At 38.9% G+C, this 68,923-nt stretch overlaps 8 protein-coding genes across 11 annotated transcripts; 3 read left to right on the forward strand and 5 right to left on the reverse strand.

Annotated features, from left to right (window-relative positions):
• The first annotated feature begins 3,796 nt into the window (after positions 1-3,796).
• Positions 3,797-13,813, forward strand: LOC133719995 (E3 ubiquitin-protein ligase PRT6). 2 transcript variants are annotated; one of them, XM_062146192.1, is made up of 15 exons: positions 3,797-4,086; positions 4,333-5,445; positions 5,761-6,986; positions 7,129-9,198; positions 9,767-9,818; positions 9,930-10,557; positions 10,981-11,189; positions 11,280-11,815; positions 11,918-12,022; positions 12,166-12,232; positions 12,361-12,438; positions 12,697-12,765; positions 12,849-12,936; positions 13,011-13,118; positions 13,456-13,813. In XM_062146192.1, the coding sequence occupies exons 1-13, from the start codon at positions 4,027-4,029 to the stop codon at positions 12,921-12,923; spliced, it is 6,288 nt and encodes a 2,095-aa protein (XP_062002176.1). In that variant the 5' UTR covers positions 3,797-4,026; the 3' UTR covers positions 12,924-12,936; positions 13,011-13,118; positions 13,456-13,813. The 2 variants fall into 2 exon arrangements, with proteins under 2 accessions (XP_062002176.1, XP_062002175.1); XM_062146191.1 differs by having other exon boundaries at positions 13,028-13,118.
• A 297-nt stretch (positions 13,814-14,110) lies between these two features.
• LOC133719996 (transcription factor MYB3R-2) lies at positions 14,111-19,852 on the reverse strand. 2 transcript variants are annotated; one of them, XM_062146194.1, is made up of 9 exons: positions 19,664-19,852; positions 19,123-19,271; positions 18,856-18,907; positions 18,439-18,496; positions 17,914-18,008; positions 17,722-17,825; positions 17,378-17,506; positions 15,397-16,844; positions 14,111-14,537 (listed from the first exon to the last, which is right to left on the reverse strand). In XM_062146194.1, exons 1-8 carry the CDS (start codon positions 19,703-19,705, stop codon positions 15,407-15,409), a joined length of 2,067 nt encoding a protein of 688 aa, XP_062002178.1. In that variant the 5' UTR covers positions 19,706-19,852; the 3' UTR covers positions 14,111-14,537; positions 15,397-15,406. The 2 variants fall into 2 exon arrangements, with proteins under 2 accessions (XP_062002178.1, XP_062002177.1); XM_062146193.1 differs by having other exon boundaries at positions 19,123-19,274; positions 19,664-19,851.
• Positions 19,853-23,580: 3,728 nt separating this feature from the next.
• LOC133723578 (uncharacterized) lies at positions 23,581-25,108 on the reverse strand. The gene is made up of 3 exons (XM_062150442.1): positions 24,728-25,108; positions 24,067-24,590; positions 23,581-23,990 (listed from the first exon to the last, which is right to left on the reverse strand). Exons 1-3 carry the CDS (start codon positions 24,992-24,994, stop codon positions 23,807-23,809), a joined length of 975 nt encoding a protein of 324 aa, XP_062006426.1. The 5' UTR covers positions 24,995-25,108; the 3' UTR covers positions 23,581-23,806.
• A 3,333-nt stretch (positions 25,109-28,441) lies between these two features.
• LOC133720270 (mitochondrial import inner membrane translocase subunit Tim9-like) lies at positions 28,442-29,389 on the reverse strand. Its single transcript, XM_062146500.1, has 2 exons — positions 29,215-29,389; positions 28,442-28,856 (listed from the first exon to the last, which is right to left on the reverse strand). The coding sequence occupies exons 1-2, from the start codon at positions 29,313-29,315 to the stop codon at positions 28,670-28,672; spliced, it is 288 nt and encodes a 95-aa protein (XP_062002484.1). The 5' UTR covers positions 29,316-29,389; the 3' UTR covers positions 28,442-28,669.
• A 116-nt stretch (positions 29,390-29,505) lies between these two features.
• LOC133720269 (kinesin-like protein KIN-10B) lies at positions 29,506-33,747 on the forward strand. 2 transcript variants are annotated; one of them, XM_062146498.1, is made up of 14 exons: positions 29,506-29,840; positions 29,914-30,082; positions 30,379-30,772; positions 30,873-30,911; positions 30,991-31,196; positions 31,283-31,578; positions 31,659-31,719; positions 32,009-32,072; positions 32,214-32,476; positions 32,555-32,601; positions 32,700-32,721; positions 32,819-32,881; positions 32,966-33,004; positions 33,089-33,747. In XM_062146498.1, exons 1-14 carry the CDS (start codon positions 29,629-29,631, stop codon positions 33,179-33,181), a joined length of 1,968 nt encoding a protein of 655 aa, XP_062002482.1. In that variant the 5' UTR covers positions 29,506-29,628; the 3' UTR covers positions 33,182-33,747. The 2 variants fall into 2 exon arrangements, with proteins under 2 accessions (XP_062002482.1, XP_062002483.1); XM_062146499.1 differs by lacking the exon at positions 30,873-30,911.
• On the reverse strand, positions 33,513-34,641 carry LOC133720271 (metallothionein-like protein type 2 MET1). Its single transcript, XM_062146501.1, has 3 exons — positions 34,477-34,641; positions 34,301-34,381; positions 33,513-33,908 (listed from the first exon to the last, which is right to left on the reverse strand). The coding sequence occupies exons 1-3, from the start codon at positions 34,539-34,541 to the stop codon at positions 33,812-33,814; spliced, it is 243 nt and encodes an 80-aa protein (XP_062002485.1). The 5' UTR covers positions 34,542-34,641; the 3' UTR covers positions 33,513-33,811.
• A 14,821-nt stretch (positions 34,642-49,462) lies between these two features.
• Positions 49,463-53,374, reverse strand: LOC133722298 (uncharacterized). The gene is made up of 5 exons (XM_062149152.1): positions 53,266-53,374; positions 52,566-52,804; positions 52,403-52,488; positions 50,420-52,298; positions 49,463-50,175 (listed from the first exon to the last, which is right to left on the reverse strand). Exons 2-5 carry the CDS (start codon positions 52,732-52,734, stop codon positions 49,493-49,495), a joined length of 2,817 nt encoding a protein of 938 aa, XP_062005136.1. The 5' UTR covers positions 52,735-52,804; positions 53,266-53,374; the 3' UTR covers positions 49,463-49,492.
• A 5,317-nt stretch (positions 53,375-58,691) lies between these two features.
• On the forward strand, positions 58,692-61,807 carry LOC133723485 (probable protein phosphatase 2C 23). The gene is made up of 4 exons (XM_062150334.1): positions 58,692-60,398; positions 60,489-60,602; positions 61,012-61,276; positions 61,368-61,807. The coding sequence occupies exons 1-4, from the start codon at positions 58,848-58,850 to the stop codon at positions 61,481-61,483; spliced, it is 2,046 nt and encodes a 681-aa protein (XP_062006318.1). The 5' UTR covers positions 58,692-58,847; the 3' UTR covers positions 61,484-61,807.
• Positions 61,808-68,923: the final 7,116 nt, after the last annotated feature.

A 68,923-nucleotide genomic window follows, 5' to 3' on the forward strand; every position in this document is an offset into this window, starting at 1 on the left:
CGGGGTTTTATGACAAGATTAATGTCTTTCTTTCCCCCATAGCAGCTTCAAATACTGGCCAAGCTCCTCCTGCCTTCTTTTTGGATCATCAATCATTCTCTTCAAAGTAAGATGCACAGGCTCTTCCCGCCAAATGTGGTTAGCAAGATTCCCACTCAACTGATCTCTTTCATCCTTTGTCAATCCCTATTTGAAGTAAAAGAAAAAAAGGAAGCATCAAGTAGCGAAATGAGACGATCAATTAATTTAATGGAAGAAAACGTGTGCAAGTAAAAGAGATGGCAGAATAATGTGACCGATAAAGAGTTACCTTAGCTTTATAATAGGTATGCCATACAGATACCACATTCTCATCTAGTATTGCAAATTCGATCAGGATATTTCTCAATAAGGTCATCCCGCACATTCAAAGAATATGTGATAGAGAGCCGGTCCAGCCATGGGGGTAGGGGAATATTTACTGGATTCACCCATCCACTAACCATGTAGGAGTAATGTCTACTATGTTGGAAAAGTGGGGCTTAGATTAGAGCCTTTTGGAATCTCACATCAGAAAGGTGAAGAATCATCCTTGAGTTATAAGGAATGATACCATACACACTAATGCCGAGGCCTTTTGTATTAAAACCCCATACCCATTCTGCACCGGGTGGCTAAAGTGGGGGGAGTATCGGCATTCAAGGAACAATGTCAAGTTTGACGGTGCAAATATTGACGTGGGGAAAGCATGTAGGCTGATTTCAGGTCATATATGTTCTTCTAGTCACATTGTCACTGGTGACATGCATAATACCACTCATGACCTATGTATTTTGAAGAGGTTTAATGTGGGGAAAGTAGGTAAACATTGGAGTGATGTTGATTCCGGCGCTCACTCCACCTCTCTCTCTGCCGTACGCCAACCACGTCCTCATCTCGCTGCTCGCCGTTGCCCTAAATATGTAGATGAAAGAAATCAATTAAGAGCAGAGATGAATGCATACAAATGCCTTATTACTTTCCTTAGTTAAATTAACTAGATGAACACATCATAGTTAACATTATTAAACATGCAATGCTAGTCATAGAACGCTACTCACTAACAAAACATATTTAACTCACAAATATCAATGAAAGTTTGATTGATTTAAGTCAAGAACACAAGTTGGAACGCCAATCAAGCATGCAAAACTCATTGTTGATTTATCTAAGGAATTATAGGTTTTCCGCTTAGCAATTAAGACCTAGAACGCTAGCATTTCTTAATTTGGATTCAATTACAAGCTCATAATTCTAAGTTTGCAACCAAAGACCACATATAAAGGGTGGGATTGAAGCACAAAATCAACAAACATTCATCAACATATCATGAAATCGCAGATTATAATATGAAAATCCTAAAACTTTTTCATACTTCAAGGTTATAGAAAACTAAACATCAAAACATACCTTTTATTCTCAAATAATTTTGAAACATCAATTTAAAACAAGAATCTAGAACGCTAGTATAATTGTCTTTAACGTTACAAAGCAAAGAAACCAAAAACAAATAGAGAAGGTCATGGTTACAGTTTTGAAGAACTTCAAGGACGCAAGAGGAGTTCAAGGTGGTGGAAAACGTTGATGATGACTACGGTAAGGAGGTGGAGATACTTCATGGCTTCAATACTTGAACAATCAAGAAGGGTCGAAATTTAGAGAGTAAAGGGAGAGGTTTTCAAAATTGATTCTGGGTTTTGATGATCATCAAACCCATAATTAAAATCTCAAATCTTTCCCCTCTCTCTCTTAAAGTTTCAGCCTCTTCCATTGTTCAAGCCTTGAAGTCATGAAGCAAGGTCTATCATCCTCCACACATCCTTGCCGTGATCCTCCTCCATCCTCTTGAAGATCATCTTGCGTTCTTGAAGTTCTTCAAAAGTGTAACTATGATCATAAACTCTTTGTTTTCGATTTCTTGTGTTTGTGAAACAATTCGAATTCTTTCCTTATTTAAATGGAAATTTCTATGCTTTATTGTGATTGAGTTTGTGTATTGATGTTTAGTTTCCAATAACCATGAAGCATGAAAACGTTTTAGGTTTCTAGATACATAAATTGCGATTTCTATATGTGATGAATTTAGTTTGTTGATTTTGTTCTCCAATCCCCACTTTCATGTTTTCGTGTTCTTTGATGGCCAGCTTAGGATTCGAATTGCATGATCGATTCCAAATTAAGATATGCTAGCGTTCTAGGTCTTAATTGCTAAGTGGAAAACCTATAGTTTCTTAGGTAAATCAACAAAGAGTCTTGCATGATTGTATGACGTTCCAACTTGTGTTCTTGGATTAAATCAATCAAACTTTCTATGTGTTTCATGTGTTAAGTATGTTTTGTTAGGAAATTGATCTCTCACTAGTATTGCATATTTAATAGGGTTGACTATGGTGCGTTTATCTAGTTAATTTAACTAAGGAAACTAAAAAGAATTTTGTATGTGTTCATCTCTATTCTTGATTGATATCTTTCATTCACCTATTTTGATCCATGGTTTTCTTGCTTGTTCAGCAGCCATTCGTGTCGGCGCGGCCCTCGGTCCTTGTTAGCGCGCTGTGGGTGTGGTCGGATGGGTCGTTTAGACCTTTTGGTGCCTTGAATCCTGGATGAACAACGGTGGGAGATCCTATCACATATCAAGTCAGAGTGGAGGTGAGTTTTGATGGCGCTAGATATTTCTCGTATGAGATTGTTGGGTGTAGCGGGGAGATACGGCGGAGGTTTTAAGGGTTGGTGGCCCAATCGGTGCATCTCTTGGTGGGATATTAGATTTCTCTTTCGGGGATGTCCGTGACGTCATTTGAGGGATCTGTGGTTTGCCTCGTGGGAGGTCATACTATCAAAGACGGTGGTAAGTGGGGCAATGGTGTGGCAACGACAATGGTTTAGGCGAAAGGGTGGTGCTGGGCTCCTTGTAGCTTTTACTTGGGCTTGGGTGTTAACCCTAGGCCCTAAGTATTATTTTTAGTTTAGTTTTATTTCCAATAATTCCCTATCAATTTTGGGGAGAGCTAGTGGGGCTTTGTCCAAGTCTATGCATCTTATGCGCCTTTTTATTATAGGCTTGCTAGATTAAGTGAGTGTTGATGTCGAATGATAGTATTATACTACGTACAGTGATGACTTTCTTATCTACTTACTATTGTCTTTAACAGTAAACACATATGTAATGTGTTGTTCTGGCTTGAGCTTTAAATGATTAAATGTTCTTTTACTAAAAAAAAATATATATATATATATTTACACTGAGGAATAGTAAGCAGAACTCAAACTATGTGTTATCCATCACTTAAAATACTAGTAAAGTTGCGTGTCACCTTACTAGTGCCGATAAATACTAATAAACCTCATCGATGAATTTACCTTTGGCTATTACAAAAAAGAAAAAGAAAAAATGTCATAGAACCCAAAAAATTGACGGATGAATATGAATTATGGTCTAAGACAAAAGGATGGAGGGATATGCCTGTGAATCTGGATCCTCCCAATCAAACAACTTGCACTCCATCTTACCAAGCACCAGCACTATTGAGCACATGGACCGATCCCAAGCCCAGAGCTCCTTTAAGAGAGAGGGTCACTTAGAACTATCAAGGAAAGCAAAATATATTGGGCCAAGGCCAGAACTACATAACATTGCCAGCAACCAACCCAACCCACACCACACTCCATAGCCCATTAGTACTTTGCTCTATTCACACAAGCAAAAAGTGGATAAACTTTTTAAAGTAGAGAATTTGGAAGACAAGAAAGAAAGAAAAGCACAAAATAAAAATAAACGAAAACAAATGCAAATTAACTGCGAATACGCAATCTGTGACAGACAGATATCCGAAGTCCTACTCTACATGAGTAATATATATAAATATATTAATATCTAAGATTCTTCGAGACACCTTGATGCACCGTCAGGGCTCATTCGCAGCCGGATTAGGCCAACAATTCTTTAGGGTTTAAATGCACAAACTTGTCCTAAAGCTCTCGCCTCTGTTTCTCTTCCCTTGATTTATGTCTACCATGGATATCGATTCCCCTTCTGAATCTCCCCCTCGTGATCGAATCGTTCAGGTAATTTTTTTTTCTTTTCTGATTTTGATTACCCCAATTTTTTTTATTTCTTCTCTTTTCCGGCAGTTCAATTCAGATTTTTTGCATTGGGGTATGATTAACTATGCGAGTTTAGTCTTTTACTGTTAATTTTTTGCTGAAAGTTTTGTTGTTGATATCAAATTTTGGGGGATTTATTTTTCGTTTGTCATATCAAGTTTAGAGATGAATATATATTGACGGTTGGTGTTTTCAATTTGATACCAGAGGCTTACTCTACTGGGAGTGCCTCAGAATCTTCTTCATCTGCATCAACTTGGTTTAGTTGCCTATGTTAAAAATAACAAGCAGTTGTTACCGCGACTGGTTTCTGCTATCTTACCTCCTGATGAGGAAGTAGCGGAAGTTCTCCGCGAGGCCAAACCAGGGTCGAAGAAACAATCAGCCGGTGTCACCATGAAACTTCAATTCCGCGAAAGCATCTCGTGGCTGAAGTGGTTGATGTTTGAGAGTGACCCTGGCTTGGTTCTGAAGGGCCTGTCCAAAATGAGTGTCGGGCAGCGGGGCATTTGTGGAGCCGTTTGGGGACATAATGATATAGCCTTCAGGTGCAAGACATGCGAACATGATCCAACCTGTGCAATTTGCGTTCCGTGTTTTAAGAATGGGAACCACAAGGATCATGATTACTCTATTATCTATACCGGCGGTGGCTGTTGTGATTGCGGTGATGTTACAGCATGGAAACGCCAAGGCTTTTGCTCAAAGCATAAAGGTGCAGAACAGATACAGCCCCTTCCAGAGGAGCTTGCAGTCACCGTGGGGCCTGTTCTTCACTGCCTCTTTGCCTATATGAAGAACAAGCTACTACTTTCTGAAACTGCCTGCCGGGAAAACCCTAGGGTAACTGACCTTGCTGCAGAGCGTAAGAAGGTTGCAAATGAGCTAACCTATTTTGTGGTTGAGATGCTTCTGGACTTTTGCAAGTGCAGTGAGAGTTTGCTTAGCTTTGTATCGAAGATGATTTTATCATCAGTTGACTTTTTGGGGATTTTGGTGAGGGCAGAGAGGTTTTTGAGTGATGCTGTTGTGAAAAAGCTCCATGAGTTGCTCCTGAAATTGATGGGGGAGCCTGTTTTCAAATATGAGTTTGCCAAAGTATTTCTTAATTATTACCCAACTGTTGTTAGTGAAGCCATCAAGGAGTTCACTGACCTTACTTTGAAAAAGTATCCGCTGCTCTCTATATTCTCTGTGCAAATCTTCACGGTGCCAACTCTAACACCCCGTCTTGTGAAAGAAATGAACCTACTGTCGATGCTGTTAGGATGTTTGGAAGATATTTTCAATTCCTGTGCTGGTGAAGACGGCCGTTTACAGGTATTGCATTACTTCTTTTCTTTCCGAATGATCATATTCTTCTGCATTTGCACCTCCTTGTCCTTTAGGTAACATTGTAATGGACTTGATAACTGATGCAACTTAGATTGTGTACTTATCAGAATGCAGGTTATATGTGGTCTTCTAACTAGAGTATTCTTGGTTACTGTATTCTGGTTGAGAGTCTAGTTTCTTTGTTTCATGTTATTTCAGTTCAGGTTTCATATTGTTGTTGTAAGCTATAGTTCCAACCCCACCCCCAAGGTCTAGTTTTCTGTTTAATGTAGCAAAATTGTTCGCAATTTCCCCTTACAGGTTACCAAGTGGTCAAATTTGTATGACGTCACTATTCGTGTGATTGAAGATTTTCGGTTTGTTATGAGTCATGCTATAGTGCCAAAATACGTAACTCATGAGCAGCAAGATATTGCGAGAACTTGGATGAGACTCTCAGCTTTTGTGCAAGGGATGAACCCACAAAAGAGGGAGACAGGCCTCCATATTGAAGAAGAGAATGACAATATGCATTTGCCATTCGTTCTGGGTCATTCAATTGCCAACCTTCATTCTTTGTTGGTGGATGGAGCATTTTCTGTTGCTAGTGACAAGACAGGAGAAGACTTATTTCTCGGCACAAATAAGCAAGATATGGATGACACAGATAGCCTAAGACATGCAAAAGTAGGACGGCTGTCCCAGGAAAGTTCTGCATGTAGTGCAATGGCGAGTAGTTCATTTGCATGTGCATTGACATTTTCTGAAGATAAATCAAATACTCTTTCGACGATACCATCATCTGTGGTATGGTTAACATTTGAGTGTTTGAGGGCTATTGAGAATTGGCTGGGAGTTGATAACACTTCGGGTACAATTCTTCATGTATCATCTTCAAGTACTAGCAATTTCTCTGGGAGCAATTTTTCAGCATTGAAGAGAACATTGTCCAAAATTAGGAAAGGCAAAAACATTTTTGGTAGATTTGCCAGTTCAAGTGAAGACCATGGGAAGCATAGTTCACCACATTTACTTAGTAGTTCTGATATGAGTGTTGACTTCCAGAATGGCAAAATTTCAGAAAATAAATTAATGGTTATGGACGAAATCGATCAAGCTAATGCCTGTAATTCGTCAGGATCTGGTGATAGTGCAATGGAAATAGATGGTCCCATGGACTTAGATGCTCTACGCGTGCTGAGTTCGTCCGACTGGCCAGACATAACATATGATGTTAGTTCGCAGGATATATCTGTTCACATTCCCTTACATCGCTTACTTGCGTTGCTTCTACAGAGATCATTAAGAAGGTGTTTTGGCGAAGTGCCAGATTCTGTTAGAGCTAGTTCTGCAAATTTATCATCATCTATTTCCACAGACTTTTTTGGAAATATTCTTGGAGGCTGCCACCCATGTGGATTTTCTGCCTTTGTTATGGAGCATCCCCTTCGTATAAGAGTATTTTGTGCTGAGGTTCACGCTGGAATGTGGCGGAAGAATGGGGATGCTGCCCCATTAACTTGTGAGTGGTATCGTTCAGTTCGCTGGTAAGTTTCTTATGCTGATGTCAGAAATTCATTTTAGAGGGAAAAAGTCTGTATTTATTTATTTATTTTTTTACTTTTCTATTTCTCTTCTGTTGATCTTTTCTTGCTGCTGAAGGTTCCTTGTTATGGTTCATCACTGCAGGTCGGAACAGTTTGTGGAGCTTGATCTATTTCTGCTTCAGTGCTGTGCTGCCTTGGCTCCAGCTGATCTTTATATCAAGAGAATCATAGAACGCTTTGGCCTGTCAAGCTACCTTTCTCTGAACCTTGAGCGCTCTAGTGAATATGAACCAGTTCTAGTGCAGGAAATGCTCACTCTTATTATACAAATAATCAAAGAAAGGCGATTCTGTGGGTTAACTAAAGCTGAAAGTGTGAAAAGAGAATTGATTCATAAGTTAAGCATCGCAGATGCTACTCACAGTCAATTGGTTAAGTCTCTTCCTCGTGATCTTACCAAGTATGACCAGCTTAATGAAATTTTGGATACAGTTGCTGTGTATTCCAATCCCTCTGGCTTTAACCAGGGGACTTATTCACTACAATGGACATTTTGGGAAGAACTGGATTTGTACTACCATCGTTGGAACTCAAGGGATCTACAAGCTGCAGAAGAAAGATACTTACGTTTCCGTAGTGTTTCTGCATTGACCAATCAGCTACCCAGGTGGACTAAGATTTATCCTCCTTTCAGAGGGTTAGCTAGAATTGGGACTTGTAAAACCGTCCTCCAAATTGTTCGCGCGGTGCTGTTTTATGCTGTATTTTCTGATAAATCGGTTGAGTCGCGAGCGCCTGATGGGGTCCTCTTAACTGCTTTGCACTTGCTCTCATTAGCATTAGACATTTGTTCTCAACATAAAGAATCCGGTGATCATTCCTGTTATGATGGAGATTTCATTCCAGTGCTTGCTTTTGCCTGTGAAGAAATTAATGAAGGACTCTATTTTGAGGCTGGTCAACAAAGCTTGTTGTCACTTCTTGTTATTTTGATGAGGATGTATTCGAAAGAGGGTTTAGATAATTCAGAAGATGGAAGTTGCAACCTTTCTTCTTTAATCGGAAACTTACTGAAGAAGTTTGCATTTATTGATTGTGAATGTATGACCAAACTGCAGGTACTTGCACCTGAGTTGGTTAGTCATGTAACTTTTCCAAATAGTGATACAGTTACCTCAGGTTCAGCTTCTGATTCTGAGAAGCGAAAGGCAAAAGCCAGAGAGAGACAGGCTGCCATACTGGAAAAAATGAGAGCCGAGCAATCAAAGTTTTTGAGTAGTATTGATTCCTCTGTGGATGATGGTTCAGAAGCTGAACAAAAGGATGTTGAATCTGATCTTGAAGATAACTCAGAAGAGCCTGCACAAGTTGTTTGCTCACTCTGCCATGATCCGAATTCCAAGAATCCTATTTCCTTCTTGGTTCTTCTTCAAAAGTCCAGGCTTTTGAGTTTCATTGATAGAGGTCCACTATCATGGGGACAACCTCGCTCCGTAGACAAGGAGCATGTTGTTAAAACCAAAGATGAGGTGATTGATCAATCTGGTATAAGCAGATTGTTTAGTGGTTCAGGATTTGTTTCATCGTCTCATGTAAGACAGTTGGTGTCGGAACACTACAACAGAAAAAAGGTGACTGGTGAATCTGGAACAAGTACACTGTCAAGTGGTTCAGGAGTGGTGTCGCCTCATCATCTAAGGCAGTTGGTTGAGAAGGCAGTCACTGAGTTTGCCCGACATGGGAGACCTAGGGATGTTGATGCCTTTCTAGAAGTTCTGAAGGGCCGGTTTCATGACTTAAGGAATTTCCAAGTGCCATGTGAATCAAATGATGAAAGGGAGAGTACTTTATATGCCTTTGAGACAATGGAAGAAGATATGTACTTCTCTATCCGAAGAGAACTGCACGATAAACTGCATTCTAAACTTACAGAAGATAAGAAGTGTACAACTGCTGAAGGGGATCGAGAGAATACAGAGCATACTGAATTTATGTTACTTGGAAACTATATAGCTGCTCTTTCTAGAGAGAGAAGAGAAGATCCTTCATCTTCTGAAAGTGATCCTAATGATAAGGGGCCAGTAGAATGTTCTCGCCTGTCAGCATATGATGGATTTGGCCCTGCAGATTGTGATGGAATTTATATTTCTTCCTGTGGGCATGCTGTGCATCAGGACTGTCTTGATCGTTATTTGTCTTCCCTGAAGGAAAGGTAAGTCCCAAAGGAAATAAATTTCCCCCTTGATCATTTATTTATCTGACTTGGCTATTTTGTTTCTTGAAAGTTGGAAGTCATAGTTTTCATAAAAATGCAACAGCATTGAGATACTGTGGCCTTGGGATTTAAGAGGGGATGACTTTTATATTGTTTCATTGATTACTAAGTATAGTAAACGTTCTTCATTGAACTTAGAAGGCCAACCTATACCAGATGCTTTGAAAAGTAGGATTAGACTACATTGAAGAGGTGACTGATCTTTTTTTATTTTTGCTTTGAGTTATTTCACTTTGAGACCTTCCAACCTGCTGGAGTCAATGCTGATATGTTATGGGCAATAAGACAAAAATAGCTCAGGATTTTGCACTCAACTTTGAGGTCATGCCTCTGAGATGTTGGATCAAGTTATAGGATTATGCCTTTCCTTTTTTCTTTAACTTTGACGCACAGTACCTGTGCAATAGAACGAACATGGAAAATTTGATTCATGTTACTTTGAAATTTTGTTGATGCACTAGTGAAAAAGGCCTAACCTGCCTCATGTTCTTATCTCTGCTTGCAGGTATCTCAGGAGAATTGTTTTTGAAGGAGGACATATTGTAGATCCAGACAAGGTACAACAGCACAAAGTTTTTCCAATTTATAACATACTTTTTTCTATTCTTGAAGAGAAGGGAGGAAGGTTCTATTACTTATTTTGTATTTTGCATGTTGTGATCCCTCAGGGTGAATTTCTTTGCCCTGTATGCCGTCGACTTGCAAATTCAGTCTTGCCTACATTACCAAGTGAGTTCCAGAAGGTTCGCAAAGAGCCTATGGATACAGGTGTTAGTTCATCACGTGTTACTAGTCCATCATGCAAACCAGGCGAAGGAATTAGTTCTTTTCAGCAAGGCTTGGCTCTCTTGCAATCTGCAGCAAATGCAGCTGGGAAGGTTGGCACGCTCAAAGGTTTCCCCCTGCATAGATGTGAACAAATGAGCTCAAATCTTGAACCAATCTCACGTCTGCTATCTAAGATGTATTTCCCAACTGATCTGGATAAGATATCAGGATCTGACAGGGTCAGCCACCCAATGCTTATGTGGGACTTAATTAAGTACTCTCTACTGTCAATGGAGATTGCTTCTCGTTCTGGGGGGAAATATGCAGCACCAAGCTACAGCCTTAATGCCTTGTATAAGGAACTTGAATCCTCGAGCAGATTCATATTGTCCTTGTTGCTGAAACTTGTCCAAAACACGTGCAAGAATTCTCTTCATGTGCTTCAGAGATTTATAGCAATTCAGAGCTTTGCAGAATCTACATGCTTTGGAGTTTCCATAGATCATGGAAGCAAAACATCAGGACAAGGTACTTCTTGTTCTTTATGTGGCTTTCCATATTCATATAGTTAGTGTTGTTTATTATATGTTATAATGAGAATTTATGTGGACTCTTTTCTTGCTTTCTGATTCACTTATCATGTGCTATTCAGAATCTGAAATACTGTGGGTGCTGTAAATTATGAAATCTTTTTCACACCCCACAAAAGATGAATTTCACTTGACATAATTTTGAGATAATTAATTATTCCTTTTGGTGGAGAATGTAGCAACTGGTTGACGTTGTGGACCCTTGGTCATTCATAGTTCATATATAATATATTTTGTTTCATATACATTCATTGAAGAAAACACAGTTATATGCATAAATGTATGAAGGACCTAGGCATTAGTATGTCTCAAGTTATTGGCTCCTGCTTATAACCTACACTTCACTTGTTTTGTCTCACAGTTGTTATGCTGCGTATCTTGGAACATGTTGATAATCCAGTAGCATATCCTGATTTCCAGTTCTGGAATCGAGCTTCTGATCCTGTGCTTGCCCGTGATCCTTTTTCTTCATTGATGTGGGTTCTATTTTGTCTTCCATACCGATTTTTATCATGTGAAGATTCCTTGCTATCCCTGGTGCACATTTTTTATGTTGTTTCTGTGGTTCAGGTATTTCATCAGTAATTCATTAATTTCTTTGTTAGTGTTTGTGTCTCTATCAAAAACATCTTGTGGTCTAATTCAATATGTCGACTGCAGGGTATTGCTACATATTTTGGGAAAAATCAATGCGACATTAGTGGATTAGGTGTTGGTGATTGCCTGATTACTGACATCAGCAAGCTTATGAGTGAATTTGGATCCGCTCGGCAATATTTTGTATCAAACTATATAGACTCTTCTTCTAATATTAAGAATATAGTTCGTACCTTGACTTTCCCTTATTTGCGGAGGTGTGCATTGTTGTTGAAGCTACTCGAATCCTATGCCCAAGCGCCATTTTGTGAAAGGTATAATGCGTTGGATAGATCACGTGCCACTAGTGACACAATGGATACCACTTATGTGCCACTGGTCGAGCTCAATGAAATTCAAGAGATAGAAACCCTGCTCAGGATTCCTACTTTGGATGTTATTCTTAAGGATGAAGTGGTGCGTTCATTAGCTCATAAATGGTTCTGTCATTTTGGCAAAGACTTTGAGGACGAAAGGTTTCAAGGCAGTATACACTGCAACCCTGCAGTTCCATTCCAGTTGATGCGTCTGCCCCGAGTTTACCAGGATCTATTGCAGCGGTTGGTTTTGCTCTCTGGTTTTTTCTGGAGTTTTATTATCTATTTTTTTTCCTTTGCTCTTTTCAACAGTAAATTTCATTCAGAAAGGTTGTGGTTTGTCAGGTATATAAAGCAGCGGTGTCGTGACTGCAATAACATACTTGATGAACCTGCACTGTGCCTACTTTGTGGTAGGTTATGCTCTCCAAGCTGGAAGTCATGCTGCAGGTATATGTTCACCAATCTTTTTGTTTTGTTTTGTTTGTTTTTTTTTTCTTTTCTTTTTTTTTACGTGAAAAATCCTTCAGGTTTCTCTTTTATTTGTGCCCATTGTTCTGTTAATTATTGCTAAGTTTGGCCTTTTATCTTAGGGAAAGTGGATGCCAAACTCATGCAGTGGCTTGTGGTTCTGGTACTGGTGTCTTTCTGTTGATCAGGGTGAGTTATGGATCCTAGATACCATGGGCAGTATATTTGTATCGTATATCTATTATGTTATCTTTGACTATTCTCCACGAAAGTGATTGTTATTTTTTTGTTTTGTTTTGTTTGGGGACTTCTGATAGAGAACAACAATACTGCTGCAAAGATCTGCGCGGCAGGCTCCTTGGCCATCACCCTACTTGGATGCTTTTGGTGAAGAGGTAAATTGCTTTTTTCTGTTCAAAACTATTTTCAAATAGGTTTCAGGTTGTTAAACTACTCTTCATTCAAATGGTTGTGATCTTATTTTTTGAAAATGATAAATGCCTACAAAAAATGGTGATGCGTTGAAATGAGTGCCTCTGGAGGTTTTTATCCTTATTTGTGTGCATTCAGTGATATATAATATAAACTATGTATTATATATATGGGTCCTTACATTTCTGTGTTGATAAATTGATAAATTTTTGTCATTGCAGGACATTGAAATGCAGAGAGGAAAGCCACTGTTCTTGAATGAGGAACGTTATGCAGCTTTAACTTATTTGGTAAGAATCTTGTGCTAGGTTTTTAGTTTGTCACATTCAATAATTGAAACCCATTGCCACTCAACAATTGTGTTGCATGGTAGGTTGCTTCTCATGGCCTTGATCGAAGTTCGAAGGTTCTTGGGCAAACTACTATTGGTTCTTTCTTCATGGTTTAGTTTGGATTATAAGGTAAAGGCAATCATGAAAATAATGGATGCTACTTCATTGAATTCATAATGCCGGATGTTCTAATACTCGGACAGTATATATTTTGACACAGATTGATGTCAACGGGATGGCAAAGAATTCTAGTTAACAGCAGGGAATATCCAATGCTCACAATCAAAGAGCGGAAGCATCATAAGAAATTTGTATGATCCTCTAGCAGCATTTTTTTGGTTTGGTCATGGTCTTGATTATAAGGCTAGAAAGCTAGGTTTTTAATTTATTTTTCTTAGTTTTTACCTTGTTGGCAAATATGATGTGCAAGTCATGATCAGCACGGTGCACTGTACACCTTGTTGTCTCTGTAGTTGAGTTTGCATTTTGTTGTCAATATTGGCAAGTTTGAAAGAGACGGAACTGTTAATCTTCTACCATTTTACTCTCTGGCTTTACTATTATCTACTTCAGGATACTTTTTATACTGTTGAGAAAGGTGATATTGGACATGTCATGATTTTCTAATTCTGTTACCAATATTTGCAGATGCTTGGAGTTTCCTTTCCAGAGTTTTGACTATTGGTTCTACAGCAGACTAGTCTTTTGCCAGGTTGTTTCTCCTGTTTTCAAGGTTGTACAGTTCAATGTGATAAAAGTCCCTGAAGCATAGATGCACGGAGAGTACCGGAGTGTGGAGTTAACCATCGAACTATTGTACATATATGATATACATATATTTGCAACACTGGTCATGACCACCGCGTTGAGGGTAAAGTGGTGGCATTTGCAATGCTTTGCTAGTTGATAGGAATACTCACTTTTGTGGTGTTATTATTTTGTATTTTTATCATTCTTTTTCAATTCAATAGATGTGAGGAAAGCGCTAGAGAAGGGTTTCTGAATCTGTTTCGAATTGTTCTGGTGGTGGAGTGGTTAATCACTTAATCCACGCTGTTATGCTGCATCTAAATTTGATCATGTAAATGGAATAATGCAATTTGGTAAAACATGAAATTGTAGTAGCAATTAAATGACTCAGAGTCGCATATTTACGTTTTGGAGAAGCATTGGAGATATGGGTGGAGGTGTTAAATTGACGTGTGAAACATTGGATTTTAGTTCTTTTGTAGTCGATAAAAGTTCTCACTCTACAAAAGGAGAAATGAACGCAAAATCCTTTGGTGTTAATATTTGATAGTAGTTGAGACAAATTAAGATAGGAGCTACGCTTTCATTACAAAAAATTTTCAAGCATGAAGCATCATTGCTCCTCCATGGTGGATTTTCTGTACAAATCTGGGTACAGTAAATATATTTTCACTAAAGAATAATGTACCAAAAAGAATATATCTTCACTATCATCTGGGGCCTATCAATATTATTCTACACATTACAGAATCCCCACTGCCCTGGATTTTGTCAAGCTGGTGTCTGCTGAAGATGCACTCCCCACTATGTAACTAATAACAAGTTGTGTATTTGCAAGATTTCAATTTCATTGAAGATCTAAAACCAGGGTGTCTTCAGATAAATCAATATAATCTATCACGTTTCAAAAGCTCTGTGCACTTGGAAATCACCAGTTCAAAAGTGTCTGCCAACTTCAATAGCATCTCCCTCCTTTGTACCTAAATAAGACATAGGAAGTAAAATCAAACATCTCCGATAATTAAGTTTTGCTTTATTCCATCACGAACTCAATTCCAAAAGATAGTCCACGTGAAATATATAAAATATATACCTCAATGGTTCAACATTACTATATCCAGAAAAAAAAGAAAAAAAAAAAGAAAAAAAAGGAGTGTAAATACTTGATGGAAACAGATGAACGATTTTTTTTTTTGTTCGGTAAATCGAAAATATGTTAAAGAACCAAAGAAACTACAAACAGAAGCAAGCTTCTAAACAAATGAAGGTTAGACAGTTGCAAGCATATGATGCTTCTATACTCCTATGTATGACACATTTCAAATGTTCAGGAAACCTTTTAAATGCTGACTTCACCCCGACAAATCTTGTTTGGCTTTTTTCTATTTTAGCAAGAAAAGACTGGGCAAGACAAAAGGTTAAGATTAAGTTTAAGATTAGATCCAAGTACTAAAATCCACAATGGAAAAAATGACAACTTGGTTCCTCTATCCTAAAATAAAATATCTATCAATTGTCACACTACATTCTGCATCATTAACATTGCAAGCTCTTTATCTGTGCATATAATTAACTTGTATAATATTGGAGAAAATTGTTCAAACGGGTAATCCACACCACTTGACTAACAAATATTTCTTAGAGAGGGACTGGGCTCATTAGCATCGTCCACTCAGAGACATGGTATTTTTTAGAGTCAGATCTCCGTTCCCAAGCAAAATAGAAAAGAAAAGAAAACCTCCTATTGAGCATGAACCTACGTCATACTATATAAACAGGTTAAGCAAAAAGATAGACAGAGTAGCTTTAAGAACAACGATAAGTAAAATTGTAACTTACAGCGTGTGCCCTAGGTAACTCCCATCTTTGTTGCATGGGAACAATCTTTGGTGACAGCAGTGCCCCCATTTGCAGATAACCCCACAGGTTTGGAATTACCAGCATACTCTTCTTCACATGTAAACTGAAGTTGTTTCTCCACAGACTTGAAAACAGCAGTCCTCCTGGATCTTAAACGGTATGGAGGAGATGCATTAAAAGCCTTACCATTAGGACCAGTGGTATTAATACCTTGACTGGTTGGACTGTCACACAAACTTACATCTTGAGACCCAGTCAAGGTATTAATACCTTGACTGGTTGGACTGTCACACAAACTTACATCTTGAGACCCAGACAGTTCCACACTATTTTTGTTTCTTTCCTGTTCTTCGGGAACAATAAGCGTTTCCCTGACTGATTCACTATCAACTATCCTAAGTTTGTTAGGAGGTAAATGTCCTTGGGCAGACTTTCTTTTCCGCAAAATAGAAGGAGTGTTGGGGAAGGTCTTAGCAGCTATTTTCAAAATTGATTCAGGGCTTCGATTATATAAACCACTGCTCTTTGCAGTAGGAGGAGTGAAGAAACTAATAGGTGACGAGTTCGGACTAGACTTGTAGTCGTGCTGAAAGCAATGCAAGTTTGGAAGCCCTGAATCTAACGGAATAGAGCTGTCCAATGGTGGTGGTTCATAGTACAATGAACCATAGCTAGGAGTTTCAACTGGCACAGTTGCGCTGTCAACTTTGTCTTCAACTTTTTGACTGTTGAATTCAGAATTCTCATACTTCCGCTCACTGTTAATACCTGAATTCTCAATCTGAGGCTTGCTGTTTACAGCAAAGTTCGTGAATTTTGGCACCGACTCTGAGTTGCTGCAACTAGGATCTGTAAGAGATAATCTTAGCCTACACTCTACGACTTCAGAATCAGCATGTTCATCTGGAAGAATACTTGATGAACCGCACATGTCCTGAGAGCCGGAGGACTGCAGTTGATCCTTGCCATTATCATCTATTTTACATGTGTCTGCATTTACAGACAATGTGTGAGCAGTTGAATCTGATCCTTTATCCGAATCAACAAGCAATCTTGTAGTTCCAGTGGATCTATTTGTCTCTTTAGCATCATTTGGGAAACTATTTTTTGGTACTGGTGGAAGTTGCCCAGTCGCCAAATAGAAAGCACACATGTCCATGTCAAGAGGTTCAGAGGACTGCAATTGATCCTTGCCATCTTCATCTATTTTACGTGTGTCTGCATTTCCAGGTAATGTCCGAGCAGTTGAATCTGATCCTTTATCTGAGCCAACAAGCAATCTTCTAGTTGCAATGGATCTATTTGTCTCTTTAGGAACATTCGGGTAACTATTCTTTGGTGGCGGGGGAAGTTGCCCAGTTGCTAAATAGAAATCTAATTTCTTCTTCAAGGAACTATTCCAATGATTCTTTATTGCATTATCAGTCCTGCAAACACAAGGTTAAGTTACATAATACACAAATAATGCTTTAGATGTCACTCAAATGAAGTCTCTTTTCTCTTAGCTTAAAAAAGTTTGAAACTAGGTTATCTCTAGGTTTGGATTTGCACATGCAGAGCTAAAAGTTAAAAAAAAAAACCCTTTTATATATACTGCCAATATTTAGCACGATATAAGAACCCAAGTCCAAATAACAGATTTCTGCTACAATAATGCCTACTAAGAGGGGGAAAGAGATGGGAGAAGAAAAAGACTTCATTTCCATGTTCAATTTCCTGTTTAAACTAAACATACTAATTGGTCGAATGTCAACAGAACATCTAGATGTCATGAAGGATGTCATGAAGACAGTGGGGTTGATTGAAAATTTTGCCTCCAGCACAAAAACACTACTACATACAAACTTATAATAACAATGATAATATATGTGGCTTCACCATGTACTTAAAACTGCTGGCAGAAGGGAGCATTAGCACCTCAATGAAAATTATAAAACAATAAATCATATAAGAAGGATACCTTCCAGGTAAAGCCTTAGCTATTTCGGCCCACTTGTTCCCATGCATTCGGTGGGCATGCATAAGGGCTAATTCCTCCACCAACGTCCAAGCCTCCCTCTTTATATCTGGATTTAAATGATTGTGCCACCTGATGGAAAAAAACAAAATAGTCCTCCTTTTAATCAGCTTATATTGCTTTTCATGAAGACACAACTGAAAAATACAAAATAATACAATGGATAACATCAAAATACAAAAACTCAAGTGCTATAGAATAAGTCCGCATTCAAGGACAAAAGAAAATTTTTAAGAGTAGGGGCTCAAGTCAGACATATCTTGATAGCAATGACTAATGAAGCTTACCTCTCTCGGCATTGTTTTCCTATACGACCAGGCAAAGACTTCGATATTAACGACCATTTTGTAGGTCCATACTTTGCTACCAGTTCAACGATTTTATCATCCTCCTGTAAATGAATACAAGAGAAGTTAATTTCAATAATGAATGAAAACTGCAAATAACAGATGAAGAAAATAAAGATGATAGGTTCCAACCTCTTGAGTCCATGGTCCTTTAACAAGTTCTGGATTTAGAACCTTCTGCCACCGATGCAGACATTGCACTTCTGATCTATCAGGAAAATATTGAGCTGCATACACAAGATACTATCACCAAAAGTAATATACTGGATAATACAAAAAGACTAGGTTTCTGTGCGTGTGTGTGTGTGTGTGTCTTCATACAGTCTCCCTATTTTGGTAATTCACAACAAACATGTACCATACAAATAAACAATTGGATGAACACTAATATTTTCCAATCTAGGATGGCTAGCTTGCTTAGAGTTTCTAGGTTCTGAATGGTACTTATTGTTCAACCAAAGATTTTTAGTTTTAGTTCATCAAGGTCTCCAATACTAAAAGATTACATTTGTTAAGCATGTCTGAGCAAACTAATTGCCACCTAAAAGCCCAATACCTACTGAAGTTAGTAACTACAATCTCCACTTGGCTGCTTTCTGTTTGTCTGGGCAAACACCAACATAAATCATAAGCATGATTGAATAAACAAAGACAAACCTATTTTCTTCCAGTTCTTCCCCTTAAACTTTGCAACTGCATTCCTCAATGTCTCATCCTGTAGCCAATCCAACATGTTGCAAATTACTATAATATCTCACAGGAGGTATGAAAAAGAAAACAAATACAGCATGTTTAACAGCAGTACATATAAAATGGGTCAATGCTATCAAATCATAAGCTAAAGCCATTGATCATAGTGCTCTCAGATACTTTGTTGCACATTATTAATACCGCAAGTAATAAAACCATTAATTCTAAACTACACGACAGTGTCAAGCCATTCCATGTTAGATGACTTAATGATTAACAATACTGGACCTCTCCCTCAATATACTTGGTAAATACAGGAAAACATTCGTGTTCCTAGCTGTTAATACAAACAAGTGAACAGATGCCTAAAGATGAAATGCTAACCTCCTGTGGAGTCCAACCACCCTTTGCTCGCCTAATAGGACCAGTGATCCTCCTGCAAAGTAAAGTTTACACATAATTCAGCTCACTAACCTCCCATAGCATTGACAGAAAAATAGAAATGCAAAAGGAAATTAATCATGAGGCAAACTAAAGCAGCATATGGATTCTCCACTACACGAAAATCCAAAGATCCAATGCATATAACTAACAAGATTAAAACGAAGTTACAACTAAAACGGCAGCTGTTAAGGACTCAAAGGATAGTACTTGTTAACTGGAGAAGCCTCTGCCGGGCTGCTGCCAATCCCGGGGGACTTAAGAACAGGACTCTCACTTCCTTCGGAATCCGAGCTCGACGCAGCCGTGGATTGCTTATTCACAAGGCAGCACTCCTCTATCGGAACTTCACTTCTCCCCTGCTACAAAACAATCACCAAAATCCCAAATTCCAATCAACAAACTAGAAACACAAACACAACAGATACATAACCAAAAAAAAAAAAAAAACCCTCAAACACTATCCCCCTAAAACCAAAAACCCTAAACAAGGCCCCAACTTTACTCCAAGATCTCCAAAACCCCACCGCCTTAGACCCAGACACCCAAAACCCAGATCTTAAATTCAGTTCCCAGATCAAAAAAACCCCAAATTACATATAATTCCGGGTTTTCAATTACAACCCAATAAACCCGGCACAATTCAAAAGCAATTGAAGCCCAAAACTTGATCGGATAGTTCAAAACACGAACCCAACAAAAACAAAGTCAAGGCTTTTGAAAACCCAAAAAAGATAGGAACTTTGAGTACCTCTGGTTGCGAAGAAGTAGAGGGAATCAAATTGAAGCTCATCGATTGTGTCCCAATTGATTCCAGAACCCTTTTCTCTGAAACATGAAACTTTTTTTTTTTTTTTTTCTGGTTTCGAAAAATCCTCGCCCGTTGAAACGAAGGAGAGAGAAAACCAGAAGAGAGAGAGAGAGAGAGAGAGAGAGAGAGAAGAGGTAAAAACGAGAATAAAATATAAATATAAACTTATAACGAATATATAGCACCGACGTCGCCGTTAGCTACCGTTACTGAAGGACTCTGGGCTTTTTGTGAGGTTTTCGGAAAGGGGGAAACCCTATCTGTTAACGGCGGTTGACGGTTCGGGAGGAAACGTTAGGGGACCGAAAGTTTGAACCTCAAACGGCACTCTGAGGTTGCTTGGGTTAAATGTCGAACTGGTTTGGGAGATGTGGGATGGGGGCGGCTTGGTTCGCTGGCATTAATTGACCGTTGGATTGGGGTTAAATGGCACGCGGTTTAAAGTAGGTTTTGTTTGGAAAGAAACGTTTTGCTAAATTAAAAATAATTAAAAATGAACTAAATTTGTGACGGTGTTTGATTGTGTTTGCCTTATGTTGCGTTGTATCTACTCAATATCAGGACCGTTGCTTGGCGGTAAAACATAACATAATTTCTCCAAATTCGTAGCAATTAAATTAAAAGAAAACTATCTGTCTTGTTTTTTTCCCCACCCTACTCGCCAATAAGATTTGAATATATGACAGATTCAGTTATTCCAAATAATCAAATGTGTTAGAGCTCATCGAAATCTATTATTTCAGTTTACTCCAAATGTGAACAATTCAAGCTATAAATCAACTGTATCATCATATAAATCCGATAGATCTTCATCATAACATGTTCAAGAAAAGAATACACATGTTCAATACGCTTTTTTTTTTTTTTTTTTTGCTTATACTTTCTAATTCTTTGTCATTTTCATTGGCGTGGGGAACTGTTGGAAGTTATGTTATAATATTTAATTTAATTTAGTATGACTAATTGTATGACTAACTATATAATTAACCATGTCCTTTAAAATATATCACATGAGGGTACAAGTCACTTTGACAAACCATGTCCTTGTATGACTGGCTTAGATTTGGATCTCTTTGGATCTTGATTGCCAGCTAGAGAGTAGGGGGAGTGCGTTCGCCGTTCGGGCAGCTAGTCCCGGTGTCTAGTTTTCTTGTTTCGCGGCTTGTTTCCCAACCCAACCACAGAGATCCAGTCTAATCCATGAAGATCGCTGCCGGAATCATCACCTCAATCCTCCTCCCATCCATTTTCTTATTTTGCTTCAACCCACCCTACCCACATCCAGAAATCGTTCCTCCTTCCTTGACCAACCGCAACAAGTCTCATACCTTCTATTTCGCTAGAAAAAAGTCCCCGAAACAATACGGTGCTATGGACTATAGAATGACCCAGTCCCTTCGAGGGACAAGTGTGTGGGGAGATCGGCCGAGATTCCACCATGGGTGCTGGATAGAGGGCTTGCAGCTTCATGCTACCGAGCAGGGGAAGGAAGACGGCGAATGATCCATATCAAGCCCTCCGACGACGGTGTATTCCATAATGGCGAAGACGTGTTCTGTGTGGTTTTCGGTTACCATCGACCTGGGCTGGGCCCTTGTTTTTCTAGGTTGTTTACTGGGCCATGTTTGGACCCATTATTTTTGTTGTATGTGTACCCCTTGTGGGATTGTTTGTATCTCTCTGGGCTAGTTGTCCGTTTATTAATGGATTTTCCCTCCTTTGATAAAAAAAAAATGTAGTGAGTTCTTCCTCATTATGCAAGCCGTCTTCTTGTCCAGAGAGTACAAATCATTTATTGTTCACTAGAATTCAAAGTTGTGGTGTTTTGATTTTGAATTATCAATTACTGTGTCTACCGAATTACAAGCACAATAACAAGAACAAAGTTTGTCTTTAAGTCATTGCAATTTGCAAGTCTCTATCAGAAATGTACTATATAAGTTCTTTCAATCTTCTTCTCAGTTTTTAGAAATTTAGGGCCCGTTCGGTATTGTTTTTGGAAATAGTTTTCTGTTTTACAAATCCTAAAACAGCCGTAGAACGCGTCTGGCAGATTGAATTCCTAATCCGATGAAAACTCTATCTTAAATACAGAATCAATTTTAGTCTATATTTTCCAAAACGATATATCAGCGTATCCTTCATTCTTTGAAAACAGAATCTTAAATTTGTGAAACGCGGGATGTTGAAAGAGAAGAGCGGGATTTCTTGTTTCCGTAAAAGATTGCAGCGCGGGATGAGAGCGCGGAAATTTTTTGCCCAAAGGCTCTATATATTCATCGATTCATTGTTCTCTGACAATCCATATCTAGTCGCGTTCATCTTCTCCAGGAAGCAGAGCTTCGTTTGGACTCTACTGCTCTAGGTATGATAGTCTTCTCCTAAATCTTGAATTTACTTCAATCTTTCCCTCATTCTGAATTTGCTGTCGAAAACATGTCAATTTTTGTTAAATTTTATGAATTTACTGATGTGTTACTGCCAAAACCAGGTAGGAAGACAGAAGCAAAGGCGGCCTCTCTACCCACACTCGTTTTGACGCTACTGCTCCTGGTATTCCTTTGCAAAAATTGTTTTGCAAAAATTGTTTACTGGGCCATGTTTGGACCCATTATTTCTGTTGTATGTGTACCCCTTGTGGGATTGTTTGTATCTCTCTGGGCTAGTTGTCCGTTTATTAATGGATTTTCCCTCCTTTGATAAAAAAAAAATGTAGTGAGTTTTTCCTCATTATGCAAGCCGTCTTCTTGTCCAGAGAGTACAAATCATTTATTGTTCACTAGAATTCAAAGTTGTGGTGTTTTGATTTTGAATTATCAATTACTGTGTCTACCGAATTACAAGCACAATAACAAGAACAAAGTTTGTCTTTAAGTCATTGCAATTTGCAAGAATCTATCAGAAATGTACTATATAAGTTCTTTCAATCTTCTTCTCAGTTTTTAGAAATTTAGTTTTCATATATTATTGTGTTTTGTATTATCTTCACTACTTGAATTTCTGTTATCTGTACATCATTAATTCTTGCGATTTTTTTTTTTTGGTCAAATTAATTCTTGCGATTGTTCCCCAACATTCATTTAAATGGAATGATTTAGTAGGGTCAAAGCTTTTCTTGGGACTCACGAACAGTTTAGAATTTACATGCGAGAGTTCAAAAATTTAAAAGTAGCTTTATAAGATTGAAGACGGTGGATTTAAAACAAAAGCTCACAAGCCAATACGAGGGTCAGGGATATGTATGTTCAAATTGTATATATGCTTCCACCATCAAAAGCCTTCTTTGATTAGAGTCATTCTACAAAAGAAAAAAGAAAAAAGAAAAAAAAAAGAGGATTGTTTAAGTAGCTAGCTAAAAGAGTTCCATCCTTTAGATATACGTACTATGCGATCAAATACTCTTCAATTTCATCTGACCCAAAATATATTTGCACTTATCACTAACCGATATTCACCATGGGATCGATCAGGTGTCCGCGGAAGAACAGAAGCCCGCTTAGTAAAACTGAATTCTGCACTTACATTTACTTTCTGTTTGTGCACGGAATGCTGTGAGCATGCATCTGATCTACTAGTATCGTACTGTTGTGGAGTTCTATCAGTACATTTTCACTTGGTCGAAATACAGAATTCTAAATGTCTATGATGTCTAATACTGATATTAGTTAGAGAATAGGAACAACTCTGTAACTTGCTACTTATATAAAGTGAAAATTCTGGTGTCTGCTTTATTCAATTTGATGTGTTAATAGCTTATTAGCTTACATATGCCAGACGTCTACCCCATTATAAGCTCTAATCAGTTGATGGTTTCATTATTAAATAAGCATAAGTGTTTATTATTAGAAGTAACTTACTTAACCATGTCTCAACAATCCTTCATAGCCAAGTTTCGACCTACTAAATATATAAAATTGAGCTAGGTAGCAGCTAGAACTCTTTCTTCCCACCAGTGAAAACGATATTTGTATTGTTCAATAAAACCCCTGAGGTGCATTATTACATGCTTAGAATCCTAATCCATAAAATTTGGAAAATAACTAAACCAGTAGGGAACTCTCAAATAAAAAATAATATGTTTTACTATTTCTTACCACCGGTGAAAACGGTGCTTCGTTCCATAAAAGCCTTGAAGTTTTTCATGTTCAACAGGGACTCTCTGCCTTTTTTGTTCTTCAAGTTGGCCTTCCATAATTCAATTGTGTTGGGCGTGACCCCTTTAACCTCAAGGTATTTAACTAATTCCTTCTGTAAGTTAGCCAAGTACCTGGTGAAAACAAATAAGGTCACATATTAATCATAAACACAAGAGTATCGTTGCTTTACAGTAAAGCTTTACTTACTCGCCGCCAGTTTTGGTGAAATCACGGTCTGAATGCTCCAGTTTCTTGATTGAAAAGTGGTCGACGCAAATCTCCTCATGGAAAGCAGTGACATCCAACTCCAGCTGCTGTCCAGTACTTCTTTGGAAGATGCTCACTTTCATTGGAATGCCAGAATCTTCTTCTTCATCTTCTTCTTCATCATCTTCATCATCATCATCTTCTTCATCTTCATCTTCATCTTCTTCATCATCATCTTCATCATCTTCATCATCATCATCATCATCATCATCATCATCTTCATCTTCATCTTCATCTTCATCTTCATCTTCATCTTCATCTTCATCTTCATCTTCATCTTCATCATCATCATCTTCTTCTTCATCATCTTCCTCATCATCATCTTCTTCATCAGTATCATACTCAACTGACACTCGGATGATTTCATCATCAAGTTCTCTTTTGAGTTCAGTCTCCGTGGTTTTTAGGCCATATCCTAAACGAGTGACTATTTCAAAAGGAAACTCGTCTGAACCCTCTACTGCCTATAAAATGTGAAATCAAACAAACTGATCAATACTAATCAGCCCCATTTTGCAGTTAAATTGGTTTCATTCATCAACTATATATATTACGCTGGCCGGAAAACATAAAGCAATTTAAAAACAAAACAGATACTCACACGAAATCTTTCTAAATCCTCCTCAACAGTTGTGATCTCAGACTTGAGCCCTTTAATGAGATTCTGTGTGGCCCTCAGTTTCGGGGATGCTGGAGAAGGTTTTGTGCGGTTGACTTCACGGCGCTTAGCATAGGACCTTGCGGATCCGAGGGTGCGGATGGGGAGGGAAACTGTGGAGGAAGAGTATGACGGCGGCCTGCGAGGCCCGGACGAGAACAAAGCCATCTTCAGGTCTGATGAGCATGGCAGGCTAACCAATTTGTCCATTGCTTTACTCCACAATTCTGAAAATGGTCTAGGGTTGTTTATTAATTTATTTAGACAGAGACGGCTTCAAATAGGGTTTTAAGTTTTGCTTGGGAATTAAGAGATGACTTCAGTTTTTCGAAAAGGAAATTCCATCGGCTTTAATTTCTAATAAATTGAGTGTCAAATTACATGCATATGCTATTCTATATTGGGGTGTAAATGAGCCGAGTTGAAGCGAATTAAGCTCGAACTTGAATTAGGCTAAGCTTGCCTCATTTGACTTTAAATTTAAAAAATTAAAAACTAGTTATGGCGGCCTCATCTTAATTATTTTCCTTTTATAGTGTCAATTAGGGTTTGATTTAATTGTTGCACAAATATGGTTCTTATTGTAATATTTTATACTTAAATTCTCAAATCACTTCCAATTGAAAAGGAAGGTAATAATAACTTCAACAACAGGGTGACTAAAAATAGAGAAAAAAAGTTTGGAGAACGCGCCTCACGCGCTTGGTGCCTTTGTGAGAGTGTGACGCTCCGTCCGGCGGCGCGTCCTTTGGGCATTGTCGTCGGACGGGCCTGTGAGGAGTCTGTGAATGCCGACGGGGATACCTGGCTTAGGCATGGTCCTGAAAAAGCAGATGGGTGGCTGATTCTGGGTTGGGTAGATCGATATCAATCTGGCCTTCTCGGGTCTTAGGCGAGCGTAGGCGAGGAGCAACAGTGGAGCGTTGGTGTTCGGCGGTGGGATCAGGGGTCATCGACGTGGCTGAGATCGGGGCAGTGGTTGGGCTTTCAATTTCCAGGCAGATATGAGTCAAACTCGGACCTGTTTCGCTTTGAGAGTCGACGACTGACGTCGGGATTTGCGGTGAGGTTGACAGCACTAGCCCTCTGGTGGCGGGATTGGTTGTCTGCAGCGATGGTGCTCCTTGTTGGGGCGTTTGGAGGTTGGGCAGGGTCAAAGGCTTTGGATCTTTGCTGGTGGCCTTTAGTCTTTAATTGCTTAAGTCATAGCTATTATTTTACAGTTATATTTTGTTTTTAATAAGTCTCTTCCATGGTACCATGGTAAGATGAATAGGGCTTTGTGTCGGTCTATGCACCTTGTGTACCTTGTCTGCTCTAGGTAGGCGGCGAGTTCCTTACTTGGTCAAATGGTCGCAGCCTCCTAGTGGCAGGATGAAGCTAAGTATCATCGGATTTATATTCTCGTGGCAACATAGTGGGAAAGCCGTGTTGTTTGTTATGATGTTTTTTTCGTAATAGAGTTATCTTTCCGGTATGTCACCACCGTTGTAAAGCGAATAGAGTAGCCAGTGATGCACTCTTTGCTAGTTTGTGCTTGTTAGAATACATTGTTTTAGTTGAGACTCTTGTTATTATCTCAGGAAGTTCTCTTGATGCATATTGTAATTTGGGGTTTAGGCACCATGTCCCCTCCATGTATTCTATAGTTTCATTAATCAAGGCTTGAGGGCAGCCACACCGGCCCTTATTTAAAAAAAAAAAAAAAAAAAAAAAGGAAGGTAATAAAAAATATTGAAGATTTGGGATTGGAAAAACTATATTCTATTTATACTATGAATTTTTATGAGTCAAGCTTTAACAAATGAGCTGAATTGCTTGGGTTTGGGCTTGGACCTTTGGGCCCGGGCTCCAACTTGGGCTGCTGGACTCTATTTATTGGGCCTTCAAGGAGGGTCTTGCCACCCTCATTTATCACTTAATGATAAGGGTAAGCCTAGCCTGAGATGTGACCTTCTTGGGCTATTTAGGCTTTTTTACGGTCTTTAAAGTGCCAGTCCTACTTCAGATCATGGTTCTACGAAAATTATATTGAGTTGGATTGGAGAAAGCGGTTTGTAGATGAGGAATTGACTCCTATTTGTTTGCTGGGAAGTAGCTTTCTTTTTGTACCACAATTGCGTGCCTGGCGAATGGAGGGCTAGAAGATTTTTCCTCAGAAGACACAGAGTTGTTCTTTGTTTATGGGTTCGCTTTATTAGCGGGTTCAACTTGACTTGTAATGAGTTTGCAGTGCTTAGATAGGAGCTTGTATCTCTGTCTTGTAAGTGTCTATAGATTCTGACTTTTTGGCTGGTCATCTAATGCATGAACCTTTACTTCAAAAAAAATAAGCTGAATTTTAACAAGCTCGAGCTACTTACGAGTTTAACGGTCCGAATATATCCTAGTTCAAGCTTGACTCATTTTTTTGTCGGGCTTAATATTGAGCTCAAGCTCGGTTCATTTATCTTATGAACACGAACTGAACGAGTTAAAAACGAGCCGAATACGAGTCGACAGGAGTTGTATCGAACCTATTTACAACACTAAGGTAACAAACAGCTAGAGATCGAGAATTGGGAAACTTTCCTAAGACAAGACAAAAGCAGAGCAGAGCTGAGATTTTGTCATCAGAAATGGAGATGGATTAGGAATAGAAGGGGGATTATATTTATACAAGGATTTCGTCTATCCTTCTCTTGATTGGAATCCTGATAAAACTTGGGATGCCAACAGTAAAATTACTTGGTCACCAATTAATTAAAAAACACTAAAATTCAAATTTTTTAAATTATTTTTTTTGTTAGACAAAAAGTTTTATTGCACTGAAGTCCGATATTCTGTCTCAAATACGGAGGGGATGAGATCATTGATGATTTTGAGACCAAATCACAGAAATAGCCCTATTTCTCGATACAATGCATCGTAATGGCAAGCTAGAGCTCCAGTTTTTTGAATATTCGGTTTATATTCGATTGTTAGAACAAGATTGTTGCCCTTGAGTTGATCCAATTACTAAAGTGTTATAGATAAACATTTTACAATTAGCCAAGTCACGGTGTTACTCTTGCTCCTCCAAATTCTTCACAAGCCAGGCCAAGTCACTTTGTTGCTCTTGCACAGCCTCCGGGTAGAAGACGAGCAGCTCAAAAGTCAAGCAACAGGGCAGGGACCAACATTATTTAGTCCTACTATAGGAGAATGTAAAAACCACGCCCACGACTTAAATAGGGTTTAGCCAATCACGATGCTAATGAATAGTTTCAACCAAGGTTCTGTGACCTTCCAATACAATCACACGTTTCCAATCGACCAATCCCATTATAGAAATAACAAGTTTTGCCTGCAGTGTCATTTATCCAGATGCAAGCACAGACTAGACCTTACCAGCACACTCAATTCAAGGCTCTGCACCTGTTTGCTTATGTTTATGCTCGATTGCTCTTCTAAAAACTTCTCAAGACTCTACAATACATTCTGACCTTTATCATTTTCGGCACACAATAGCTTAGAGTAACAACTCTTGACATCATATAATCAGGGGTAAATCATCGACTCCATCAATTCAAATCCTGTAATCAGAGCCACAACCTAATAGCTACAGCAATCCTGCTTCTGTTTGTTGTTGCCCTTTTTCAAAAACAGTTATCACTGCAAACTCAATTGATGCAAGAATTGGAAAGGAACAATGCTTTATTCATGCAATTTCCAGAAACTGTGAAACAGAATTATCCATATAAGAAGCTCATCAATATCCAGTTAAACCAAATTTTCTTCTTTCATACAAATTGTAACATAAGTCCGTCCTCTCTATAGTAACTATGGGAATCATTCTAGATCCAAGGCGAAGCAAACAGAAAGTTTCACAAGATTCCCATACCAAAAATGATATTTAGATAGAGCCTAATCCTGGGTAGCTGCTCCTTGGTTGAGCTCTCCAAATCTCATACCAACACGCATCGAATGCTTCAGGAACTTCTCCGCACACCTTCTAACACACGTTTCCTCTTGCTTGGTCAGGGCCTTGCGCGTAAAGCTGTCTACGCAGTCACTGAAACAGCTCTCCACCAATGAATTGTACATCCTCAAACTGCAAATTTGGACACAACACAAAGTCAATCACAGACTTCAGCATCATACATAAAAATTTCATCTTCTGCATATCGAAACCGGGTACTTACTTATACTAAAAGTAAATCCCAATTCCAAATTTCCAATACAAGTAAAAGTTTATGCTAACAATTACAGAGCCCTAAACTCCTGATTCATGTTTGGTATCTCAGGAAGAGTTCATTGTTTTGTGTACCATCATATCAAGCAAGTCTAAGTGAACATTAGATTCTGAAAGCTGAACAAGAGCAACCCTATTCTAATCGGAAACAGAGCAATCAAATTTTCAAAAACATAGATTCACAAATATGAATATGAATGGATCAGATTTACAAAACCTGTCACGAATCTGAAGCTGGTCGATCATGGTGGCCATTCTCTTCTTATCTTCTTCAGGAAGACTATCCAAGTCCGCCCCCTGCAGCATGCTCTTATCCATCTTCAAATCCCACAATTTCACAGTTTCGGGGTTTAGGGTTTAACACAGAGGCTCTTCAATTTAGGGGGGGGCCTTTCTTAAACCCTAATCTTTATACGAGTCCGCCCTTTGCTGAAAGGTCCTCCAAATCATCCCTAATTCAAATTCTGAACCTTTCGTGAATTTCAAACTATAAAATCTAAAACAAAGCCCAACCTCGGGCCCTGTGCCTTCCAACGGTCAATACTTTCAAAATCCCTAATTCAAGGGACTGTGTTCTGAACCTCCAACATTCTCTCTCTCTCTCAAATCCAAGGTAGATTTTCAATTCTTGATGGAAGCCCTAGAAGCTTCTGCGACTCCAGCAAAGTCCCTGAACCCCAATTTGACCTCCAAGGTCAGGGTCATCGTTAGGGTTCGGCCCTTTCTTCCCCACGAAATCTCCGCCCTGAACGGCGATCACACTCCCTGCGCTTCCGTTCTTGAACAAGAATCTCAGTCGTCCACTGAAGAAGTCGTCGTTCATCTCAAAGATAAAGAATCAAGGTGAGGAAGTTTTTGAAAATTTTGAATTTTCTGTTTCTTTTTGGGCTTGTGATAATTAATTTTCTGGGTGTAGCCGAAAGGAGTGTTATCGGTTAGACTCGTTCTTTTCCGGGGAGGACAACAATGTAGCTCGGATTTTCTACAGGGAAGTGAGCCCTTTGATTCCGAGAATCTTCCAAGGCTTCAATTCCACTGTGTTTGCTTATGGAGCTACCGGTAGTGGAAAGACTTACGCTATGCAGGTTTGAATTTGATTTGTCCGAAACCATGAGATCGAACAGTCTTTGTATTAGGATTAGTCAAGTGTGAACTGCATCTGGATTTTTGTTGTGTTTCTCAGTAACTGTAACTAATTGCAAAATTTAAGTCTCTCTTATGCACCATTCCGTTAAGGACACAACTTATATCTACTTTGCCCCCGAAAATCGACAATTCGTGAATTTGCTGTGTTTCTGAGTAACTAGATGCCGGATTCAGTCTTTTTCATGAAGCATTTTGGCACTTGTAAGTTTAATTTAGTGTGTGGTTCATGTTCTAGGGGACGGATGAGATGCCGGGTCTAATGCCACTGGCCATGTCCACGATCCTGTCTATGTGCCAGTGCACCGGAGGCACAGCTGAGGTTTCATACTATGAGGTCTATATGGACAGGTGTTATGATCTGTTAGAGGTCAAATCTCAGGAAATTGCTGTTTTGGATGACAAAGATGGTCGGATTCATCTTAGGGGGCTCTCTAGGGTGCCTATAAAGTCGATGCAAGAATTTGATGAGGCCTTGTCTTGTGGGATTCAGAGAAGGAAAACCGCGCATACGGGTCTTAATGATGTCTCTAGTAGGAGCCATGGGGTCCTTGTGATTTCTGTTTCCACTCCTTGTGATGGTGTTTCTGGGGCTGCTGTTACTGGGAAGTTGAACCTCATAGACTTGGCAGGTGTTGTTTCTGATACCTTTCTAAGTAGCTTGAAAGATGTAAATTGCAATTTGAAATTGGTTTTGTTTCTGGTCTTAATTTATGTGATTACTTCAATTAGGCATTTTTACATGGAAGTCAAACCTCATAGACTTGGCAGGTTTTGTTTCTGTACCTTTCTAATTAGCTTAAAGATGATGAAGTTTTCTGGTCTTAATCTATGCTTTTTCTTCAAGCAGGCAACGAAGATAACAGAAGAACTTGCAATGAAGGGATTCGTCTCCAAGAGAGTGCAAAGATCAACCAGTCATTGTTTTCATTGTCAAATGTGATTTATGCATTAAACAACAACTTATCCCGAGTTCCCTACAGAGAGAGTAAATTGACTCGTATATTGCAAGACTCACTAGGTGGGATGAGCGAGGCTTTGATGGTTGCTTGCTTGGTAAGGAATTTGAGTTGGCAATGCTATGTCTGCCCTGTTTATTTTGTTTTGGAATTTTTACTAGAATCGTTTTGCTTTGATCATAGAATCCAGGAGAGTACCAGGAGTCAGTTCACACTGTCAGCTTGGCAGCTCGGTCACGTCACATCACCAATTCGGTTCCTTCGACTCACAAGCAAGAGACACCAAAGGTTAAAGTAGACATGGAAGCCAAACTTCATGCTTGGCTTGAATCCAGAGGAAAGACAAAGAGTGCACAAAGAGTTCAACCATTGAATTCTCCTTTCTTGGGAAAACCTCCGCTCTCCTCTACCAAGAAATTTAACACCAACCTCAGCTCACTGAAGAAGCTTACTACTAACCGACGTGATGGAAAGGAAAGGTACGAGTAACTAGTTGAACTGTATATCTTGAATGATATGTACTAGTCACTATCACCTTACTGGATAACCCTATTTGCAGGACAATCACTACGGCTGTCAGGAATTTATTTGATGAAGGCCCAGTTGATACTAATTTGGAGGTAATCACTACGCTTTAGTGAAGGGATGGATAGGAATGATGGAATTAGGACTAGGCTATAGCATATTGACTATTTGAGGCCTTTATCATTTCTTTCTGTAACATGGTTCTTCAAATTATACTAATTCATGATATTGAGTATGTTCTGACATGCCTTTGTATGGTTTTTTGAGGATAATTGGTCAATAACTTTAGGATAAAGTTTGAGTTAGCTCCACCTGAGACGTAGCTGAATTCTTCCCAAGTTAGTTTACTCTGTTGTGTATTTACAAGTTGAAGTTTGTTTTCAGAGCCTGCTAAATGCTGCTAAGGATAAGGGTGATGCTGAAACTGGTGGATTTGCAAGCTTACCTGGTATATTTGATTTGTTTACTAGCTATGCTGCTTCAAATACAGACACCCTGCACAAACTGGATACTTGTCTTATTTTGTTCCACCCCAGGATGTACTGAATTCATTCCTTGTTTCAATTACTTATATCGTATATATGCATAGGTGAGTCATCAAACCATGACGAGAAGTCTACAATCTTTGTTAATTCATCACCTGTTGGTAAGAGGAAGAGCCCACACAAAAGTCCTTTGAGGAAAGTTCTTTTCGCTGTCAATACAAATATAAACCCAAAACCCTTTGATGAACTGGTATCCATTGAGCCAAGGACACCCAAGACACCTTTTCCTGTAAATTGTATGAACAACAGATTCCAAAATCTGGGAACCCCACTAGAGAAATTCACTGCTTGTGGATCTCAAGTAAAGGTACAATTATTACAAGTAACTATGATTTGTTTAAGCTTTGAAACATGTGATCCTCATCTCTTTTTTTAAATTGCACAGAACTGCCTTGTTCAAGAGTATGTTGACTTCTTAAACACAGCCAACAGGTGATGTATTATTCATGTCAGAATTTCATCATTTTTATTTCTTGCAACTATTATGTAATAAATGAAACTCAATATATCAACTGGTTTTTTAACTGCAGGGAGGAGCTACTGGAAATCAAGGTCTAACATCAGTCTGTTAATGCTGCAGAAATGTCTTCTTACAAATGATTATTTTGCCTCTTCTTTTAGAAGTTTCTCATTTTAGTGTTAAATACAGGGAATCGGAGTCAAATATGCAGACTACATACTCGGACTGAGAGAAACAAGCCCTTTACAATCGGTAAGCAAATTCAGTCAGGTGTTTTGAGCATAGATGAACTTTGAATTACGTTTGAGTGAGTAGTAAGAGTGTTTTTTGTTTCAGCTGAGCGATTTGGAGAAAGTAGGGCTCTCTTCTAAGCAGGTGAACTTAAAAAGAAAATCTACATTCCAGTCAAATCTTGACCCATCAAATGATGCATGATACTAAATTGAAATTCTTTTACAGATTCACATCTTGTTTAACAAAGCTGCAATAGGAGTATTCGATGAAAAAGGAGATGCAAAACCCAAGTGTGCGGTGTTTTCGCAAGTCCAGTAAGACTCAGAAAGCGGATTTTGCAGAATTGACTCCTCAGATTCAATACAGATTTGAATCAGATATTGTTGTACAAACAGATAATCTAGCTTTGATAATGACGTAATAGAGTTGTATCATATTCGTAACAGAGACCTCTAAGAAAGACTCCATGTATTAGGCAGAGGCTATATGCTAAAAGATTCTGTCATTGTTGTTAACTCAGGTCAAGAATTGGGTATAGCTTTTCAATGATTTTTTCAATTTCAATTGATGACTTTGTTGTGCTTTCCTTTTCAAATGTCATTACCATTCCCTAATTTCTTCAGGGCCATCCTTATCCCACACGTCAGAGTAAGGACTAAAGAGAGGAGGTAGTTTTCATTCCATTATAATCATAGAACTTACACTAATTCCTCACACACATAGATACCAAGTTTATACACACAGATAATAAGCAGCCATGACCCTTCACAAATCCTAGCCTAGTAAGATCCGCACAAAGACGACGAGCCACAACTACTTTATTCTGAAACACAATTCTAAAAAACACCTTCAGAATCAGAGCCACACACACAGAAAGAAACTATTATAGATTATTATCAAGCTTTTCTAATAGAAGCACCAGACTCCATGAAGGCTTCAAGGCCTCGCTCACTTGCAAGTGCAAGGGTCGCAGGTGCAGTTGACACACTTGCAGCCATTGCAGCCTCCCTCGGTAGCCACACCGGCTTCAGCCTCTCCATAGTTCCTGCAGATTAAAACCCAATAAAACTAATTAGCAAAAGTCATATCATTTGGGATCTTCAAAAGTTCAAATCCTTTTTTTGTTTTTTGTTTTTGTTTTTGTTTTTAGGAACAAAACAACCCCTTTTAGGCTTTTTAGGTTCTCAGGAACAATCAACAAAGCAAAAATCAAGCTTCCACCAAATCGATAACTGTTATCATTTGATCCTATCAGATCACCCTCATCTCCTCCTATCTAGTCATTTACAAGTGAAAATGAACCATGCCCTAATTAGATTATCTTTTTTTCCTTTCTTTTTCGCAAACGATGATGATATAAAATTCCGATCATTCAACTGCGCCTAGAAAATGGTCTAAGAGATGATGAAAATGTCTAGCTACACAAAAAACACTTACACTTTCTGTGTTCCCACGACACCCATGACAAGAGTCTCAGAGGCAGAGCTCTGCTCTGTGATGTCAGCATAGTTGGCGCAGCTGAAACATAAACACCCACATGATCAAAAATCGTTAACAAGCAAGCCCTGATCTCAGAAAACCAATAACAACAAGAACAAAAAAAGATATATTACCCTCCGCAGCCACTGCCGCACTTGCAGCCAGCTCCGCAGCCACACTTTCCTCCGCAGCAAGACATGGTTTTTCAGAAAGAGAGATTGAAGAGATCAAAGAAAGATATGAGATTTGATTTAGATAAACCTGAAATCACTAACTCTCTTTGAACGAGTATTCATGAAGGCCCAGGGCCTCAATTTATAACGTAGGGGAGGGAGGACAGTGATTGATATCCACCGTCCACGTGTATGGATCATACGTAATATCTATCCATGCATTTCAGTCCAACCCTTTCTGTATCTATTTTCTTCCACGTCTCGTTTATTTTACTAACTTATTTATTGCCAATATTAATGCGGGTCCCTCATTCTCTTTAAGTGGGGATTTCTGGTGTGTTCTCGAAGTGTATCTAAGGCTTTGAGTTGTGCACCGTCTGATTGGTGATGGAGAAGATTACGTGGTGATGGAGGGGCTCTACCTCCCAATCACGTCCTCCCTGCTGGCCAGGTATAGCCGCAGAAGGAAACTATCTATTCTTAACAACTATTAGGTTGAAGAACTAATGAGGATTCTATATTAGCCACAAATAACTTTAGAAAATTTATAAATTAGCTACTAATTGTGTAATTAGGTATATCATTGTAACGATTTTACTTCTTTTGTTTTGAGATATTTATACTTCTTTTGTTTTGAAATTATTTTCTAATAGTTTTGTATTTTCTATAACGTGATCTTAACGAGATCATGATATTCTTCACTCAAGCTACAGTCCAAGAAACCCTAGGGTTTAGCAGAGTGCGGCGGTGTCAGAATTGATTGAAGGCGCCGGCCGACATAGCTACGACGAGGTTTCTTGTCGTGGGGCGGAGTATCACAGGCTGCTGGGCGTGCGTGTTGCTGCAGGTACAGATTCAAGATGGGGGACCGATCTCTGGTCTTGGCGATCTGACTTGTTGGTTGAGCAGCGGCGTTCTAGGGAAGCAGACGAGGTCGCACCAGCCTGGGATTTCCGATCTTGGGCGAGAGACGAGCGGCGTGCTGTCGTTGCAGGCTTGGAGGTGCGGTACTTGGTTTGACGTTGTCGTCGGTGGATCCGGATCGTTCTGCAAGTCGGGCAGTCCTGGTTTTCCAGCTTGGGTTTGAGGCTTGAGGTCACCATGGCCAGGCTCCGTCGCGGTCGACCGCCGGAGGGTTGGACGGCGGCAGGGGTGGCTTGGCTAATGGGGGATAGGGCTGTTGTCTTGGCTGCTCGGGTTTGGGCTTGGGCCTTTGGGCCTGGGCTCAAACTTGGGTTGTTGGGCTGTACCTAGGCCCACATTATGGGCTTAGGGTTTTTTAAAATGCTAGTCCTAATTTAGATCATGGTTCTTCGGAATTGGTAATTATCTTGAATTTGGACTGGAGGAAGCGGCTGATGGATGAGGAACTGACTCCTATTTGTTTGCTGGGAAGTGGCTCTCTGTTGGTACCGCAATTGCGCGCCTGGCTAATGGGGATGTTAGTCAATGATTTTGCCCTAGAAGACACGGAGTTGTTCTTTGTTTATGGGTCCGCTTCCAAAGCGGGCTCAAAATCGACTTGTAATGAGTTTACATTGCTTAGATAGGAGCGTGGTAGTTACCCCGCCATTTTTCTGTCTTTAAGTGTATGTTAGACTCTGGCTTTTTGGCTGGTCATCTAATGCAATGAACCTTTGTTTAAAAAAAAAAAACGAGATCATGAAATTTAAAATTTAAAATAGAGCTATCTTCTTCACACATCACATGAGTGATTGTTTGATAGCGGTGAGGAGGTGACTCTTCCGACCATGCCAACTTGGGAGTCCCACACACCTAAACTCTAGTGTTTGTGGCTTAAACACGGTCAAGTTTGTGGACGATATGGCACGCATACTATAAGCGATGAAAGTAAAGTAACTCATTTCTTTCGCCCTTAGATGTGTGATAATTTTTATATATGTATCTATTTTTATCATCGTTTATTAATTAGGTAACGACGTAAATAACGTAAATCTTATATTTGTCATGAATTTTTTTTTTAGGTGACAAAACTTTCGAATAATTTAGCTTCTTGAGTCATTTTCTAGAGCAGCCTTCTTCAATTCGCATTTTTAGTACAAGTATATATTAAACTGAAACGTCAAAGTACTTGAGAAATTATTTTTTTATAAATTTCAATTATTTACTAGGTCCAAAGAATGTTGATTCATTAGGAGCGATGAACTATCAATTTGTCTCCAGCTAACCCAATCTTTATAAGTTTATATCATTTTTACTGGTTCATAGCTGATATATTGTGCTCGTACACTGAAGAATAAAGAGTGCATATATCATTATATTGGGTTGGGAGCAATAATTGACGTTGGTAATCAGTGCAAGCTTGACTTCCAGGAAAGCAGCTTGGCTCAATAACAAAGCATTTGTTATCTTTATCTACTGGTGCAGTTTCGACCAAAAAAAAATATCTACTGGTGCAGCAGTACCCCTCGGTTTTTTCTATTCTGGTACAGTAGTCCCCTTCAATAATAATCAAATAAAAACAGGAAGTGAAAGTTGACTAGGAGAGCTGGGTTATTTTAAGAACATTTGATAGCGAAATACATCGATAGGCACAAGACAATCGAATGAATCACGATAAAGAAGCAGTAATAGTCAGATTAAAGTTTTTGTCATACTGTCCGCCGACTGAGAATGACTTGTAAGTTGTAACCGAATCATCTATCTGATCAGACGACTCTCAGATCTCAGTCCTTAATTTCATACATTAATTATGATAATCTTTGTTTACCAACTAAATCATCAACAGATAATCGATGTAGCAGGATTCAGTTCTGATTATGTGCGTCCACCAAATCTGGGTAGTCGTCATCAGAGTTATGAGTTTTGCTACTAGTTACAACTTGCGGTTAGCTTAACACATATATTGCTGACCCGTTCAATCCCATGTTCAGATTCGGTGATTGATGTCTAACATGCTATGAGAATTTTGTTTTTGCAGGAGTGTAAGCATGAGTATATTTACGGGGATGGAGCGTAGACAACTGCTTTCGATCAAGACATTTAAGTCGTGAAAGAACTTCACATCACGTGTGTTCTATAACGTTTTTAGGTTAAAGTAATAAATATATGTATAAATGCATAAAAGAAGTTCACCGAAGGGAAAAAGAAGGAGAGTCACTTTGCAACTGTGTGAGAATGCAAGTCATAGTTTGAGTCTTACATCGATGAAGTAGTTTAGGTTAAGCTTATAGTTATGTATCTTTTGAGCACCGGTAGCTAGCTTGTTCACCTAATTAATAGCGGCTTGGGTAACCATTTTTCATTCACCTAATTAATAGTGTTTGAACCCAGATTAGTACTTGTTCATTTTCTGAAATTCATAAAGGAAAAACAGAAAAGTGATGTAGAGTGGTGGGTTCTAACATCTTCAACACCACAGCTTCGCTTTGTACTGGGACATATGATGATTTTGCACCGTACCTCATCAAACATGACATTCTAAATTATTGGACTACGTACATTAAGAACTTTAATATATATATTCTCTAGAATATATGGTCTTGTAAGGCGCAATCATCAACCGTTCATATGTGGATGGATGAGAACAAATCTCTTGAACATGTCCCCTCCTGTATCGAAAAGCTAAGCTAGACTTTAGAAATATGTATTTTAATTATATATCTTAGCTAGGACCGAATATGTAGTTTATAAACACAATGAGAAGTTGAGAACCCTTCACCCGAAAGCTGCTTTTAGAAATATAAATTCTTAGGGATATTGACCACTTACTCAGAAAATACCAAATACCACATCATACACTCCACCAACTTATTTTAAACCTCATTCACACAAAAGTTTTCTCTTTTTCTCCCAACTATTCCTTTCACTTAAATGTTTATCCCATAAGTACCCCTCTCTCTTATTCCAATCCTTGCTTTTACTATTATTTTCCTTTGATGAAACGTGGTGAGCCCATCTTGAATTTATTTGTCTAAATTATAATTGCAGCTAAATTTCATCCTCGATCTCGAAGGTAAACAGTTAGTTTTACTATTCATAATTTCGATCGTTGACAGACTTGAATTAAATGCTATTTGTAAAAGCACTAGCAAAGAATTGAAAAAAGAAAGAGAAAAGTTGAAAAAATTGAAAGACTATAGAGAACGTCTTAACAGAGAAACTCCCAACTACTGGGATATTATTTATAGACTCCAAACCAGGATCTATAAATTAGAAGAAGATATTGATAATCTTTTATATGTACTTGAAGAGGAACAAAAACCTCTTGACTACCTGAGCATTGGTTAGATCCGCAATTCACTGGTATCAGAGCTTGTAAAATAGCTCAGCAGGAGAATCCCCAATGGGGACAATGTCTGATTTAATAATAGAGAGACTGAATTCTCTATTAAAATCTTCTGATGAAAAATATCAGATCCTGCAGCAAGAAATATCTAGATATCAAGAACATCTAGAAAAAATTCCTGTTATAATCCACCAGTTAGAAAAACTGGAAAACAAACTGGATTATATCAAAGATCTTCCAAAAACGGAAGAAGAAAAGCTAACAAGTGTTAGTAGAAAAATCACTGAACAGCAAAAAACGCTAGATTCTATGAAAACTATACTGAAGGACAAGAAAGTGCCTACAGTAAAAAAGAAAGCTAATGGATTCAAACCATTAGAAAGACCAGAGAATCCTGTTCCAAACTTGATTTTTCTGGATCCCTCAACTAGTTCTACTAGTATTCGGTATGAAAACCCGAAAGAAACTCGAGATGTCAATATGATGAGCATCTTCGGGAAAAAGAAAGGAGTACAACTCCTAAATTCTGAAGAATTTGAATACAATGAAATCGAGCATGAGGTAAAAAACGCCTCAATTCCAAAGCTAGATTTCAAACAAATATACAAAAGGGGAACATTTGACCTGATGGACAGCCATCATTTCAAATTGCTGGAATTTACAACCCCCTCTACAACAGGAGAAACAGATCTACTGATGATCACTCCAGATGAAGTCGCCAGAGCCAGATCAAAAAAATATCAATTTATGCATATTGGAGCAGTCCAAGTAGGCATAAAGCTTCTAGCTCGTGAAGGCATAAACTGTTCAGTTCTATGTGTCTTACAAGACAATAGACTAGAAGATTTTCAAGCTAGTCTTTTGGGAACCCTTGAAGCATCTCTGTGCAACCAAGTGGCATATTTCAACTGCTTCCCCAACTTCTCTACCAGCTTGAAAGATGCAGCTCACTGTCTCAGACTGAGAGTCAAGACAGATGGCATATCTATGAAAAAAGATATGCAAGAATTGGCAATAGTATACAGGATATACTATAAACTGATGAGTACTACAGTAGAGCCAAAGACAAGGATATCAAACATCCCTGGTCTTACTACGGGATTCCTCACCAGTCAGAAGAACCATTCACAACAGATCCACAAGGTTACTTGGAATGAAGTAACGTTTCCTATTGAATGGAAATTATCTGGTCCGAAGCTACCAGCAGAAAGTGCAAAAGCTAAAATTTATGAAAGCAGAAAGACTGGAGAAATCAGTCTAAATTTTGACAATCACAGAAAAAGTGATGTCTGTCCTGAGAATATCAGGATAAACAAAAATCTTCTCAGAAGAAGCTACAGCACTAGAGAAGCTAGTACTAGTGGCACAAAATCCACTATTGAAGATCCAATTACTGAAGAAGACCTTGAAGCTGATCTAAACAGACCAGTCAACATGCTTAGAGCACAAAAGCTCTATGATCTGTATGAAGAAGCTGAGAATTGCGAAAATCCTGAAAGATTAGAAAAACTAATCGAAGAAATGAAAAATTTCAATCCAGGAAATGAAAGAAAACTCCTTCCCTACCAGGATGTTGAAATGGAGGAAAGAGAAAGCTCTAAAACCTCCATCACCAGAGAAAAGGGAAAGGTAAAACTCCCTATACAGAAGGCCCCTACGGGCAGAGATGGAGAAAGAAATTCTCAAAGATTTGTCCCAGAGGACAAGATACCCAGAGTACCAATTACCAATTTTGGTATCTGGTTAGATCTGGATAAAACTCTAGACAAGAGAAAAACTCTTGACCAATGGGTAGACAGCCTGATGATGGCCTCTGCTGTCACCTTTGGAAAATTCGAAGCTCCTGATCTTCAGATGTACTTTGAAACTACTCTCACAGGAGTAGCCAAGAAATATTATTTCTCTTTCAAAGAAACGGCCAGAGGAAAAGAATGGCTTGAAGATATCAAAGCTTCAAAATCTCCGTATGATTTTGCAGTACCCCTGTACGATCAGTTCTGTGGAGATTCTGCAAATATGAGTGAAAAGGCCAGAGAAACGGCCAAATCAAATATCTATGCTCTCAAAATTTGTGACATGAGATATTTTGAAGAATACTTGAATGAATTTCAAGAATATTACTGTACAATTGGGGAACTAGAAAGCACTGATCTAGTCAACCTGTTGCACAGGAAACTCCTTGAACCATGGAGAACAGCTGTGCGAGAAAGCATAGCAGAAAAACCAATTGAAAGATTTTCAGTTGGAGGAATTGCCGACAGAATCCGGCAATTACTGAAAGAACAATGCAAAGCCAATCTTAGAGCTAAGATGGCCAAGAAACAACTCAAAGGAGTTGAAAATTTCTGTTACGGAATACTGGATATGCCAACCAACTGGGGATGTCATGAATCCAAGTTCTACAGAAAAAAGAAAGGAAAATATTACTCTAAAAAATTCAAAAAGAGTAATCAAAGAAAGAATTGGAAATTCAAAAAAAGTTCCAATTACAAGAAACAACAGGATGAAGATCCAAAAAAGAAATTCTTCAAGAAAAAGAAGAATACTCATCAACATAAACAACCAAGCAAGAAAACTTGCAGATGTTGGTTATGTAAAGCTGAAGGGCACTATGCCAATGAATGCCCGGAAAAGGGTAAAAGATCTACTAAAGCTCTCTTTGAAGAATATGAGCATATAGTAGAACTTGCCAACATGAAAGGCTACGAAATAGCCTATTCTGATGATGAAGAAGACGACAGGTCAGTTTACTCTGTCTGGTCTGAAGAAGAAGAAGATTCATCTGAGTCTGAGACAGATTCTGAAGTAGAGTACTTCGAATCCAGACAAATGAATGTTTTGAGAATCAAAAACTGGGAAGAAAGCAAGACAGAATCCTTAATATCTTCTTATCAGGTGAACCCTGGTACATTCGTTTGTGACTACTGCTTATGTCATGAAAAGAATGGTCTCCCTATGTTTTGTGAAGAGTCAAAAAAGACGTATCACAAAGAATGTTTCATAGCTGAAGCAAGAAGAAAAACCAAGAATGGTCTTGTAAGCCAACTAGTTGAACAAGAATATGAAGAATATTTCTCTGAACAAAAAGAGAAAGAAGTAGAAACGTTGTTCCGGGAAACCATGGAACCATCTTCCTGGAAAAAGGGAGACATCATCGAAGAAAAAATCGATGACAACTTTGAACTGGTTGAAATACCAGAAAATATAGAACTGGTGAAACCACCAGAAACTGTTCATCTCTTAGAAAAGCAAGAAGCAGCTATAACAGTTACTGAAACATGGGATCTACTTGGCCAACCTTCGGGCAAGTATGATTATAAAGTCTGATATGACCCTCCGTCATGGCTCAGTAATCCAGATAGCAAAGAGATAATTCCTACAGACTGGGATGATACAAAACCTTCTAGTTTTGATAAATCTCCCACTCAGAACAATGTTCCAGAAGAATGTAAACCATTCATTCCAAAGGAACAAGCTCAAGAAAATGAGCTTCAGCAATCGAAAGTCGTCTCTACGAGTAGATACAGCAACTACATAGAGATTGGACTAAAATTCCCTGATCATAAAAAATATCATCTACATGCCTTTGTAGATAATGGATCAGGATTTACAGTTGCAAAAAGATTTGCAATTCCAGAAAAACTCTGGAAAGAAGAAAAGAAAACAGCTACTGGTGTTACTTTTGATGGAAGCCATCTCACCATGAATAAAGTAGCAAAAAATGTTCACATCACCATTGGTGGAGGAACATTTATCATCCATAACGTCTGGCAATCTGAAGGCCAAGGCGCAGATTTCTTGTTGGGTAATGATTTCATTCTCCAACAGAGATTTATTCAGGATGAAGAAGCAATAGGCTTCAGAAAAGGAGAACGGGTGTTCTGGGCAGATCGGCTTACTCAAGCCAAAAGTGTGGTAGGACCAAATTTCACTACCCAATATCAGAGATCGCACCAGAATAGTGGTGATCTTACCTCCTACAAACCCAAATTTGAACCCATACTCCAAATCAAACAACAAAAAGAATTACTTGTTGAAGAATCTTCTGACGAAGAAGAAGAAGAAGCAGAAACTAGTGAAGAAGAAGAAGCTAGTTTCATCCACGAGCATAACCTCAAGCACTTTCAGAATAAGCTTGAATCTCAGAAAATTCCCACTCTTGAAAGAATCAAGAAACTACTCGAGCAGAACATCGATGTAGATCCTCAGAAGTTTTGGGAAAAAGACCCAGTGGTCTGTGAATTGAGATTACATGACATGAATGCTATCTGTCATGTCAAAGCCATTCCTCAATACAAAGAGGAAGACCAAAAAGAATTCAGAAAAGATATTGAAGATCTCCTGAACAAGAGATTAATTCAACCTTCCACTAGCCCTCATCATGCTCCAGCATTCTACGTGAGAAATCATGCAGAAAAATCTAAGAGGAAAAGCTAGAATGGTGATTGACTACAGAGATGTCAACAAAAAGACTGTCAAAGACGGATATCAAATTGCTCAAGTAAGAGTGCTGATCAACCAGCTCAGAGGAGCTAAAGTATTTTCAAAATTCGATGCAAAGTCGGGTTTTTGGCAGGTCAAGATGCATCCTGAGAGTGTACCTCTCACCGCATTTGGAACACCTCAAGGACATTACGAATGGTTAGTAATGCCTTTTGGTCTAAAGCAAGCTCCCTCCATCTTCCAGAGAAAAATGGATAATATCTTCAAACATGTTGCGGAGTTCTGCGTCGTCTACATAGATGACATTCTTGTCTTCTCCAAAAACAGAGAAGAACACATGAAACACCTCCATGAGGTTGTAAAGCTGATAGTTCAGCATGGAATTATCCTAGGTGAAAAGAAAATCTTCTTTATCCTTGATGAAGTTGATTTCCTAGGAATAAATATCAAGAATGGAGTGATAAAACTCCAACCTCACATCCTTGAGAAAATTTGGAAATTCCCAGATAGAATTCCTGATGCCAAGAGTCTAGAGAGATTCCTTGGTGTCATAAATTATGGGAGAGATTTCATCCCCAAGATCTCAGGGTTAACAGCAATGTTATCACCTAAAACAAGTTCCAAAAGAAAATGGAACTTCACAGAAGATGATGAAAAAACTGTGAAGCAGATAAAAAATCTCTGCAAAAACCTCCCTCCTCTTCAACAACCCGAAGAGAATGACGAGATTATCCTCCAAACAGATGCGAGTGATAATTACTGGTCCGGTGTAGTTCTGGCGAAAGCGCCTGGAACTAACATTGAAAAGATCTGTAAATTTTGTAGTGGCAAGTTCAGCCCTGCAGAACTAAATTATCCCACAGGGGAAAAAGAAATATTGGCTGTCAAAAAAACAATTTTAAATTCTCCAGCTTTCCTTGGAAAACCCTTTACTGTCCGCACCGATTGTGCCAGAGTAAAGAATTTCAAAAATTTCAAACTTGATAAAGCTGCTGATAGAGGAAGACTAGCTAACTGGCAATTATTCCTTAACCAATATGATTATATTGTTGAATTAATTGCAGGAAACAAGAACTATCTTCCAGATGCCTTAACAAGGGAATTAGCCACGTTCAGTAAAAGAAACGATGACAACGACGAAGGTCGCAATCCCAGAAGCAGAAGAGCTGGGAAAGAACATGAAATCGATGAGGATCCCAAAGAAAAAATCCTCAAGAGGTTCCTGCTAAGTTCAAAAGGCTTAGCCACAACTGATCAATCCCAGGGTAAAGGATTGACTAGCCCGTCTCAAACGGCAGACGGTAAAGGCTCATCAAGACCGTTGACGGCTGTTGCTTTGCCAAAAAGCAAACCTACTCCAACTGGAGTCCTAAATGTCTTTAACTATGAACTTCGAACGTTCGATACTCCTGTGTTCAGAACTGGCAGGAGATTAGCTTACCATCAGAAGGCAATTCTGGATAATCTTTTATTTGCCTTTCAGGAAAGAAGCAGTGGTCTAATGTTTCCAGCTCTCTTTGCATTAGTTGAAGAACTATACAAGAATGCAAGACCACAGTTCGAAGAAATACAGCAGAGTGCTGTTAAGAAAGAAAAAATTAACTTCCTTGAACATCCAGAAAGTGCTAGGGTCCCTATCATGGCACTCAATGAATCAGATTGGCATGATTTCCACAATCTGATAGGAAGACACAATTCAGAAGACCTTGTTCCTCCAACCCTCTTCATTGTCTCAGGATCATACGTTGGAAGATACTTGGTTAATGTTCAGAGTGAACATCCTCAAGAACACAAGCTTTGGCTTGTTGAAAATGGTTTTGTCCATAATCTATGGAGCAAAACAAATGATGATCTAAAAGGATTGCCGCCCATCATTGTCAACACAGTCAAAAATATCAGAAAAAATGACTGTACACTTCGACTGAAGTTCAGATCCACTCCTCCAGAATGGATTAGAAAGGCAAACAGCGAGGTTGAATACATTTCTCCATATCATTATGTGAGAATTATTCAAAGAAAATATCTACAACCTGCCTGTGTTGGGTACAACGGACACCAAATTCAAGCATCCCATGGATGAAAGCCATGGCCCTGGAATATATGAAGAAGATCATCTCTGAAGATATCAACAATACCTTCCTGGCAGCAGGAGAAAAAACTATTATCACTGCCTATGATCATCCTGACGTAGTCAGCAGTGACCTATTTCTATCTCTCACCAGAAAAGAGATAGACTCAACGATGGCATGCATGCAGTGGATAGAACGACTTGAAAATGACAACTACTACAAGATGTATGTTGATACAGACGTTGAAGATAATGCCACAACGGATAGAATGGCCCAAGCTGACAACAACTCCTTTGTCTTAGGCCATAATTCTGAAATAGACGAGAACATTTGAAGCAGCAGGTGTAGAAAACACCGAAAGTACTTTTGGACTCTTCCCAAAAGCTACTTTTGCTTTTCAAAAAAGGAAAGGTGAAAAACATTTCACCCAAAAAGGGAACCTGCCTTTTCCTTGTCCGACCTCCACCAACAGAAGCACTCAGGAAAGCAGGAAATCACGGAGTTGAACTGTATATTTTATGTTTTTGAATTTAAGTTTGAGGTCCGCTCTCTATATAAGGAGCTTGAGTTTCATTTGTAAAGGCATCGGAAAAATCCCCACACAAAAAACAACTTCCACCATCTGTAAAATAACTTAAGAACTTGAGCAGAAGAGTCTTCTCTCAAGAAGTAGCAGTGTGATCTTTCTTTCCTGTCTAGTGTGAAGTGTGCTTCTATTTATAAGTAAGTACTGTAATCATTCTCATGGATAGCTAAACAGCTTTTTAGCTGTTTACCTGAGAATGAGGCTCTGAATTCTTGGCTTGTAATTATGTTTAAATAAATATTTTCAGTGTGCTCATCCACTTCGTCACGTCGTTTTATTTACAAAATTATATGTTGTTATTAATTATGTTCTTGCCTTTATCCTATAAAACCTGTAAGTTCAGAGTTTCTGTTTCTTAGGAAGATTTGCCTCAGCTTAGGATAAAAACAAACAGCAGTGATTCCGCCTGTTAAAGTAACCGTTAGGCAGGAAGCCGTTAGGTGAAAAACTTAGGCATGTTGAATGCTAGTTTTGTTTTTTTCAAAAGTTTGAACAGGTTTTTCAAAAGAAAAAGTGATTTTGGACCCAAAAGTCTGCATAGGATATCTTTGGCACTACCCTAAAAGGAACTACCCTTAGGAGTCTTTTCCCCTAAAGTTTGTGTATCTGGGCAAAATACCAACTTGGTTGATTGAATGGGCAAAATACATCTTGTTTTTGGGCAAACGGGCTTAAGGATGAATTCCTCCTTTCGAGTTTACAGTATCAAGCAGTACTATTGAGACTCGGAGGAGTAAGGAGAGAGTGACATAGTCCTAAATCACTTGTATATATTGGGTTTTTTGCACTAACAGTGTCTGGAGACTTGGGTGACTGACAATATGATACCCGAACTTACAAAGTTATCAAAGTAGTACCTGGACTCGTTTTTTCTTATCAACGTTGTACCTACGTCAGTTTTCCGTCACGACGCCATCAATCCTGACTATGTGTGCCGCACGTGAGTTGCAAATTGAGGGCAAAAAAGTCTTTTTCACTTCATCAAACCTTAAATGAATAAATTCAAAATTAAAAATAAAAATTAAATAAATTATTATATTGAAAATAAATCTATTAACCAAAAATCCCAATTCAATACATTCTCTATTCTCAACAAAAAAAAAAATCCAATTCATTCTAAGAAAAACTATACATTTTATCCATGAACCACTAAACCTCCAGCAAAACCCTTCTTCCTCTTTGGAACACGGACAATGCTCTCAGTGCCCACAAATGGCGATTTCAACTAATACCTCTCAAATTCCTCACAACCAACACCTTCCAAATCCTCAATTCCCCAAAACCCACAAGCTCGAAACCTTAAGCTTCTCCACCTTAAGTTCCAAAGTCCCCATATTTCTTCCAGAAAAACCCAAGAAATAACTGTCTGCAGCTCCTCCGTCACCGCCACCTACACCCAGAACCCCAACTCCGACCTAACCGAGCTTTGCCGCCATGGGAACCTCGAGAAAGCTTTGAAGCTCGTGGACTCCATGCAGGAGGTTCAAATTAAGGTGGAAGAAGATGCTTATGTTGCTTTGGTTGGGCTATGCGAGTGGAAGTGAACACATGAGGATGGAGCTCGTGCGTACAGGTATATATTGAATTTGATGACCCTTTTGAGCGTTAGGCTTGGTAATGCGTTGTTGAGCATGCTTGTGAGGTTTGGCAATTTGGTTGATGCTTGGTGATGGGATTTGTGATGGCTATTGGATCGGACACCACTATCGGATTCTTTCCCAGATCAAAATCAATTCCAACCCAGATCGCGCCACCACTAACACTCCAGATCGGACACCACCGAGATCGGGTCAACCCCTGCTGCCGGTTCGAATCTAACCACGCCGCTACACCACGCCACCACCACCGAGAGGCGGAAGGCTATATAAGTATCAAGAGGATGATGAATAAGAGAGAGAAAATTTAAGGAATTGAGGGCAAATCAGACTTTTTTGACTCATTTAATGAGTCACGTGTGTCGCACATGGTTAAATTGACGGCACCGTGACGGAAAATGACAGTAGGTATGACGTTGATAAGAAAAAACGAGTCCAGGTACTACTTTGATAACTTTGTAAGTTCGGGTATCATATTGTCAGTCACCCAAGTCTCCAGACACTGTTGGTGCAAAAAACCCGTATATATTCTTGTAAAAGTTCAATTTATCCAATGAAATTATATGTAAAAATAAATAACAATAAAATTGTAAGACGGTGAGCTGTGATCTGTTAGTAAGTTATAATTGTAACATTGTAAATGTCATGAGTTCGATTTTGACTGACATACTCATTCATGATCTACAATCCATTTTATTCTCTCCTAGCTAGCAATAATCTACAGCACATGGGAAACGGGGACTAGTCACTGTTAGGGTCCCATGCTGTTCTAAAAATGCTTTCTCTTTTAAAACAGCATGGGAAGACCCATCATACAAGACAAAAGATTTGGCACTCCCATGCATTCACAGAATCACAGTACATAGTGGTGGGCGTCAAATGAACTTCGTCCGTCTGCTGTGGATTGTTGAGTCCCTTTTGATGTCGATGCGCTTCATAAAGTTCACAATTTTTCTTCATCTTCTTAAGTCCTAGTATAAGCTACTTGTTATTGAAACCGTAGGAAGGTCATTATGCTAGCTTAAAGTCTTAAACCACTCACAAATGGAGTTTAATTAAGATGACCTTTTGGGAAGGATAACCTTTGTATAACACAAGCACATGCATGAATGATTTGATCGATACATGGCAATGTTTTTATTCTACAGCTTTTCCCTTGCCCAAAATGATGTGGGAGTTGCACTTAACCGAGTTCCTAGAGCTGAAAACAAGAACTAAAGCTGGCCAAGTAGGTAGAAGATGCCAAGGTCTGATAGATATCTTCTTGGAAGTTTAAATGAAGGCAGATTCTAGACTACCTTGTACCAATTGTGTAAAATGATCTAATTTCCATTATTTGGTTTCTATTTCTTCTTCTAAAAGTTTTATTGCAAGGGTCTCCTGTAAGAAATGAGACCTTGATGAATTTCTGGGATGAATCTCATTTGATGCAATCGTACCAATCTATAAACAAGGATACTACCTAAACCGAATGAAATTAGAAATCTTAAATCCAATGTCATGAGGAGAGATGAGTCACTCTTTCTTATGTGTGACTAGTCTTCCACTTTCATCTGAACTTTATTTCACAAATCCAATAACTCCTCTGTTTCTTATGGCATAAAAATATAAATCATGTTTGAATCTGTGTGGAAAGTTTAGGAAAGCGAAGAGTACGTTCAAGTACTCATTTCACAAAGGAGGGCAGAGTTCCATTAGTTAAGCGGCAAATCACACCATCCACAACCAGGGTTTCAAATTACAGAATAGTTATTTCCGGTTGCAGTGTGTGCAAAAGAACTTTGATATATTGTAATCCTAACTCTCAGTCACCAGTTGGGGAAGGGTTTCCACAATAATTTAATATTTCACCAACTGTACAATATGCATATTCACCAACAAAATATTGCTTTCCTGCTCTGTCTTCCTATATTCTTCATGAAGTTGAGACTTAATTGAGAGAAATTAACAATATTAATCAAGCAACAACATATCAGATGAGACATTACAAGAAATGTGAAGGTACCTTAGGAATTAATTTGATGTATCCACAAGCTCAGTCCCAGAGAGCTTCCTCTAAAAGTTCATCAAAAATTAGGTCCTCCAATTCAATCCCTATACATTCAGAATCAAATTGGAGGTTCATCCAACCATCATTCTTTGCTAGATCGTTACTCACAATATAATCTAATGATTGATCAACGGCCGGTCTCAAGCTCAAGTACCAGCTTATAAGGGCCCACACTTCCTTCAGAACATGGTGTCCTGCTGGCATTAGACGAATGTAACATAGCGAAGACAGGGCCGTTGGACAGTAGTTGTATGACCTCCCATAAATCTCCATCAACACTTCATTGATTAGATCAAACAAGAGCAAGTGATCACATTCACCATCTTCTTCATTTCCTGCACAATCAGGATCAAGAACGAAGCAGCCTTCTGCGCCCTCATATAGCAAAGGATAGACTGGCGGATCATCAGCATGCCAAGTCCCAAGGCACTCGTTTCCTCTGAATCCAGAAAACTCCAACACATCTCTCACATAATTAAACTCGGCCATATCTCTTTCATCAACTTGAACATGACTCAAGTCATAACACGAGTGTCTTGTAGGAGTTTCTACTTCCTCAGTATCCAATCCACTGCTAACTACATTAGTGGTATCAATATCAGGCTCCTTCCCTTGCTTGTTGTCCAAGTTATCTGGTCCATCTTCATGCTTTAATTCCAATTCTTCTCCTACAAAACCAACATATGGACATCCACTTCAGCCTGAAAGCTCAGAATTGGTGATTGATGCAGGAAAATAAGAGAATGGTTTAATTTTTCAATGTGCAAAAAATGAAATCCACTTTTCTACACTGAAACAAGTGTGTTTAATCATTAAGTGCTAAAGTTTGAAACTAATATCTCATAAACCACTACATGTTGGTTTGAGACAATATAACGGTAACATCTACTGATGACGTCTGGAAAAACAAACCTTCAGACTGGGAACATTTTCTCGGGCTGGATATATCTTGTAGAGCATTGATGTTAGGCACGTACATGGGTAAGGGATCTGAAACACTGGTAATGGCTTCTAAATGAGGCTCAGTATCTTGTTCTGTATGAGAAACACTGTCCCCTGTTGTTATTTTTTCAAATTCATCTTTTGACACCTTAGAACTTGTCTCATCATGCGCAACTGATGTAGATTCCACCTTATCTCTAGTAACTGCATTAGTTTTAGTATCTTGTTCTTTATGAGAAATACTGTCCCCTGTTGCCAATTTATCAAATTCATCATTTGACACCTTAGAACTTGTCTCATCGTGCACAACTGATGTAGATTCCACCTTATCTCTAGTAACTGCATTAGTTTCAGTAGCATCATCCAAGTTTGCTCGGACTTCACTTTCTATAGGAAAATCTAACTGCAACTCATTTTCTGAACCTACAGAAAGCTCCCTCTTTTGTTCACTAAATCTGCTTTTTGTGCTTGCATTTCCATCCACACCGGTCTTAAATAGCGATGGAGGAGGAAAACCATCTGGAGATTCCTCATTCTGATAGTATGATTCCATATCAGGTAAGGAGTAAATTCTTCCCAGACTTTTGGGAGCTTTTCGGAAAGGTGAGCTCTGGAATGGTGAGCCTGAATCTTCTACTCTAACTTTCAATCTCTCAGATGATGGCTGGCATTTGTCCTCTTTCTTGAAACTAGTCGTCTCATACAACCTGCGGTACCTATCAAGTGATGCATCGAAAGATGATGTTCTTCTCATGTTGGGCATTTTTTTCTTTAGGGGAGAAACTGAATGATCACTTCCATAACTACTTGGACTATCTTTACCTTCTCTATGCAATGCAGGGTCCTTCGAATGGCTAACAATCTCCTGCTCTAGTTCTTTAGTGAGCTTTTTTCCATGAGGAATCTTGTGAAGGATGGCCTCCATGGAAATCACATGTCTCTCTTGTTTACTCTCCTTAATCACGTGCTTTATTTTTTGTCTAAGATCCTTGAAACGCTTAATTGCCACCGGATTCTCACCTTGACTCATCAAACTGGGTTGAGAAGGGGAAGATGAACTCTCCATATTCTGATCAGTAATCGATGGCATTGGCCGTTCCCCAGCATATTTCAATGAAGTAGACCATGTAGGTTTTCGAGCTGGACTACCATCTTTTGGCTCATGCTTGGGTTTGAGCTTAGTAGGTTCAGAACCTCCTTTGCCTGATGAACCAGGCATAGGAAATGACTCTGCCTTGGTTAAACTCGTTTTTGCGCTGACTGCTTGTTGATTCTGGAAGTGCTGAACTAGAGGAGAACCCGGATCATGTAAAATTTTCACTAGTAACTCTTTGTTTACATTAATTATATCCAAAGCCTCTAGATACTCCTTTTGATGGACCGAAGAATCTGCGTCAAGTTCTTTAACATGTATCAACTTCTTCTCTAACATATCTTGTACTGTGTCATTGTCTAGCTGTTCTTGACTAAGTGGCTCATCCTTTTGGTTCTCATTAACCGGGACATGATCCACTGTGGGATCTCCAGTAACACTCATTGGACTGCTCTCTGCACAATTGTTGTCGACACTAGTACTTGGTTCTTCAGAAGAAGAGCTTTCCTTGTTTTTGTGAGCAACAGGTCGAGGACTTGCCTCATTCAATACCATTTCAGCAATTGGATCCATATTTGAAGGTGGTTCGAAATGATGTATCGATTCTGTTCGTGTCAATCGTGATCGTACAGGACAGCTGGAAGTCCGGTTATATCTGCCCCTCTTCTTAGCCATTTCTTCAGCAATTCGTGCTTTTATTCGGGCCTTAACAGAAGCTTTGGATGTTGGACTCAACGGATTTATCATTTCTTCGGCCTAAAATGTACACATCTTAAATTCAATCTGCTAATCAAAATCCATAATCCAAATACTGATAAGAACAAACACATTTGGTCATGATCTCTATTTCCTTAACTTACAGGAGTAGTTTTGTCCATCTTAGCATCATTGTCTTGTATATTCTGAAGACTACATGCATTTCCACAATTCCCATGATTTCCAACTCCTGCAGTGAAACATCCTCGGATGAAAACGATAGGGCTAAGTAAAATTTTCATACCTAATGTACTACATTTTACTTACCTGCACCATTTTTATTATTGCCACGCTTCTTGTACATAAGTCTTTTCTTGACATAATGCCAGTGGTGATACTTCATGACATGTAGCATGCCCCATACACACCCTGGAGTCCCTGGACGCTCATTCCCTGTTGCATCCCTAGGCTGTTTTTCTCGCAAGTTCCTTCCCATGGTTCAAAAAATTCACTTCCAAAATGTTATATATCATAAATGACTTCGATCTGCTACAAGCTTGTCAAACCTGCACATAGTTAGTTACAATAAAAAAATCAGGAAACAAGGAAGGCAATTCCATTTCTTGGGAATTTAATATAAACATGTACTAGCTACCATGGAAAGAACAAACACAAGTCTCTTTAATTTATTTGAGAAGCCTAATCAGATTCTGATTGATGCTTCTAAAGGGTACTTGATTATCTGGTTGAGAATTCAGGCAAACCAAACATGCATCTAAATGGGTTTTGAGCAGAATATAAAACTTTCCATTCATGCTGAAATATATCGAAATTTGATATCTGTTGCAGAATGAAAGCAGCTGAATAACAATCACACAATTCAACTTCTCAAACCCTAATTTACATTGCTGTGTAAAAAGAGACGAATGACATTCCTTTAAAATTGATCCTATAAACAAATTCACACAAAAATGAAAATAACACAGATATGCTACGCAACTATATCCCTAATAATAATATTTGATACCATTGAATTGATAATCGCGAGCTACCAAAGAGTCCCAAAGAGAGATTCGATGAACAATTTCTCCTGACCTTATGTTGAAAAATAAAGGAGAAAAAGAAACTGAAAAATCAAAGACACTCAAAGTACGTATTTGGAAATCAACCACAGTTTGCGGTTTGGGGTCTAATACTTGTCTGGTCTTTGTGATCCTTCTTAAATTAGCTTCATATATATGTGGCATTCGAGTCCAGCATAGAACTTTAGCTCAAGTATATTAGTGCAACGCCAACATATTTGTGGACTTGGTCAGTTGGTCTACCCTAACCCAAAACCCATATGAACTGAAACACCCGAAACTTCAAACCTTACTTTTCTCACCGTCAACTTTTTTTTTGGCCGGAATTCTCACCGGTGCAACACCCAACGCTTCCTGTGCAGTATTCTATCAACCAAAATCACAAAACTTCCAAGAGCAGAAGCTCCACGTACAACAACCAGCGTGGGGCTTCGCAAATGCCCAGAAAAATCCAAAGCAAAGCCATTGTGGAATAGACATGGAAGATCTGGGGAATACCCAGAAATCTAAAAAATCGAAAACAAAACCAAACACAATGGTAGCGACGAAACCTGGAGAAAATTTATGCGGCGTAGAATCCCACATCGAAAATCAGGAGCTAGATGATACGGTTTATATAGGGCGACGCATGCTGGACGTTATGCCGAGCACGGGTAACGCCGTGCTTGTGACCCAGCGGGGGGCAATAAACGTGGCGGGAAGGAGGTGAAGATACGGGCCTATATGGATGGGCCTGGGCCCTGACTCGAGAAATGGGCCTCTGGGGTCATGACGTTCTATAAGACACTAGTACAAGAGGTACTAGGTCAGTTTAGGGTGCATGGTACATACCCTGGACCTACACTTTGTTGTCTCTCAATCCCACTCGGAATGCGATAGATGAGTCCCTGATCAAGATCATCAATCAACTTTCTGGGAGGCACGTGGCAAGCAGCTCCCCTTTCTTGTGATACGAGAGTCCAGAGTGGGTTGGGCTTTGTGTTCGCTCCGGTCCGCCATTACGCTCAATCCCCGACCTCCACCTTTTGGGCATTGACAGAAAAATATTTGGTGTCACAACTCGATCAACTTGAAGATGTGGATGACTAGAATTCACATTACGCCATTACGGAACAATAAACGAGCGGATAATCGATTTATCATCTCATGAAATGCATGCTTCGAGAGGTGCTATAAGTTCTCGATTGTTTTCTTATTTGATTTTCATAAAGTAGAAATCGGGATTTTCAAATGGGTTTTGAAGTACTTGACAAGCACTTTTAGGCCGTGATTGTTGAAAGTTATTGAAATACATTACCCGTCCAAATTTTTACTGTATTTGGCCAATCAATTTGGTTTCCAAGAAAGATTAATTCAGTCTTACCTTTTGTTGACTTTAATTTGGTTTAATAATTGCTAATTTTTTAGGATTTTCTCTCTCGTGAATATATAGTTTGAAATACCGAGTAATTGTTCTTTAATATAGGCACCAGCAAATTACAAGACTCGATCCGGGGGACTAGCTTCTTCTATGCTTGTAAACGCCCTCGCATTTTTGCTAAAGATTATACTTCAATAGTTTTTTTTTTTGACTTTGTCAAAGGGAACCCAATGACTTCCTAGGCTCAAGATAAACCCATTCGGCGCATGTGAAATGCTCCAACTGTGCATTGCAGCACAGTGCCTAGCCACTTTGACAGTTTCGAGATTCGAACCTAGGTTGGGGAGTACACCTAACTAGGCAAGAATCACTAGACTACTTGCAGTGGTTAGATTATACTTCAATAGTTAGATGTTAAGAAACCCGTATATTCGCTTTTGCAGCTTGGAATATCAAACCAAAACCATTGGCTCATGTTGACATTGATACGTTCAAATGGGATCAAAGTCAGAGGTGCAGTTTTGATCTACATAAATTGTTAATGATTTCACATTATGAATTTTAAATAGAAATAGCATTCATGTCAAATTGGGAGCCTAGAAATTCAAAGGGAATAAACAACACGCTTTATATTGGAATATCTAATTTGAACAATATAAAAATACGCATTACCAATTTTGATAAGACCCGTAAGATCATGGAAACCTATGGCCATCCTTTTCTTATTAGTGTAATTTGTATTTGTAAATTCTTTATATTATCATAAAGAGATATGTCAATCATAATAGATTGGACCCGTAACCAATGAATAACAGCGAAATTTTTTGTGCAAGTCGTGTTTTTCACTTGACCACAAAAGAAGCTTTATTTTTGAAGAGAAGATTTATCGTTTGTCACGTAAATAACTAGCAAAAGTCATAGTATTAGCATACATCAAAATCATAACTCAAATATTACATATTGTCTCAACAAAGCTAACTTATAATGCAACGAGCGTAACATCAACATTACACTTTTCCTACTAAATGAAGATTGTCCAAGTACTCATCTATCTACACACCCAACTGTGATATGGATAGAGAAAATAACTCAGAAACAACTGTCTCAACCAAATAGAATAATCCGAGCTATCTTACTATGTCTTATAATTTATTAAAACTAAAATTGAACTTGAACTTGAGATAACGCGAGTTATCTACCTGATTTTTCATCGAAATAATTAGAGAATTTTTATATGTTGCATGTAATAATTAGGCGAGCATTGGTGTGTTAATCAACAAAATTTCATTAGGACCTAGAATTTTTGTTGAAACGAAACCTTTCTCAATGAAGTATGTCAAGCACTTGATTGATTAACCTTTTTTTTTTTTTTTGATGGGTAGAATTTTCATTGAACAAATTAGAATAGTACATACAGTCATACACTAAAATAAGTAAGCACATACAGTCATACACCAAAATAAGTAAATCTAGGCCTACACTGGTACACAACTATTTCATAAGAAATAAAAGCTTAAGTGCCTATTACATATATAACAAAAAGTGCCTCGCCTATAAAGGAAGAAATATATTTTGCTAGCCACCCAAGAGCATGCAATTGTGAAACGTGAACATCTAGCACTTCTACGAAGACTCATAGAAGCACCACCTGCCAGTATAGGCTAACCAACCTGCATATCATCAAGCAGTTGGAACCTCCTTCCCCTCAAGGTTAGAGAACCTTTAGAAAAAGAAAAAAAGGGCAAGTCATTCTCACCCAAATCAGCCTTTTTTAGCACCCTTGCGTATTTGTTGGGAAGACTTGACCTTCCCAGGAGTAGAGTCCGAACCATCAGCAATCTTCTTTGGATGGGCCTTGTTCTTGCTACGCCTAGGGCATCCCTTCTTATTCTTAGCCTGCAACACATGAACCATTGCAAGCCTCATACTCTCAGCATCTACCACTAACAGAGCTTTATGAACGACGAAAACCAGAACCTTGTGACGACCTCAAATCAATGGACTCATTCCCATTAGCCAAAGTAAGGGAAGAAGTAAGCTGGACAGCCATCTCATCAATGGAAGCCATCAGAAAATGAAAGAGATGAACCAACTAGGGTTTAGGGGTCTAGAGTTCGATGCAGAGAGAAAGTTGCAGCGACTAGGATTTTGATATTGCTTTCAAATTGAACTTGTTCATGTTTTTTAGTTTACCATATATAAAAGAAGTTTTCTTTTCTAATAATAGATTTATCATATATAATAATAACTAGCAAAAGTCATAGTATTAACATACATCAAAATATATAACTCAACGCTAAGTAACACTATTTTCAAATTCACCCCCTTTCACAAGTAAAGATATTGAGAAATTTTAAATACACACCCCATTCTCAATACACCACTCATTTAATTTATCATTATAATATTTTACTAAATACACAACCCAAAGTACCAAAAACACCCTTAATCTCAAAAATCATGAAATATTCTATTATTTGACTATATTAAGGCAACTATTTAGTATGATCAGTATAGGTTGACGTTTTGTAAATGCCCATATTGATTACTTGTGTTAAATATTGGCAAATCCTTACAGATTTATTACCGTTCCCTTCAAATCTTTAAACATGATAATAATAAACAAGATGAAGAACACACACCTCAACAGTGTGTTTGGATGATGGAAAAAGAGATGATATTTAAAATGAAAATAAGCAGTTCATAACTGCTTAATATGAATTATCTCGTTTGACATTCTATATTTGGAAATTATGAATTTCTCTATGGAAAGAAATGAATGAATTGATTGTCCGAATTCTTCACTTCAATTTCCATCAAAATATGTATCATTTCGAATTTCCTTACAAAAGTTTACTTTTCTTACTTTATTAGTTTCCAAAGCAAGGTCATTTTCGTTTTCAATATTTTAACTTGTTTGAAATCTTCTTAATTTATTACACATTCCAAATTCTGAATAAATACAACCCAACAATAGAAATTGCAATTTATCGAATTCTAATTGATGGAGTGGTAGATTCCATCATTTTAAATTTCTCAAGAATTTATAATTATTTCATCTAAACACGACATAATTGAAGATTGTTGAGCGAGGTCTTAAGAATCTATGTCAATGGTCGAAATTGATATGATGAAGTGTGGAGAAGAAATATGTATTACAGCGTCTAGGGTTTAGAAGATGAGACGTAAAAAAGAATATAGGCGTGATTCAATTTTTTTCTTCTTCTAATATATAGATGTTTGTTTTGGACATTTAACATACCTATAAAATTTGATTTGAAATATAAAATAATAGGGATGTGTATTAAGTAATTAATGGTGTGTATTTAAAATTTCTCAAAGATATTACGAGCATAACATCAACATTACATTTTGCCTACTAAAGAAAGATTGTATCTTCCAAGTACTAATCTATCTACACACAATTATATACAGAGGAAAGAACTCAGAATCAATTGTCTCAACTAAATAGGGTAACTTATTTTATCTTATAATTTTTTGAGTCTAAAGTTAAGTTTGAGATAATGTGAGTTATCTTTTTTTAATTTTTTTATTGAGCAGAGTTATCCATTTGATTTTTTATCGAAATAATTGGAGAATATCTTATCAAGCTAGTTGTGCATGTAATTGCGGTGTTAATCAACAAAAATTCATTAGGACCTAGAATTTCCGTTGGTAGGAAACCTTTTTCAACGAAGTATGTCAACCACTCGTCACTCGTGTGATTAGTTACCTCGGCAAGAACTTCACAAGCCAAACTGCAACTTTGGATTGTTGACTTTTTTATCATATCCAAATCTTTTACTATTAAACCCCACACGCTTTTTACTGAAAGATACTACCCAGTACCCTCCAACCATTTCATAAAGTCAACTCCCATTTTAAAATAATAAAACAAAAAAACCCCCCCAAAGGCATTATTCCCAATTTAAAAAAAGTAGTAAGCAAACAAAGCGCCCCCCCCCCCCCTGAAAAGTCAACTCCCTCCCTCCATTAAACAAACCCTCTTCATTTCTGACTCTCAGACTTTTCCCCTTCATTCCCTCTGTCCGGTTCTCCTTCCAAACCCACCCATGAGGAACGCGAATCCTATTCCTCATTCCAACTCTCCCTAAAAAACCAAACCCACTTCTTCGATTCCTTTATTCCCTTTTTTCATTTCTTCCAATGGGGAACGCCATCGCAAAGGTCTCTCACTGCTGCTCTGTCGCCGGCGAAGTCTCCAGGCGCCACGACGTCGACGTCCTCTCCCCCGACGAGGGTCTCGGCCACTCCTTCTACTACATTCGCCGTCCAGAAATAATCTCCACCACGAACTCGTTTGAAGCTTTCTCCGAGGAGTTCCCCAACCCGGCTACCACCACGTTCCGGTCAATCTCCGGCGCCTCCGTCAGCGCCAACACGTTCACGCCGCTGTCTACTACGCTATATGATCTCTACCCCGACATCTCCGGTGTTCTCGATCGTGCTGCTAGGTTTGAGAGCTCTACTTCGTTCGCTTCGATTCCTCTGCAGCCGGTTCCTCGGAACCCGGGACTTCCGGGGTCCGGTCCTGCTGAAAGAGGCTTCTTGTCCGGTCCGATCGAGCGGGGGTTCATGTCCGGTCCGATTGACCGGTTGGTGTGTTCGGGGCCGATTGAGAAGCAGTCCGAGAAGATGGAGAGAAGCCTCTCTTTTGGGCTTGAGCAAAAGCCCAAGAGAAGGAATTTGATGAGGATGATAAGAAGAGCGATTTCGAAGAGTATGAATCGGCGGCACAAGTCGGCTGTGACGCCGAAAGAAACGGAGTCGGAGAAAATCGGGGAGGAGTTGAATCCGAGTAGTACTAACTTGAGCAGCCATGCGAGTTTGAGTGGAAATGAGAATGGGATTGGGGATTTCTCAATGGAAAGTCAGAATCTTCAGTGGGCTCAGGGGAAGGCGGGTGAGGATCGAGTTCATGTTGTGGTTTCTGATGAGCATGGTTGGGTGTTTGTGGGGATTTATGATGGGTTTAATGGCCCTGATGCTCCTGATTATTTGTTGTCGAATCTTTACTCTGCTGTGCATGAGGAGCTCAAGGGGTTGCTGTGGAGTGACATGTTGGAAATCGAATCCACGGAATTGAAATCATCGGATTCCAATGTGGTTTCGTGTTCTTTTAGTGAGGTTGGCTGCATTGATGGAGTTGATAAGCAGAATTGTACAGTGGAGAATGTGTTGTCAAATAGAAAACAGAGCAGGCATTTGAGGAATGAAAGTAATGAGATGGATAATAAGTGGGAGGAGAGTCAGAGGAGATGGAAGTGTGAATGGGATAGAGAAAGGCCAGAGCTTGATAGGTTAACTAAGGAGAACTTGAAGCTTGAGGTGTCGAATGGTGTGGCAGCTGCAAACCCCTCGGATGTTCTCAAGGCTCTTTCGGAGGCGTTAAGAAAAACTGAGGAGGCCTATTTGGATGTTGCGGATAAGATGGTCACCGAAAATCCTGAGTTGGCTCTGATGGGGTCTTGTGTGCTGGTGATGTTGATGAAGGGAGATGATGTTTACTTGATGAATGTTGGGGATAGTCGTGCGGTTTTAGCTCAGAAAGTCGATCCCAAAATCAAGCGAAACTTGGAACGGATTAATGAGGAAGCTTTATGCGAACGTCGATCATCTAGTGCTGATGAGCTTTACAGTTTAAACAATTTGACTTCGGTTCAGCTGACAATGGATCACAGTACAAGTGTGAAAGAGGTATTTTGACATTGTCGTTATGTTCTCTGTTTTGATGGTTAAATTTTTGAGAAATGAGACTAACTGAAGTCCCTTTGATTTGATTAACAGGAAGTTCGAAGAATAAGGAATGAACATCCAGATGATGCTACTGCAGTGATGAATAAGAGAGTGAAGGGTTATTTGAAGGTCACTCGGGCATTTGGTGCTGGCTTTCTAAAACAGGTACTTTTAGTTTAAACTTGTGTTGGACAAGGAGGAACCTTAAGATTTGCTTCAAGTACAAAGTAAACATGAATGCCAACTACTCCCATATATATGCCTTATGAATAACAATTGATCCTCTTCACAAGGCTTTACTGCTTTAGTACTGTATTATTGAATTCAGAATGAAATTGAGACATCGATGAACTAAGATCACATAAAAAGTCCATTATTTTTGTGAATAATGGGATAACATGGAGTGTCATCTCATTTTAGAAAAATAAAGCCTTGCACAAGAGATTCTTTGGTTCGAGTCTCGCTCATCCCTGGGCTTGTGGGAGTGAGGTTCTGGGTTGCATGGTCTAATTTCTTCATATTTAAAAGTGTGAGTGGCCATTTTGAACTTAACATCCGACCTTTTCTTTTGCAGCCAAAATGGAATGATGCACTGCTAGAGATGTTTAGACTCAATTATGTTGGGACTGCCCCCTACATTACATGTATACCATCACTGTATCACCACAAACTCAGACCAAGAGACAGACTCTTAATATTGTCCTCTGATGGACTCTATCAGTACTTCACCAATGAAGAAGCCGTCTCCGAAGTAGAGTTGTTCATCTCTTCCTTTCCTGATGGTGACCCTGCACAACATCTGATTGAAGAAGTGTTGTTTAGAGCAGCAAAGAAAGCTGGTAAGTACTATATATAACCAAGAACTGAAAGATGAATGCAGTAACTATTCTCATGGGACATTTTAACTCATGTGCATGTTGGGGTTTGCAGGACTGGCCTTCCATGAACTGCTTGACATCCCACAAGGCGAACGTCGTCGGTACCATGATGACATTTCCATTCTTATTATTTCACTTGAGGGAAGAATATGGCGTTCATCGCTTTGAATAAAACATACTGCAAATACAAATTACAGCCACGAGAAGGGTTGGATGGCCGGTTTTGACATTCATTGTTTCATTTGTACCTTTTATCCCCCATTATCTTTGTAACATACCCATTACGCTGCAAATAGCTGCCGATTGATTAGTATGTAAAGGTTTGGAGAACAGAAAGCCAGAAAGGTGTTAAACAAAGTGTCCTGGTTTGGTCCGAAAATGTAATACAAAATGAGTAACCCTTGTACGAGTGACAAACTGATAACCAATGTCAACCCGAAAGTGGTTCAGTGGCAGTGTAATGAGCATCATGCAAACCGTGACTTTAAATGTCCCAAGTCCACACTAGGATTTCTCCAACTCTTCTTTTCTTTCTACCATGACAAGGGAAAGAAACCGGAGTGGTTAAGACAAATAATAGGATGGAGTTTTCATGGAAATCCAAACCTCAGAATCTGAGCTCACTCTCACTTTATGATGTAAAGGAGCATCATACACAGTCATACTAGAAGAAAATGAAACCTTCGAATCGTAATGTTAGGAAATGGAGCAGTTGATGTATATCCCCAAGTTTAGTTCAGTTCAACCTAATTAGGTTCCAATTTGGAGTCACCCTCACCTCTGCTTTTCTACCAAATCTAGAAAACTATAGCTGTCTGCTCAATTCTTTCCCTAGAATTGATGAACTTTTAACTCCTATATGCATATCATAATCAACACCTTTTGTCAGTCAGTCCAAGGCCGTTGAAGAGCACAGTAGGACAATGGGTAAGGTATCAGCTGAATATGACAGCCTTCCATATATGTCCACCCTTTATTTTTGTTTTGGAAAGATGGACCTGTCATTAAAGGGACAAGCCCAAAGAGGCCCAGAAGACTCAGGCCCAAAATATAGACGATGCAGAAGAAGGAAAGTTATACCTCCTACCTAATTCAGACTGAAAAAACTCAAGAAGGATAATTAAAAGTAAAAGACTTTTTTTATAATAAAATATTTATGAAGAAGGAGGATCAAGCAAAAACCTTCCAAAAGAACATGAAAACTAACAAAAATTAAATGGGTTGGCTATTGCCACCCTACTAACTATTTTGTTCACCTTACAACTTTCTGATTTATTAAAAGACTAAAATACCCTAATATAAAATTACAATAAAAGACAATTTCTTATTAAAACACGTTCTTAATATTTTCATTCATCGTTAAACCCTAACTCTTTATTTTTTTTCATCATCTTCAATCGTTCTTATGCTATACTAACAAGCTTTATGCCTAAAAATTTATCATATTAATGCTAATAGAGTCTGAAAACACCTACTTGGATCCTGAAAATGAGGTAATCGCGTTGTCTGATAACACCATATGGTTTGAAATTTAAAAAATAATGTAGGGTGGGGTGAACAAAGTAGACTTGAAATTTAAAAAATATATGTAGGGTAAGAAAAGAAAGTATGGTGAACAAAATAGTTAGTAGGGTGGCTTGAAAAGGGGTATTTTGGGTACTGCAAATGGGTGAACAAAGTAAACTAGAAATTAAAAAAATAAATGTAGGGTGAGAAGAGAAAATAGGGTGAACAAAGTAGTCAGTAGGGTGGCAATAGCCGCACCCAAATTAAATTTAGGAAGACTTAAGCGGTAATTATTACAATGCGTATAAATTAGAAGACAAGTCGATACCCACCAAATCAATGTGCCTAACAAAATTTGTCGATGCATGCATTGAGAACTTCATTACCTTCCTGAAGTAAACAAGTTTAACTATTATAAAAGAGATTCAGGACAATTTGTGAGGATATTGAAAATAAAGTTGTTAACCTGGTATAGAGGAAGAGGACTTGCTTGTATGATTTTAACCATTACATATTTAATTAATTTTTTTTTTTTTTGAGAAGAAGAAAAATTTCATTAATAAATGAAAAAAATGACAACGCATTAGAATGACTGACTGTGACAACAATACCACGACACACATTCCTACCAAGAACATAGTTACGGGTCCGTTATTATGAATGACATCCATGAGTCAAATAGGCCCAACCCCTATCCAACCTTTACGGCCATACCCACAGGCTACAATGAAAAGTAACCGATCCCAAGAGTTACGATACTACCTAGCGAAAAACATCAAGAAAAACCACTTTATCTTTTTTGACACCGTGTCCCAAAACAGCCAGACCAAGTGCAAGGGTGATTCACTACCACGTTGATAACTAGAGAGCACCGATAATAGAACGAATAGTCCCCAGAAATAACGCCATAGCAATGGCACACTAGCAATACCAAAACTCCCAAACCCTATCTCAATTGAGTATGGACTTATTTGACCTAAACGAATACCGAAAATAAAACTTTAAGAAAAAAATAAAGTGAAAGTGAAACTTTCATGACTCTGCTTTCCACTCCAATGATGCCGCCTTCAATAGCTCGGTGATCCCCGTAGTGATTTGGGGTTTGAGTTTGATAATGGTAGTGATCATAGCCCCATGGCACAAGCCATAAGAATCATGGCACACAATCCACTGCCCACCACAATGCAGCCATATAATTATTAATTCATCACCGACAACCATCTACTTATAGCTCTGATTCATCCAACCAACCCCTGAATCCATACATAGCCACCATGAACCCAACAGTCTCCAGGAAACATCAAGCACAGCGGCCTCCATGAACCCTGCCATTCCAATAGTCTCCATGAAGCCCCAACTACCAACCAGCACACATTACAATAGCTCTAATAAATTCCAGCCCTGTCGCCGACAACCCAACGTTGAAGCTGCTACAGTGAGACGACCTAGACCCACCAAATCTCGTCCATCCAAACACTCTCTGCCACCCACTTCAGAGCACAAACTTGCGCTTCAGAGCATAAACTTGCGTAACTCGATCTCTGGCCTGCAGCCAAAATTTGGCACCCATCATCTTATCCAAAGAGGGTTGGTTAAGTTTAGCCACTGAAACCATCATCGTAGTCATCAGAAAGAGGAAACGAACAGTCCCTCCCTGGAGAAAGTCAACCTTTCGTGATAAATCCGACCCCAACAAAACCAAAAAGAGCGAAGAAACAAAAGCCAGTCCGGTTGCGACCGCCACACTTGCGTTAGGCAGGACGCCGCCACACGCAAGCTTGCTCTCCATAACTGAAGCCTTTTACTGATATAACTCTTATATATTAAAATTTTTTGAAATATAATTAATCAATAGAGTCAATATAGTAAATTGACAAAATAAAAATTAAAAAAAAAGAACAGAAATTGAAAAGAATGTGGTAGTTCTGTAAAAAAATCTCCCCACTATTCTCTCCACTATTTTTAACTTCTCTCCACACACAGTGTATGAGTCCTACTAGTATCTATTAAAATTTGGAGAAATTATATAGGGAAAAATTCACCAACGGTGTCTGGACACTTAGGGGACTTTCAGAATGATACCTGAACTTACAAAGTTATCAATGTGATACCTGGACTCATTTTTTCGTATCAATGTGATACCTACGGCCAATTTCCGTCACGGAGCTGTTACAGAAATTGGCCGTAGGTATCACATTGATACGAAAAAATGAGTCCAGGTATCACATTGATAACTTTGTAAGTTCAGGTATCATTCTGAAAGTCCCTAAGTGTCCAGACACCGTTGGTGAATTTTTTCCTATTTTGCACGTGCGATGCACGTGAGTCACTTAATGAAGACAAAATGACCGATTTACCCTCAAATTCTTTCTTTCTTTTCTTTTCTTTTTTTCTTTATTCTTCTTTCTTTCTTTCTTTCTTCTTCTTCTTTTCTGGTTTCTTCTTCCCCTGATTTGAATCATCAAGATTCAAATCATCTTGCTCGTCCGATTCCCACCGTCGATCGCCGATCAAACACCGCCGCTGCGTCTCAACCCACCTTCATGCACCACAGATGTTTCTGGTTCCCCCAACTTCAAATCCTATAGCAAATTGAAATTGTGCATTGAGGCTTCACCGCTCACTCCGAGTTCATCCCCGCCGCCGCCGCCAATGATTTAACCACCACTACTCTCGTTCTCTCCTCCGACCCCCTTTTATACACCATTGATCAGAAACTCAGACTCCGCCAGCCCTCCACTCTCAAATCACAGCTCCAATCCCACCCCTCCATCCTCTCCTTCGTTCCCGACATGCAACACCACCTCCACACCATCCTCACCTGCAACTTCATCGGTTTAGCCCAACTTCGATCAGAGGCAATTTTAGGCAGACAAAGATTAACAACTTCGGCCTCCACACCATCCTCACCTGCAGAAAATTCGAGCTATTCTTATTCACCAGCTTCGCCACTCCGCTGCTACCCACCATTGTGCCTCGCCGATTAGTAGACAAAGAACTCGGAGCCTCCACCATCGAGAAATTGAGGCTCACGTTCTGCGTGTCCTGCGCTGCGGATATCGGCATCGTCGGAGAAAATGTTGTATGAACATAAATTTAGTTTGGGTTCCACAGTGGCAGCTAGTCAAGCTCGTTGATTGCGGCCTTGGCTTTCTTGATTAGCCAATCGACGACCTTGCTAGGCTGGTCGTATCCAAGCCGGTCCTGCATGTCGTAGAATTGAATGGCGGTGTGGGCGACGAGCCGGATGCTGCGGTCCCTGGGGCCTTTGGTGGTGCAAACCTTGCTGTGGCGGTCCTTCCAGTCGGTGGCCCTTAGAATGTGGCATTGAGCCTCCACGATTTCGCTAGCGGTAGAGGAATTAGAAGCAGTCCTTATCCCCAAACCCAATCGAGAAGCAGCGGAGGACGACGTTGTTGTGCGGTGGTGGAGGTTGTTGTAGTCAAGTCATTGGCGACGACGGCGAGGATGAACTCGGAGTGAGCGGTGAAGCCTTAATGCACAATTTCAATTTGCTATAGGATTTGAAGTTGGGGGAACCAGAAACATCTATGGTGCATGAAGGTGGATTGAGACGCAGCGGCGGTGTTTGATCGACGATCGGCGGTAGGAATCAGACGAGCAAGATGATTTGAATCTTGATGATTCAAATCAGGGGAAGAAGAAACCAGAAAAGAAGAAGAAGAAAGAAAGAAAGAAAGAAAGAAGAATAAAGAAAAAAAGAAAAGAAAAGAAAGAAAGAATTTGAGGGTAAATCTGTCCTTTTGTCTTCATTAAGTGACTCACGTGCATCGCACGTGCAAAATAGGAAAAAATTCACCAACGGTGTCTGGACACTTAGGGACTTTCAGAATGATACCTGAACTTACAAAGTTATCAATGTGATACCTGGACTCATTTTTTCGTATCAATGTGATACCTACGGCCAATTTCCGTAACGGCTCCGTGACAGAAATTGGCCGTAGGTATCACATTGATACGAAAAAATGAGTCCAGGTATCACATTGATAACTTTGTAAGTTCAGGTATCATTCTGAAAGTCCCCTAAGTGTCCAGACACCGTTGGTGAATTTTTCCCATATATATATATCAAAAGAGTATCCCATAGGACTTCCATCTTACGTTTAGCAAATCATGTTCCATTTGTTAATTCATAACCTAAAGCTTGATATTATTGTAAGCAAATGATTCGTTTGATTGGTTGTAGAAATAATATTAAATGTTTATTATATATATATATATATATATATATATATATATATATTAAATGTTCTATCAAAGAAAAAAGAAGGGTCATTGACCTAAAGCACCAAAATTGGCCAAAGTTATTCCACTTACCCCAGCAACAAATTTTTATTCTCACTTACCCTATTTAAAGTAAAATGACAGTTTTGCCCTTAATGTAATTAATTAATTACAGCCTGCCACTCTCTTTCTCCCCTCTCTCTCTGCCCTGCAAATCCCCGATCTGCAATCTCTCTCTCTCTCTCTCTCTTTCCCCCACCGCGCTGCCGCCGCTGCCCTCTAAGACTGCTTCAACAACTTCGACGACGTCGTCAACTAGATTCGCGAATCACTCCGGTAGATGAAGAGCCTCGGTTCGGGTCTCGACGTGTCGGTCAAGTCCAACGTTTCGGAGATGATCTGGAAATTCAAGGACCCTTGTTGATGAATACTGCTCGACGGAGAAGGAATATGGCTCGTCGATGTCAGAGTCTGGTAGTCCGGCTTGGATTGGGTTGTCGGTGGAGGAATACTGCTCGTCGATGTCAGAGCTCTCCTAGTCCGGCTCGAATCGGGTTGCCAGCGATCAATTCAGGTAGGACGAGCTCGCTAGGCACAGTAAGAAACCTAGTCAGTGGCTGTCAGTGTGTGGGTCGTCACCGGAGTGAATCAGGCATCGTTGATCTGGGAGTTGTGGTCGAGTTGATTACAGGGTCTGATTGCAATATCTGAAAAAGGCTTTGATTCAAAAGGCTTTTTATTTATTTATTTAATTTGGATGGAGAATAGTGCTATTTCAGTGTTGCAAATCAAAATGGTGCTACTTCTGTTTCAACAGAAGGCCATGAAGAAAAGAAAAAAGAAAAAAAAATGTTTTATTGCCTCTCAATAGACGTCTATTGGAGGGCAATAGAAGTTTTGAATTAATGTAATCTCTTTGTGTTTTTTTCTTTAATCAAAGTTTTATTTGTCTAAATTTAGGGAGATTAGTTCCCATTCCGGCTACTGAAAGTTCTATTGGGGGGCAATAGACGTCTATTGGGGGGCAATAGATGTTTTGAATTGATGTAATCTCGTTTTTTTTTTTTTTTTTCTGTAATCAAAGTTTTATTTGTCTAAATTTAGGGAGATTAGTGAAGGAATGGATGGATTTCAAAACTTTTTAATTAGTGCGGAATAAGTTTAACAATTAAACTACTAACTAAACATAAAATCCATTCCTTTAACCCATGATCTTGGCTTATTGTGATATGTATATAAACATAGCATGCATATATATAGTAAGGAAGAACAAAGAGGGAGTTTGTTCTACTCACCCTTGGAGCGTGATTTTAATCCGATCCAAGTGAACCACCAAAGTTCCTCTCCTTGATCTCTCCTTGTGTGTGTTTCCTCCACCTTGAAGCACCTTGAATTAAGAACTCCTTCTTGTACTCCTTGTGCTTGTAATATTCTCCTTGATGTAACAAGTAGAGCCACAAAAGGATATGGCCTCTAAGGATCTTCACCAAGTGAATCAAGAGATGAAGAAAGATGAAAGAAAAGAAGAAATTATGCAAGTGTTCTTCTTTCCTTTAATTTCTGAAAAATGGACCAAGAGAGAACTCTCTTTCTCTCTCTCTAATCTGAAAAATAATGGTGTAGAGATGCACTTATTTCTTTGTCCATGCTTTCACTTTTATATAATAGGAAATAACTCCAATTACTAAAAGAAAAATATTGAATTTCATAAAGCCAATATTTTGGCTGGTCCATACATGTTATTGGGCACTAAAAATGTGTCTTGGGCTTTCATTTAAATCTCATTTAGTGAAGCCCAAGTCCACACCAAAAACCCGACAATCGTTTAGGCCCAATAGGTTCGGTTTTACCCGAAAA

This window comes from Rosa rugosa, chromosome 7, assembly GCF_958449725.1.
Source record: "Rosa rugosa chromosome 7, drRosRugo1.1, whole genome shotgun sequence".
Lineage (NCBI taxonomy): Eukaryota > Viridiplantae > Streptophyta > Magnoliopsida > Rosales > Rosaceae > Rosa > Rosa rugosa.

Bases quoted from the DNA above. Each gene is read 5' to 3' on its own strand.
- LOC133719995 (XM_062146192.1), top strand. From the start codon at position 4,027: ATGTCTACCATGGATATCGATTCCCCTTCTGAATCTCCCCCTCGTGAT. The intron at 6,987-7,128 runs GTAAGTTTCTTA...TCATCACTGCAG, and splicing joins TGGTATCGTTCAGTTCGCTG to GTCGGAACAGTTTGTGGAGC. The intron at 11,816-11,917 runs GTTGGTTTTGCT...GTGGTTTGTCAG, and splicing joins TACCAGGATCTATTGCAGCG to GTATATAAAGCAGCGGTGTC.
- LOC133719996 (XM_062146193.1), bottom strand. From the start codon at position 19,705: ATGAGCTTCAATTTGATTCCCTCTACTTCTTCGCAACCAGAG. The intron at 18,908-19,122 runs GTACTATCCTTT...TTTACTTTGCAG, and splicing joins GAGGCTTCTCCAGTTAACAA to GAGGATCACTGGTCCTATTA. The intron at 16,845-17,377 runs GTATCCTTCTTA...TTGTGTTTGCAG, and splicing joins GCTAAGGCTTTACCTGGAAG to GACTGATAATGCAATAAAGA.
- LOC133723578 (XM_062150442.1), bottom strand. From the start codon at position 24,994: ATGGACAAATTGGTTAGCCTGCCATGCTCATCAGACCTGAAGATGGCT. The intron at 24,591-24,727 runs GTGAGTATCTGT...CACATTTTATAG, and splicing joins AGGATTTAGAAAGATTTCGT to GCAGTAGAGGGTTCAGACGA. The intron at 23,991-24,066 runs GTAAGTAAAGCT...TGTTTTCACCAG, and splicing joins TTCACCAAAACTGGCGGCGA to GTACTTGGCTAACTTACAGA.
- LOC133720270 (XM_062146500.1), bottom strand. From the start codon at position 29,315: ATGGATAAGAGCATGCTGCAGGGGGCGGACTTGGATAGTCTTCCTGAA. The intron at 28,857-29,214 runs GTTTTGTAAATC...CCAAATTTGCAG, and splicing joins CAGCTTCAGATTCGTGACAG to TTTGAGGATGTACAATTCAT.
- LOC133720269 (XM_062146498.1), top strand. From the start codon at position 29,629: ATGGAAGCCCTAGAAGCTTCTGCGACTCCAGCAAAGTCCCTGAACCCC. The intron at 29,841-29,913 runs GTGAGGAAGTTT...TTCTGGGTGTAG, and splicing joins CTCAAAGATAAAGAATCAAG to CCGAAAGGAGTGTTATCGGT. The intron at 32,602-32,699 runs GTGATGTATTAT...TTTTAACTGCAG, and splicing joins TTCTTAAACACAGCCAACAG to GGAGGAGCTACTGGAAATCA.
- LOC133720271 (XM_062146501.1), bottom strand. From the start codon at position 34,541: ATGTCTTGCTGCGGAGGAAAGTGTGGCTGCGGAGCTGGCTGCAAGTGC. The intron at 34,382-34,476 runs GTAATATATCTT...TTTATGTTTCAG, and splicing joins TGCGGCAGTGGCTGCGGAGG to CTGCGCCAACTATGCTGACA. The intron at 33,909-34,300 runs GTAAGTGTTTTT...TTTAATCTGCAG, and splicing joins GTCGTGGGAACACAGAAAGT to GAACTATGGAGAGGCTGAAG.
- LOC133722298 (XM_062149152.1), bottom strand. From the start codon at position 52,734: ATGGGAAGGAACTTGCGAGAAAAACAGCCTAGGGATGCAACAGGGAAT. The intron at 52,489-52,565 runs GTAAGTAAAATG...GTTTCACTGCAG, and splicing joins CAATAATAAAAATGGTGCAG to GAGTTGGAAATCATGGGAAT. The intron at 52,299-52,402 runs GTAAGTTAAGGA...TGTACATTTTAG, and splicing joins AGATGGACAAAACTACTCCT to GCCGAAGAAATGATAAATCC.
- LOC133723485 (XM_062150334.1), top strand. From the start codon at position 58,848: ATGGGGAACGCCATCGCAAAGGTCTCTCACTGCTGCTCTGTCGCCGGC. The intron at 60,399-60,488 runs GTATTTTGACAT...TTTGATTAACAG, and splicing joins ACAGTACAAGTGTGAAAGAG to GAAGTTCGAAGAATAAGGAA. The intron at 61,277-61,367 runs GTAAGTACTATA...TGGGGTTTGCAG, and splicing joins TAGAGCAGCAAAGAAAGCTG to GACTGGCCTTCCATGAACTG.